The sequence below is a fragment of the Procambarus clarkii genome, chromosome 17 (assembly GCF_040958095.1).
Source record: "Procambarus clarkii isolate CNS0578487 chromosome 17, FALCON_Pclarkii_2.0, whole genome shotgun sequence".
Taxonomy (NCBI): Eukaryota; Metazoa; Arthropoda; class Malacostraca; order Decapoda; family Cambaridae; genus Procambarus; species Procambarus clarkii.
The window spans coordinates 5,791,613-5,863,701 of record NC_091166.1 but is presented as its reverse complement, the minus strand read 5'-3'; the positions used below and the strand labels follow the sequence as shown (position 1 = coordinate 5,863,701).

The window sequence follows — 72,089 nt, the reverse complement described above, 5'->3', positions numbered from 1 at the left end:
TTTTATGTTAATTTTGCTGTGAATAGTCTAAAATTTTCTGTTAGTTTAAGGATTTGCCCGAAACGCTATGCGTGCTAGTGGCTTTACAAGAATGTAAAATCAACTCAATTTCTATGTTCTCTGTTAATCCCCAATGTACCTTCTTGTATATAAATAAATAAATATATAAATATGCAGGCAATGTATATACTGTATAATAAATAAATAAATGATATAATCGATAATTTTATACATTTATGATAAACATTTTAACCCAGTTTTATCCAGTGCTCCCACATGTCCCTTAGGCTTGTATTTTAACTTATTTATGTTACTTGGTCTATAATTGTCACGCTATCACGGAATAAATCCACATATTGACTTAGATATCTCTGAAGTTACACAGTTTATGTAATTGACAAATTTCAACATTCTCTGTGATTCTTGTTTGACAGAAAACGAGATACATTTATGGGGTGACTCTTCTGGTTAGTGACCTTAACACCTGTTGTACGAGGAACGCTCAATGACTTTTTTTTTTGCTACGGATCATATTACACTAACAATTAACAATACCCAAATTGAAAGCAGAGTAGTTGGAAAATTATTTTTGGTGTTCACATTGACAAGGAACTGAATTTCACTTGTCATATACGAAATATAGTAAAATTAAATGTCTCAAACAGTAAGCATCGTAAATTTATAAATTTATTTTATATATACAAGAAGGTACATTGGGCCAACGACTCAAAAGTCCCAGGTGTAAACGAAATTACATCACAAGTTATAAAAGAACTGGCAGATGAACTGTGTCTCCCACTGAAATTAATGTAAAGAATTACTTGTTATTGCTATCTAAGATAATTAGACGAGCCAAAACTAAATACTACGAAGATAAATTTACACAAATAAAGAGCAACATTAAAAAACTTGGAGCACAATTTCACAAATATTGGGATCAAAGAAGATTTTAAATAACAAACCAACACTCCTGTCCAATAACGATGGTCAGCTTTCAGCCTCTGATTCTGCTATTGAGTTCAATAGGTTCTTCTCTTCCATTGGGTCATCCCTTGCAAAAGATATTCCATCTTCCAATACTGACGTTAAGGACTATCTTACAGGTAACTATCCACAGTCTCTGTACCTAAAGACTATTAATTCCACTGACGTCAATGAGATAATCCTTTCCCTTAAAACCAAGTCTAGTGCCCTTGAGGAGATACCAACATTAATTTACAAAAAAGCCTCCAGAACTTTAGCCCCTGCTATTGCATTGCTCTTCAACAAGTCACTTGAACTCCAAACGTTTCCAGATATCCTAAAAAAAAAGCGAGAGTAACGCCTGTCCAAAAATGTGGTGATCCCACTGATGTTAACAACTACAGACCTATATCAATCCTGCCTAACTTGTCAAAAAATTTTGAAAAACTAATCTACAAGCAGCTTTACTCTTATCTAGCCAAACACAATATACTTAGCTCTTGCCAATATGGCTTCAGACCAAAAAAAAGCACTAACAATGCACTTATTAGTATGATTAACTTGATTCATGCAGCTCTTGATAAAAATGAGTTCCCTGTTGGGTTATTTGTGGACCTGCGTAAGGCTTTTGACACTGCCAACCACCAAAACCTTCTTCTTAAATTACATCATTATGGAGTCAGAGGTCACTCCCTGCAATACCTCAAATCCTACCTTACTGACAGGCTCCAGTATGTTTCTGTGAATAATTCAATTTCTCCCATCCTACCCATCAACATTGGTGTTCCTCAGGGCAGCATACTTGGCCCTCTCCTCTTTCTCATCTACATTAATGACCTTCCAAGTGCCTCCCAACACCTCAAGCCAATTCTATTTGCTGACGACACGACCTTCATTTACTCCAGTCCTGATCCCCTTGCTCTAAATGCCACAGTAAATACTGAGCTAAATAAAGTCCATCTTTGGCTAACTGCCAACAAACTCACCCTTAACAGTGACAAAACGTTTTATATTCTGTTTGGCAATAAATCCTCTAATCAAATAAATCTCAAAATAAACTATACCCAAATTTGTAACAAATTAGATGGCAAATTCCTTGGCATTCTCATTGACCACAAGCTGAATTTCTAGGGACACATCCTAAATATATCAAAAAAAGTTTCAAAAACTGTTGGCATTCTTTCTATCAGATATTTTGTACCCCGCCCTGCCCTGGTGACTCTCTATTACTCCCTCATCTATCCATATCTCAACTATGGTATTTGTGCTTGGGGTTCTACTACCCAAAATCATTTACGTCCTCTAATTACTCAACACAAAGCTGCTATTAGGACAATATCCAACTCTGGCCCAAGACATCACTCGGTACCCCTACTCATATCTCTGAAACCTATTTTGTTTGCTGATGATACTACCCTCATCTACTCTAACCCCAACCCACATACACTAAATAAAGTTGTTAATAATGAACTAAAAAAAGTCCACTTATGGATGTCAACCAACAAACTAACACTTAACATAGAAAAGACCTACTACATCTTATTTGGAAGCAAATCTACAAATGCAATTCAGCTTCAGATAGACAATGTAAACATTAGCAATAAAAATGATGGAAAGTTTCTTGGCCTATTCCTAGACAAGAGACTCAACTTCAGTACCCACATAAAACACATAACTAAGAAAGTCTCTAAAACAGTTGGTATACTCTCCAAAATCAGATATTATGTACCTAACTCTGCTCTCGTCTCTCTATATTACGCACTAATCTATCCCTATCTCAACAATGGTATCTGTGCATGGGGTTCAACCACTGCAAACCACCTCAAGTCTATCATCACCCAGCAAAAATCTGGGTATCATTAATAATAAATAATATCAAATTCTGCTTTCAGACAACACTCAGCCCCCTTGTTTAACTCCCTAAACATGCTAAACATAATCTCACTCCATAAATTCTCTTGTGTCAACTACATTTACAAAACCCTGTTCTTAAATGCAAATCCTTGTCTGAAACTCTTCCTGGACAGATGTAATAAGACCCATTATCACCACACCAGAAATAAATATCTCTTTGATATCCCCAGAGTTAAACTTAATCTGTGTAAACACTCTATGCAAATAAAGGGACCCAGTTTATGGAACTCACTCCCTATTGAATTGAAAAGCTGTCCAACTTTTACATCATTCAAAATCAATACTAAAAAGTACCTAATTTCATCTTCTTAGTTTTTCACTTTTTGCCTTAAAATTGCACTGTATCTATTGCTACCCAATCTCCCAACCTTTATGTTCCCAATTTGAACATCTTTACCGTTGTGATCATTGCTGTCTTGTTATATGTGCTGCCAATCTGCTGTATGGTGTTTATTAATCTTGTTTATCTGTATCTATTGCTACCCAGTCTCCCAATCTTTATGTACCCAAACTGAACATCTTTACCATTGTGATCATTGCTGTCTTATATGTGCTGTTAATCTGCTGTATGGTGTCTATTAATCTTGTTTAAATTACCAATCAAGCTGTCAATGTAATCAATCAGAGATTTAATATAACAATGTGCTTTAATATACTTACTAAGCTCTCTCATCTAATTTTTCTCTTGCAATGTATCTTTATCATTTATAAATTCTGATAGAAATTACCTACTTAAAATTATCTGTTAGATTAAGGACCTGCCCGAAACGCTGCGCGTACTAGTGGCTTTACAAGAGTGTAAATACTGTACTATTCAATGTATTCTCACAAACCCAATGTACCTTCTTGTATATATATATAAATAAATAAATAAATAAAATAAATATGTTAGATATTAAGTCACTGCACATTCTCTCATGTGTATTATACATATATAAAAAGCTGAACTGTAATGCCAATCCTGACCTCAAAAGCTTCATGGAAGGTTGTAACAGAACCCATGAGCACCACACCAGAAATAAATACAGTTTTGATATTCCTAGAGTACGATTTAATCAAACTAGAAATGCTCTACAAATCAAGGGACCCAGAATGTGGAATGGCCTTCCCAACCATGTTAAAGACTGTACCTCTCTCAACCAGTTTAAGATAAAAACGAAGCTATACCTAATAATTTCCCTGTAACCTACCTTACCCCTCTGTTGTCAACCCATGTCTGGTTTTTTTTAAATGGCGCTATTTGTCGACAGAATTGTATTTGTGCTGCTTTTTCAGCCATGTTCCCCCCTTTTTTATCTCTTTTTTTTATTTGTTCTCAACTCATTTTATTCTTTATGCTCAATTAGTATTAAGCTTTAGTCATTTAAGTTTTTCATGCCCGAAACGCTTTGCGTAATAGTGGCTTTAGGCATTGTATGTACTAGCTCTATCTATTTTATTTATTTATTTATTTACATATATACAAGAAGGTACATTGGGTTTGTGAGAATACATTGGATAGTACAGTATTTACATTCTTGTAAAGCCACTAGTACGCGCAGCGTTTCGGGCAGGTCCTTAATCTAGCAGATAATTTTAAGTAGGTAATTTCTATCAGAATTGATAAATGATAAAGATACATTGCAAGAGAAAAATGAGATGAGAGAGCTTAGAAAGTATATTAACACCAAGTAAGGCTTCCAGCACTTCCACTAACACGATAACATCATTTATATTTGCCAACATCCAGGGTATAAAAACACGCAAAACCAACAAAGTTCAATTTATAGATGGTCTCCTTCATGAGGCAAATGCAGTGTTTGCAGCCCTAACAGAAACCCACACAAAGGACTACCATGATGGTGAAATATGGATCTCAGAGTACAATCTTTTCAGATGTGATAGGAAACACCGGCTTCAGGGTGGGGTCAGCCTCTACATCAAAGACACTCATCTGTACTGAGCTGCTAAACACCTCAAATGATATGGTGGAAGTGCTGATAATCAAAATAGAGATTTTAAATGTAGTTATTGTCCTTGTATATAAGTCACCGGAGGCAAACCGTAAGCAGTTTAAAGACCAACTAATGAAAATAGAACACTGCTTGGAAAACCTCACAAATCCAGCTCCGAACATCATCCGGCTTGGGGACTTCAACCTACGGCACCTGAAATGGAAGCACCTGGCTAATACAGTAATATCAGAAAGAATACCAGGCAGTAGCCTAAATGAACAGGCACATGCAAATGACCTGCTACGGATGTGCGACAGGTTTGCCTTAAACCAGCAAATAGTAGAACCATCTAGGAAGGAGAACACGCTGGACCTCATTTTCACTAATAATGATGAATTGATCAGGAACATAATGATTACAAATACCTGTTACTCAGATCACAACTTAATTGAAGTTATGACAACCATGGGGAGTAGACCTTCAAAACCAGTCCAGATTCCCGGTGGAGGAGATTTCAGCAAATTCAACTTCAATAATAAACAGATAAACTGGGAGCAAATAAACCAGGACTTCACAGAAATAAACTGGGAAGAACAGCTAGAAAATGCAAACCTGAACCAGTGCCTGGAAAAAATAAGCTCAGTAGCACTAGAAATATGTTCAAACCGCATACCTCTAAGAAAAAAGAGGAAGAGATGCAGATTGGAACGGGAACGTCGTTCCCTATATAGGCGAAGAAAACGAATCGCGGAACAACTTGAGAGTCGCACCCTATCTCAATAACAGCGAAGAAGATTAGGTAGAGAAATAGAAACAATTGAACGGAAGCCACAAGAATCATACAAAACCCAGGAGAGGCAAAGAGAGCAAAAGGCCATCAGTGAAATAGAAAGAAATCCGAAATATTTTTTCTCCTATGCAAAATCAAGATCAAAAACCACATCTAGTATCAGGCCCCTGCGAAAGGGAGATGGAACTTTCACCGATGACAACAAAGAAATGAGCGAGCTGCTGAGGACGCAGTACGACTCTGTTTTCAGCGAGCCATTAAACACACTAAAGATTGATAACCCAAATGAATTTTTCATGGATACGATACCAACATCAAATCATATATCAGACGTCACCCTATCCCCACTGGATTTTGAAGAAGTCATAAACAGTATGCCTATGCACTCTGCACCAGGCCCGGATTCTTGGAACTCCATATTCATAAAGAACTGTAAAAAACCACTATCGCAAACCCTCCACATTCTGTGGAGACAAAGCCTAGATACTGGCGTTATTCCTGATATACTAAAAACAGCAGAGATAGCACCGCCCCATAAAGGAGGAAATAAGGCAGAGGCAAAAAATTACAGACCGATAGCGCTAACATCGCACATCATAACAATTTTTGAGAGAGTGCTAAGAAGTAAAATCACAAAATACATGGAATCACAGCAACTCCATAACCGGGGACAACATGGTTTCAGAACAGGGCGCTCTTGCCTGTCGCAGTTGCTGGACCACTATGATATGGCATTAGATGCTATGGAAGACAAACATAACGCGGATGTAATTTACACAGATTTCGCAAAAGCTTTTGATAAATTTGACCATGGTGTTATTGCACATAAAATGCGTTCAAAAGGAATTACCGGAAAAATAGGCAGATGGATCTACAATTTCCTGACCAACAGAACCCAATGTGTAATAGTCAACAAAATAAAATCCAGCCCATCAACTGTGAAGAGCTCAGTCCCCCAGGGTACTGTGCTTGCTCCAGTACTTTTTCTCATCCTCATTTCGGACATAGACAAGAACACAACCTATAGCACTGTATCATCCTTTGCAAATGACACTAGGATCTTCATGAGAGTAGGCAACATAGAGGACACGGCAAACCTCCAGTCAGATGTAGATCAGGTCTTTCTATGGGCTACAGAAAATAATATGGTGTTTAACGAAGATAAGTTCCAGCTCATGCGCTATTGAAAAAATGAAAATATAAAAACGGAAACCACGTACAAAACTCAGGCAAATCATAACATAGAACGAAAAGGCAATGTAAAGGATCTGGGTGTACTCATGTCGGAAGACCTTACCTTTAAAGAACACAATAAAGTAGCCGTCACAACTGCAAGAAAAATGACAGGTTGGATAACAAGAACTTTTCACACTAGAGATGCTATACCGATGATGATACTTTTCAAAACGCTTGTGCTCTCTAGAGTAGAGTACTGCTGCACAATGACAGCACCTTTCAAAGCTGGAGAAATTGCTGACCTGGAGAGCGTGCAGAGAGCCTTTACTGCTAGAATCCACTCAGTAAAACATCTAAACTATTGGGACCGACTAATGAGCCTAAAACTGTACTCCCTTTAGCGCAGGCGGGAGAGATACATAATAATTTACACGTGGAAAATATTAGAGGGGCTGGTCCCAAACCTGTACACAGAAATAACATCACATGAGACCAGAAGACATGGCAGGATGTGCAGAATACCCCCGTTGAAAAACAGAGGTGCAACTGGTACTCTGAGAGAGAACTCTATCAACATCAGAGGTCCGAGACTGTTCAACACGCTTCCACGACACATAAGGGGCATAACTGGCCGACCCCTCACAGTCTTCAAGAGAGAACTGGATAAGCACCTCCAAAGGATACCTGATCAACCAGGCTGTGACTCATACGTCAGGCTGCGAGCAGCCGCGTCCAACAGCCTGGTTGATCAGTCCGGCAACCAGGAGGCCTGGTCGACGACCGGGCCGGGGGGACGCTAAGCCCCGGAAGCACCTCAAGGTAACCTCAAGGTATATTAAAGCACATTGTTATATTAAAGCTCTGATTGATTACATTGACAGCTTGATTAGTAATTTAAACAAGATTAATAAACACCATACAGCAGATTGACAGCACATATAAGACAGCAATGATCACAATGGTAAAAATGTTCAGATTGGGTACATAAGGATTGGGAGACTGGGTAGCAAAAGATACAGATAAACAAGATTTATAAACACCATACAGCAGATTGGCAGCACATATAAGAAGACAGCAATGATCACAATGGTAAAGATGTTCTAATTGGGAACATAAAGGTTGGGAGATTGGGTAGCAATAGATACAGTACAATTTTAAGGCAAAAAGTGAAAAACTATGAAGATGAAATTAGGTACTTTTTAGTATTGATTTTGAATGATGTAAAAGTTGGACAGCTTTTCAATTCAGTTGGGAGTGAGTTCCATGAACTGGGTCCCTTTATTTGCATAGAGTGTTTACACAGATTAAGTTTAACTCTGGGGATATCAAAGAGATATTTATTTCTGGTGTGGTGATAATGGGTCCTATTACATCTGTCCAGGAAGAGTTTCAGACAAGGATTTGCATTTAAGAACAGGGTTTTGTAAATGTAGTTGACACAAGAGAATTTATGGAGTGAGATTATGTTTAGCATGTTTTTAGGAGTTAAACAAGGGGGCTGTGTGTTGTCTGAAAGCAGAATTTGATATTATTCTGATAGCAGATTTTTGCTGGGTGATTATGGACTTGAGGTGGTTTGTAGTGGTTGAACCCCATGCACAGATACTATAGTTGAGATAGGGATAGATTAGTGCATAATATAGAGAGATGAGAGCAGAGTTAGGTACATAATATCTGATTTTGGAGAGTATACCAACTGTTTAGGGACTTTCTTAGTTATGTGTTGTATGTGGGTACTGAAGTTGAGTCTCTTGTCTAGGAATATGCCAAGAAACTTTCCATCATTTTTATTGCTAATGTTTACATTGTCTATCTGAAGCTGAATTGCATTTGTAGATTTGCTTCCAAATAGGATGTAGTAGGTCTTTTCTATGTTAAGTGTTAGTTTGTTGGTTGACATCCATAAGTGGACTTTTTTTAGTTCATTATTAACAACATCATTTAGTGTATGTGGGTTGGGGTTGGAGTAGATGAGGGTAGTATCATCAGCAAACAAAATAGGTTTCAGAATGTTAGAGACATTAGGCAGATCATTGATGTATATAAGAAATAGAAGAGGTCCCAAGATGCTGCCCTGTGGCACTCCAACGGTTATTGGTAGAATGGGAGAGATTATATTATTGATGGCTACACATTGGTGTCTATCACTAAGATAGGATTGGATATAGTCCAGTGCATGGCCTCGGATTCCATAATGATGGAGTTTACATAAGAGGTAATCGTGATTAACAGTATCAAAGGCCTTTCTCAGGTCAATGAAGAGTCCAATTGGAAACTCATTTTTGTCAAGGGCTGAGTAAATTATATCAAGGAGACTAATAATTGCATCGTTGGTACTCTTTTGAGAGCAGAAGCCAAACTGACAGGGGCTAAGAATGTCGAATTTTACGAGATAGGAGTAGAGCTGTTTGTAGATAATTTTTTCAAATATTTTTGATTGTATGGGTAGGTTCGATATTGGTCTATAGTTGTTTATGTCTGACGGATTACCTCCTTTATGAACTGGCGTTACTCTTGCTTTTTTAAGGATATCAGGGAAGGTATGACACTCAAGGGATTTGTTGAACAGCAGAGCTATAGGTGGCGCAAGAGCATGGGAGGCGCTTTTGTATACAATGGATGGGATTTCACTGATGTTCATCATACATCATCAAGTGACACATGACGCATGATGAGAGAAAATCAGTAGGGAGGGAAAATATATGTGAGGAAACGAGGTAAGGTAATGTAAGGTAATAATGAGGTGAAAGTACTGTTCTAGTATGATTATATAGCACTTGTTAAGGATATTAGGATGAGCTGGGATATATAAGGACGGACTGAAGGAGCAGTGCCCAACCACTTCCACCATCGGGGATCGAGCAAACATTTATTTTATATACAGCACATATCTAAATATACTTAAGCAAAATGAAGTATAAAGTTCTCGCCAATTATTTAATCTATCTCAACGTGGTTTTAAAATTAAAATTTATCCAATAAATAATTGTTTGCATTGGTTGTTTATAGGTAAGATGTTCACCATATGTGTTCACCCAGTGTATTTACCTAGACGTGTTCACCTAGATGTGTTTATTTATATGTGTTCACATAGTGTTCACCCTAATAATCAGTGTTTTTTCTCGCTAAACGCTAAAATATTACTATGATTTCAAGCTGATTTTGTACATTTGGAGAAGACATATTTACAATGATAACATGACAGAATTTCTGTGTATGATTTGTGTTTTTAAGAATGAACGAATGAGAGAGAAAATAGACAATATTAGTGTATTTGACGTATAGATCAGCTGTTGATTTTTCTTATAGTTGGCCTCAAGTGTTGAAAGCCAGAAACACCAGATGGACAGACAATTATTTTATAAAGCATTTCAGTTTATGTTTCAAATATTTTCCCTTCATCTACATTCAAAGAGAAACAAAAATACACAGGTAAAACACGAATGCATACATGTGTTGTGAGTGTTGCAACACACAGTAATAATGTCTTGTAAGTGTTGCAACACAAAGAGTGTGATGAGTGTTTCAATACAGAAATGAGGTGTTTTGAGTGTTGCAATACAGGATTGAGGAGAGTATTGCTGCGAAGGAATAATGTGTAGTAGTTGTTGGAACACAAGAATGTTTTGTATTTAAAAGCAGACAAAATTTGCTGTGCATTGCAACACACACAACCCATTATTCCTGCGTTTCAACACTCACACCACGTTATGTCTCGGTTGCATCACTCACAACGTGATATTTATGTGTTGCAACACTCACATGGTGTTCCTGTGTTGCAAAGTTACAACACTCAGAACTATTATTTTCATGAAGTGTTTAACGTTGAATCCTTTCACGATATAAATATTTCATTGCTAACATGTCAATTAAAATAATATTTAATCATACATCGATAAAAGATTATAAAAAAATATAAAGAAAAAGTTCTTAAATAGATGAACAAAAAGTGATTAAACAAATAAAACGTAATTTAATAAATAAATCAAAAGCGGTTGAATAATTAATGAAGGTGATTAAACAGATAAATATACGTGATTTAATATCTAGGAAAGGCTAATTGGATTAATAAATAATAACAACTGAACAAATAAATATAATGTGATAAAAAGTGAAAAGATAAAACTTGCTAGAATTTATAAATACAAAGTGACTGAATATTTAAAAATTGACTAAATAAAGGAAAATTATTGTTAGATTCAAACTAAAGTATTATCTGGGTAATATAAGGAAAAAAGGAAGCTGAAGTTGTTAAATAAGAATTCGAACTGGTGACAGCGTGAACACCGGGTCCAACTGGTAACCGCGTGAACACAGGGTCCAACTGGTAACCGCGTGAACACCGGGTCCAACTGGTAACCGCGTGAACACCGGGTCCAACTGGTGACCGCGTGAACACAGGGTCCAACTGGTAACCGCGTGAACACCGGGTCCAACTGGTGACCGCGTGAACACCGGGTCCAACTGGTAACCGCGTGAACACCGGGTCCAACTGGTGACCGCGTGAACACCGGGTCCAACTGGTGACCGCGTGAACACCGGGTCCAACTGGTGACCGCGTGAACACCGGGTCCAACTGGTGACCGCGTGAACACCGGGTCCAACTGGTGACCGCGTGAACACCGGGTCCAACTGGTGACCGCGTGAACACCGGGTCCAACTGGTGACCGCGTGAACACCGGGTCCGACCTCCCAGTCTGACCTCGACTCTTCCTGCTTAAGGGGGCTTATTACGGGTAAAGTAAAAGTTGTTCAATTTGTTTATAAATTTATTTATGAAATGGTTATAGAAAGAGCTGCAACTGGTCAAAGTTTCAGCATCACACCCTAAACAGAAAAGGAGAAAAAAATACACAACGTATTATGCAACGAATTTTCAACATTTTCAAATAATTTCAGGGAACACATGTGTCAACAAAAATATTTCTATAACAATCAGATATTAAATTTAGCAAATAATAAAGGATTCTATTGAGCAGTTTTATCAAAAAAAGTGATTAGTGCAATAATATAATTATTCAAAGTTACCCTTCCAAAAATATGCAATATTTGATGTTTATAAATTTTTATAAAATCAACAAATAGACTTTGGACTAAAATGTCTCAATAGGTTTGTAGAAGCACAAACTCTACATATAAGGTGTAATTTGCATGTAAATTGATTAATAAATGAAAGCTGAGAAACACCTTGAAGTTGTAAATTACTTACCTGAGTAAAATAAGATCAAAGTTCGGCCACCTGTAGTCGAGTGTGTCATCGACCGATTTCGTTCATAATTGGCACCCTTGCAGATAGACATCCATTGAGCAAGGTGTGCAAGTTCCATGCACATCCTCTGATAACAAACGAAAAAAAAAATTGAAAAAAAAAAATATATATATATACATATATATATCCTGCACATACATATTACCAGACTTCGACTTGTATGATTTACACCAGATGTAGACGGCACTGCCACACCAGCCACAGCAGTAGATGTAGATGGCACTGCCACACCAGATGTAGATGGCACTGTCGTGGCCGATCCATACACATCGAGGGGTTGAGGATGTGTGAGGAGGGTCGAAGCGGGACGTGTGGCTGCTGTGTCATGCCTCTCACAGCTGAGGCAGGGTGGGCTTCACTTGATAATAACCTCCCTTGTGCTACAGCGTCTCTCCTTTCCAGCCAACGACGGCGACCGCGTGTCAAATTGGCTACTCTTGCATTCAGACCCTTCCGTTTATAGGTCATTGTGCGCTAGACGCTACAAAAGCGAGATTCCAGGAGCAAAAATGGAACGCGCATCAACACCCTCCACTCTCAACAGGACACAACATGTGACTGGTAGCTGGTGACCCGCACTAGGAGACGGTTGCCATTGAGTGTATATTTGTTGTCATATATACAGAGTTATTTCCGACGTTATTACGAAAAAATTGACGTTTAGAACGTATGACGCAATACTCTTGGCGCGCCACAGCCGCGGGGCACCGGATTCTGCACAATTACGCATGGAAATGTACCATAAATACTTTAATTTATATCATAACATTCTCGGGTTTGCGCCAAAGTGTTGCCAGAACGTTGTAGTATTTTTATAAATTTTTCAAAAAGATTCGATTTTTCCGAATTTTTGCGATGATAAGCCCCCTTAATGAAGAACTCAACAGTCATACATTCATCCACTTCATCATACATCATCAACTGACTTTTAAGGCATGATGGGAAAAAACAGTAAAGAAAAGACTCTGTGAGGAAGCGAGGTAAGGTAAGGTAATTATGAGGAGAAAGTACTAGGACTGTATGATAATATAGCATTTGGAAGGGATATTAAGATCATCTGGGATATATAAGGATGAAGTGAAGGAATGTAAGCTGCCACTTGGACCATCGGGGATCGAACACAAAATATATTTTATAAGCAGCACAGATCTAATAAATTTAAGTAAACTGAAGTGTACACAGTTGAGATTGAAATTGAAATAAGTTTATTGAAGTAAAATATGCACAAAGGGATGAGGTAGCTCAAGCTATTCTCACCCCATTCAGTACAACGTGTTCATACATATATAGACACACATCACAAACAATGAATATATTGCCGAACATTCTGAGAGAAAAATATATACATTTTCTCCTTTACACAAGTAGTATGGTATCAGACGTACACACAAATACTTTTATGACTTAGGTATACTGTATAGACAATTTGCAAGAGACATGCAGATAATTCAACAAAAAATTACAGTTGTGGTGCAAAATTCTTATATCTCTCCAGAATATCATCAACCTTCCCGTTGTGATACATCCAGGCTATTTGTTCAGGAACAATCTTTATCTCTGTGTTTCTATATACATTAATCAACAATCAAGAACATAATGGGCAAGGGTGTGAGACCTTAACATACCACATAAATAAATAAATAAATAAATAAATAAATAAATAAATAAATAAATAAATGTTTATTTAGGTAAGGTACATACATACAAGAGATTTTACAAAGATTGATGGATTTATAGATAGAGCTAGTACATACAATGCCTAAAGCCACTATTACGCAAAACGTTTCGGGCAGGAAAAAACATTAATGACTAAAGCTTAATACTAATTGAGTATAAAGAATAAAATGTGTTGAGAACAAATATAAATAGAGATAGAAGAGGGGGGGAACATGGCTGAAAAAGCAGCACAAATACAATTAGGTCGACAAACAGCGTTGTTTAAAAAAAAAAAAAAACAGACATGGGTAGACAATAGAGGGGTAAGGTAGGTTACAAGGAATTTATTAGGTAGTGCTTCGTTTATATCTTAAACTGGTTGAGAGAGGTACAGTCTTTAACATGGTTGGGAAGGTCATTCCACATTCTGGGTCCCTTGATTTGTAGAGCATTTCTAGTTTGATTAAGTCGTACTCTTGGAATATCAAAACTGTATTTATTTCTGGTGTGGTGCTCATGGGTTCTGTTACAACCTTCAATGAAGCTTTTGAGGTCAGGATTGGCATTACAGTTAAGCGTTTTATATATGTATAATACACATGAGAGAATGTGCAGTGACTTAATATCTAACATTCAGAGATTTGAGTAGGGGTACCGAGTGATGTCTGGGGCCAGAGTTGGATATTGTCCTAATAGCAGCTTTGTGTTGAATAATTAGAGGACGTAATTGATTTTGTGTAGTAGAACCCCAAGCACAAATACCATAGTTGAGATATGGATAGATGAGGGAGTAATTAGAGAACGTAAATGATTTTGGGTAGTAGAACCCCAAGCACAAATACCATAGTTGAGATTTGGATAGATGAGGGAGTAATAGAGAGTCACCAGGGCAGGGGGGGGTACATAATATCTGATCTTAGAAAGAATGCCAACAGTTTTTGTAACTTTTTTGATATATTTAAAACGTGTCCCTGGAAATTCAGCTTGTGGTCAATGAGAACGCCAAGGAACTTGCCATCTAATTTGTTACAAATTTGGGTATTGTTTATTTTGAGATTTATTTGATTAGAGGATTTATTGCCAAACAGAATATAGACAGTTTTGTCAATGTTAAGGGTGAGTTTGTTGGCAGTTAGCCAAAGATGGACTTTATTTAGCTCAGTATTTACTGTGGCATTTAGAGCAAGGGGGTCAGGACTGGAGTAAATGAAGGTTGTGTCGTCAGCAAATAGAATTGGTTTGAGGTGTTAGGAAGCATTTGGAAGGTCATTAATGTAGATGAAAAAGAGGAGAGGGCCAAGTATGCTGCCCTGTGGAACATCAATGTTGATGGGTAGGGTGGGAGAAATTGAATTATTCACAGAAACATACTGGAGCCTGTCAATAAGTTAAGATTTGAGGTATTGCAGGGAATGTCCTCTGACTCCATAATGATGTAATTTAAGAAGAAGGTTTTGGTGGTTGACAGTGTCAGAAGCCTTACGCAGGTCCACAAATAACCCAACAGGGAACTCATTTTTATCAAGAGCTGCATGAATCAAGTTAATCATACTAATAAGTGCATCTAGTTTAGACTTCGTGTCATTATCATGAACACCTATCCCATATTCCCAGTAATATTTGGACACAAGCCTGAGTCGCATGTGCACGGAGTCACTCAAAGCATTTCTCCTTTTACCATAAGTGAAATGGGTGTTTTGACTCGCATACATGTAGTGTTGCATGGTTGGACTTCCCTCATACATTATACCTCTCCTCTCCTCTCTACTTCTGCCTGTGCCTAAATATTTCTGATTTTGCTTCTTATTTGTCTCATTGTGAATTTACATTCGATGTCAACTTGTGGTTTTGATGTGGCACGTTTGGCCAAGTCATCTGCCACCTCGTTGAGCACTATTGCAACATGAGATGGAATCCACATGAGTTTCACATTGTGACCTTTCAGCTGTATCTCAGTTATCCTTTTCTTAAAATCTTTAACTATGGACATGAAGACTTAATTCGATTCTTTCTCTTTTCTTTCTTCAAAGGATTTTGACTGTTTAAGGAATCAAGTGCTCCTCGGCTATCGACAAATACAAAAACATCTTTGTCGTCTTGACAATGCCAACCTACTCATGAAAAACTCTCCAGACACAAAGCAGAATGCCTTGAAGGACACCAACGTCGCCTATGTCTTCAAATGCCCACTTGGGGACTGTAAGCTCCAAAGAACTCAGTATATAGGGAAGACAACAACGTCTCTTTCCAGGCAATTAACAATGCATAAACAACAGGGCTGCACAAAGAAACATATAATCTCTTTTCACAACTAGACTATCACCAGAGAAATTTGAACAAACAACACAGAAATCATCGATAGATACAGCGATAACAGGAGGCTCGACATCTGTGAGGCACTACACATCAAAAAGTCAACACCAGCAATCAACAGCCAATTAATGCACAACTATATTCTACCCACTTCAAGACTCCGAACCAATATAGAAGCATCAAGAGGAAGTGTGGGCCAATAGGCCCTCTGCAGTTACTTCAATTCTTATGTTCTCATATCCACTTAATACCCATAGTTTCGTGTTTTGTCTTGTGTTTGTCACAAGTTTGTTCACCTCACCCAGAACTGTTGTATCATATCACCTCACCCAAATGCGAGTATAAGTATGGACGGATTTGCGTGTTTACAGGGTACAGTTGTGTGTGTAAACTAAAGTCTTTGAAAATGTAATAAGTTATTATGAAACGTGTTCAGGCGTCACATCAGACTAGAAATAAAAATGAATTTTAGAGAATTGATTTTTCAATTACCATCGACAGCGAAAAGAAACGTAAGAAATATTGAGAAAATTCGTGTCAGAATGATTAATCTTACCTTTTTGGTTATATTTAACAACATATGTTTACAAGAAAGACTGCTTCCAAAATATACTAATACATAGATTATATATATATATAGACTGTAGAGATTATTATAGCACCTCTGTATAGACGATCATTGCACCTCAGTATATATTATAATAGCACTTCAGTAAAGATTATCATAGCACCTCTGTATTGATTAATATAGTACCTCACTATAGATTATTATTAAGTGTAGTGGTGTAGTGGCAAGACACTCGCCTGGCGTTCCGCGAGCGCTATGTCATGGGTTCGTATCCTGGCCGGGGAGGATTTACTGGGCGCAAATCTTTAACTGTAGCCTCTGTTTAACTCAACAGTAAAATGTGTACTTGGATGAAAAAACGATTCATCGCGGCGGGGATCGTATTCAATGGAACCTGCCCGAAATGCTACGCGTACTAGTGGCTGTACAAGAATGTAACAACTCTTGTATATATCTAAAAAAAAAAAAAAAAAGTGCTAATTTTAGAATTAAAATTAGAATTTTAATATATAGTGAATTACTTTGCCTAAATTCATTTATTAGATATTAATAACACATTTTACTATTTAAAAATCCCTTAAGCAGGATCTAAATAATTTGATTTGTATTTTTGGGCTAAATTGAATGCGAATGTCATAATTCTATTCAAAATGACTGCTTACTTGCTGTTACCTCTGTTATATATGACAATAGCATAGATGTCACTAAATGAAAAAAAAAAATAAAGACGTAAACTTTTTTGTGCTCATTCCAAGAGTTAATATTTCATTTAACATTATTATTAAACATTTTGTTTTGAAAAATTACTTGTTACCTACCTTGAGGTTACCTTGAGGTGCTTCCGGGGCTTAGCGTCCCCGCGGCCCAGTCGTCGACCAGGCCTCCTGACCGAGTTTGTTACTTGGACTTATTTACGAGATGTTTGGTAGGCTCCAGTGACTGTTTTAGTTGCCAACTTGTTGCAATAACTATTCTATAATTTGACATATTTTAGACAAAACGAACATTGACATTTCTTGATGTGTGTAAAGAGAACATGTGTCTGGTAAAGAAGTTTAGTGTGGGACAAGTGGTTTGTGGAACAAAGAGCTAAAGAATTGTATTTTTGACGACCCCTTTATCATAAACTGTAGAGGTTCCCAACCTGGGGTTCACAAGCTTGGTTCCCACCCTGGAGTCCACTAGCTTGGTTCCCACCCTGGGGTCCGCAATCTAGGTTCCCAACCTGGGGTCCATGAAGGTAGTACTGGGGGTCCACAACTTGGGGTCTGTGAAGGTAGTACTGGGGATCCATAATATAGGTTTCCAAATGTAGGGAAACTCACATATCATGGGTTTGCTATTTATTTAATTATTAAAAAATTATATTTATTTTATTATTAATTTATTATATATAGAGTGGACTATATGATCCATATTTATCCCGCTAGTAGTTTCCATTCACAGGCCTGGGGGGCTATTTATATGGTTTGCCAAATCAAAATTAATCAGTTGGTATAGCTTACTGTTAGTCTGTACTTCCATGAACAGTTAAATAACGAGTTCAGGAAGGACTAGCTAGTGTTGTAGTATGTAGTCTGGTTCAAAATAATGGATCCATCAAGATCACATGAGCTCTGGCTACTTGCAGATCAGAAGCTAGATTCATGAAGTTGTTACGCAAGCACTTATGAACCTGTACATCTTTCCTTAATACACACCAAAGTCACAATAGCGTGATGCATTATATGAACAAATCCACAAGGGCCGTGACTAGGATTCGAACCTGCATCCGAGAGCATACTAGATGCTGCCTTAATCGACTGAGCTACGACATGGTAAAGTGCTACCATGTCGTAGCTCAGTCGATTAAGGCAGCATCTAGTATGCTCTCGGATGCAGGTTCGAATCCTAGTCACGGCCCTCATGGATTTGTTCATCTTTCCTCAATCTTTGATGGCTTTAGTTACATTTATTAAACAGTTTACAAGCATGAAAACTTCCCAATCAACTGTTGTTATTGTTATAAACAGCCTCCTTGAGATTCAGAGCACATTAACCATTTAATAATTGTAAACAAAGCCGCCAAAGATTAAGAAAAGATGGACAGGTTCGTAATTGCTTGTATAACTGCTTTACACTGTACACCATAGATTACAATGACAATGAATTCACACAAAATACACCATGGAATACAATGACTCTTCTCACACAATACACTATGAAATACAATGATCCTTTTCACATAATACACCATGGAATACAATGACCGAAAACATAGTTGCCAAAACTGTGCTGAATTTCAAAATATACCTGGAAAAGATCATCAAGGCAAATGGAGGGGACAGGGGGAAGAGGGGGGAACTTCAACAAGCCGCTGACTTCCTGTTCTCATCAAAGCCACTAGGGTTAGTGGCCCTCGGGTAAATCAGGTAAATTATAATTCCCAGACAATTACAGCACAACTGATAAAGTTAGGCTAGAGTAATATAAATTTCTGGTAAATTTAGAGTGATATAAATTTCTGGAGTAATATAAATTTAAATTTCATAGTCACTTTACTGACAGTTATAAATACCAGTCTGCCGTCAATAAACCCTCTGGTGAAAGTTTTTATAATCAGGAGTAGAATTCATAAATAGGCCTAAACAAAAAATAGTTTTGTTTATGAATCTGATGAGAAAATTCCTTGATTAACATACATTTCCCTACCAATCAAATGATCTAATCTTAAGTACGTCTCAGACTGTCTTCTTCACCAACTCCAATGCTAAATAATATTAAAACAAAAATCTCCATAATTTAGCTACAGAGTATATTAAATTTTATATAAATTTCCACACAGAGCAAAAACAAAGCACATTATTATTAACATATATATGAAGAAAAACATTTAAAGCTTTGTTTAATCTTTGCTAAACTAAATAGATATTTCTATACTTATAAACAATTTCGAGTTTTCCTACAGTGACAGCTTCTGTAGTTCTTGCTTGGTCATCTAACTTTCATAAAAGAGCAATATAATAAAATATCTTCAGATTTTTACCTTTCATGGTGAAGTGTTTTCACAAACAAAACATAATTACCTCTGAAGAACATCCAACTGACATTGTGATTAAAGGTAAGTTAATATACCATTATGTGCCTTATTATCCTTCAATATTTTCTTAATTATCTTCCACACTCAAAGTGTTTAGCCTATTATCTGCATGTATCATCGTGTGCCTCTTCATATGTCCAAGCTGACGGAATCTCTTCCCACACTCTGGACACTCATGAGGTTTATCACCTGAATGCACTAACATATGAATCTTCAAATCTCCAAGACGACTGAATTTCTTCCCACACTCTGGACATTCATGAGGTTTGTCACCTGAATGCACTAACATATGAGTCTTCATACTTCCACCTTGACTGAATCTCTTCCCACACTCTGGACATTCATGAGGTTTGTCACCTGAATGCACTAACATGTGCCTTATTATAGTTCCACGTTCTCTAAATTTTTTGCCACACTCGGCACATTGAAAAGGTCTCTCATCCGCATGCACCATCCTGTGAGTCTTCATATGTCCACGCTCACTGAATCTCTTCCCACACTCTGGACACTCGTGAGGCTTGTCACCTGAATGCACTAACATGTGAGTCTTTATATGTCCATGCTGACTGAATTTCTTCCCACACTCTGGACATTCATGAGGTTTCTCACCTGAATGCACTAACATGTGAGTCTTCATACTTCCACCTTGACTGAATCTCTTCCCACACTCTGGACATTCATGAGGTTTGTCACCTGAATGCACTAACATGTGCTTTATTATAGTTCCACGATCTCTAAATTTTTTGCCACACTCGGCACATTGTAAAGGTTTCTCATCCGCATGCACCATCCTGTGCTTCTTCATATTTCCAAGACGACTGAATCTCTTACCACACTCTGGACACTCGTGAGGCTTGTCACCTGAATGCACTAACATATGAGTCTTCACATCTCCAGAACGGGTGAATACCTTCGGACACTGTGGACACTGGTGAGTCTTCATCTTCTTTATGACAGGTGCAGTTTGTGTGAAGGTTTTCTCCCCCGGATGTTGGGAGAAGCGTCAAGGCTTGAGTGTTGTTTCTTAGAGTTAGACTTGATGTGAGCACTTGGCGGTCAATGGTGGTGCTTTTTCTTTATGATAGGTGCAGTTTGTGTCAAGGTTTTCCCTTAATGCTCGTGCTGAACATCACCGGCGGGTGCTGCTAAAATGGTGGCGGTTGTTTACCCTCTCATCACTTGAGCGTTCCAATGTTTTTGTCTGGTTCCACATATCATTTTTCCTACTTCTTATTTTTGTTTATAAGTGATCATTTACAATTAACACTTGTATTTTTATTTAAGTTTTTCAATCAAAGAATGTACTTGAAATTGTATCTTTAAACAAAAAGCCACACGATTATACTTTTTGAAGGAAATAGCTCTCCCACAGTTGATGCACTACATGCGCAGAGTTGACCAACAAGTTTTTCATATTCACTTTTATTTATTTATTTATTTATTTATTTATTTATTTATTTATTTATTTATTTATATATATACAAGAAGGTACATTGGGTTTGTGAGAATACATTGGATAGTACAGTATTTACATTCTTGTAAAGCCACTAGTACGCGCAGCGTTTCGGGCAGGTCCTTTATTTATTTTTTTTTTTTTTTTTTGAGATATATACAAGAGTTGTTACATTCTTGTACAGCCACTAGTACGCGTAGCGTTTCGGGCAAGTCCTTAATCCTATCGTCCCTGGAATACGATCCCCTGCCGCGAAGAATCGTTTTTTCATCCAAGTACACATTTTACTGTTGCGTTAAACAGAGGCTACAGTTAAGGAATTGCGCCCAGTAAATCCTCCCCGGCCAGGATACGAACCCATGACATAGCGCTCGCGGAACGCCAGGCGAGTGTCTTACCACTACACCACGGAGACTGCTGGAATTATCTAGCAGATAATTTTAAGTAGGTAATTTCTATCAGAATTGATAAATGATAAAGATACATTGCAAGAGAAAAATGAGATGAGAGAGCTTAGTAAGTATATTAAAGCACATTGTTATATTAAAGCTCTGATTGATTACATTGACAGCTTGATTAGTAATTTAAACAAGATTAATAGACACCATACAGCAGATTGACAGCACATATAAGACAGCAATGATCACAATGGTGACCCAGCAAACACAGAACGTTTGTGGACGTTTTTAAATGGTTCCACAAAGGTAATACTGTAACTTTTGACATAAATACGTATATCTGATGTTCTTAAAACCAAAGGATATAACTAAAAACATATATTCTTGAGACACAGTTTTTTAAGATTTATGTAAAAATTTAAAAATAATAGTGAATGCTATGGTATTATAATGTTTTCATGCTTTATATTTAAGAATAAATAATTTTCAGTCAACATTTAGTTTTTTTTGTTTACTTTCTGTAAAGCTATCCAATTTACGTTCTTATAACATAAATATAACATTTATATGACGTCAGTATAACGTTATTTACACGACATCATTACGTTATTATGATGTTATATTAACGTATAATTCCTGTGTGAAAACCAGAATATATATTGAACTTTATGTTTTAAACCTTGTAAAGTTATCATAAAACTTGGAATAAGACGGTAAGCATGCTTTACTTATGAAAATATACAAACAAATCAACAAAAACATTTTAACATAAAAAACATAAACATAACATAAATTAATTGCATGCATGGGAGTTAACTGGAACTCTGTAATATTGCATACATGAACCTTAAGGTACAAACCCAGTGTATTTACCCATGCAGTTCTTTCCTAAATCTAAATTTTTCCAATTTTTACACTTTGTTTCGAGTTCTGTCTTGTGTTGCTACTTTTAATACCCCATTAATGTCCCCTTTGTTATGTCCATTCATCCCATTGTGCACCTCTACCATATGTCACTCCTAATTCTTTGCTTTTCTAGAGAATGTAATATAAGCTTTGACAATCTTTCTTCATATGACAGGTTAACAGGTAGAACAAAGATTACCATTTATATATGGATAACTATTATAAGTCGGTTTGAATGAGTGAATTGCTGCTTGAAGATAGGTATATACACCTGTGGTACTATCAGATTGCATCGTGGTGAGCCTAAAACCCTTCAGATCCAAGCAAAGGGTAAAATGCCAGCAGATACAATTGCGAACACATTGATACCAAAATGAAAGACATATGACGAGAATTGAGGTAACCAAAGTGAAAAGAGTGTTCACATTACATTGCACTAGAGTGCTCCCGGGTTACTTTCTCTCACTTTCTCTGTTTTGTGCGGATGGTACACCTTGCTTTTGGAGTTTATATGCATTTAAACCTGTAGATAATTCTATTGCTAACACATTGATACCAAAATGAAAGACCTAGGATGACAATTGGGGTGACCAAAATGAAAAGAGTGTATACATTTTATCGCTCTTGTGCGCTCCCTGGTAACACACTCTCGCTTACTCTGTTTGTTGCGGATGGTAAGCCGGGCTTTTGGAGTTTATATGCCTTTAGTCCTGTAGAGAATTCTATTGCGAACACATTGATGCCAAATTGAAAAAACTAGGATGAGAATTGAGGTAACAAAGTTGAAAAGGGTATACACTTTTCAGTATTATCACGCTCTCTAATGTAATGAGAGTTGCCTGAGGGTGGCTCAGCTTTCTTTTTCTGGTACCCTTGGCCTACATTCATCTTGTCGGCGGGTGGAGCGCGCTGCTGTCTTTGACATTATATGCACATAGTTCTGTTGGGAATTCTATTGCGAACGCATTGATACCAAAATGAAAGACATAGGACGAGAATTAAGGTGACAAAGTTGAAAAGAGTATACACTTTTCAGTATTTCCGCGCACTACCTGGGAATGTCCAAACAAAAATGGAGAGAGTGGAGGGGTAACTTGCCCAAAACGCGAAAGTGTTTGGGGAGATTAACTTTCGTTCAATACTATTATGCAAAAGGAGCCACACATCTATGGTTCATCCAATAAAATCAGCAGACTTCTAGATGTTACTACTGCTCGGCTTAGACTCGGTTACAAGTATTTCTGGGAATTCTCATTATCTGCCGATGTAGACCTGACCAAATGTTAACTGTCAACAAAATTATTTGCACACCCTCCGTCACTATGTGATAGTGAATTCAGAGACAATTCTATAACCAATGTACCAACGATGTGTCAATATTTCATTCAAAATGATCTGGTACCAGAAATTTTAGCCAAATATCCCCAGTTTGCTAACTGTAAGTAGTAACTAAGTGATTGTAACCTATCCACCGCTGCCCACTGGATGGGGAGCGGTGTGCAGGACAAACATATCAATTGTGACACTAGCTCTCCACATATGTCAGTTGCTTAATTTAGAAACTGTACTTGTGATCGATCTCGAACCTATTGTTGATGTGACGACTTATACTGAATTTTGTAACTAGCTCATCAAGATTGTAACTTGCTTAGCTAAATGAATTGTTGGGTTCAGTCCCTGAGCCCATTATGTGCCTCTGCAACCCTTTCCACTACCGCCCACAAGATGGGTATGGGGTGCATAATAAATGAACTAAACTAACTTTAAGGCATCCTGAAAGAAAGCTTGGAGGGCTTGAAAAATTGCAGAACGAAGCCTTGAGGATAATCCTTGGGTGCCTTCGTACCACAAAGATACTTAATATGAGAAAGGAACTTAATATTCCGAGCGTTGTTTATCGTGTTACTGAAAATAACTGTCAAATTGGTATAAAAATGCTTAGGCTAGCTCATCCTAACCCTTGCACAGAAGCCCTCCAGAATTTCTTTATTGAATGTAAACATTGTTTCAAATAGATAAATAAAATTGGAACTGAACTCAGAAAGTATCAGATTTATAATTTGTACCAAGAGAGACAACAATAGCACTTTCCTGCACTGTAGGAAATTACACCCTTTTCAATTTTAATCCCTCCCTTTCCATCAAAGGAGCAAATTAGAGATCAGTCCCAGCTTTGTCTTGAGGCAAAGCTCAACGTCTTAAGCCATATTGATGCTCTGTCCACAGAGCATTCTCTCTCTCAAATCATATACACTGAAGGTTTCCTACAGCGCCCAACGGGTGCAGCTGGAAGTGCAGTTGTCCTGGCAATAGGATATGACTTATATTTTGAGTGGGGAGTCCGTATAAACAACTGGGCCTCTACCCTTCAGACTGAACTATTTGCCTTGCTCCTTGCACTGAAATGTGTACAAGTATCCAAACTTGATACATTAGTTGTAAGTGACTCTTTATCATCCTTAATTGCTCTCAACTCTTTAAGACATAACTGTAACATGCTTGTGTCTGAAGCTAGACACAAATACAATAACAACTTGAGGAACCTTATCATAAACAATAATCTCAACAAAAATCACATAGTTCTCAGAGGTGATTTCAATATTGACCTAGGGCTACAAAATAACCCTCAAGTAGACTGTTTCCTCAACAGCATGAATTCCTGTATGCTCATCCCCGCAATCACCAGGCCCACCCGAGTCACTCAAACATCTGCGACTACCCTGGATCACTGATGGACCAACATAACAGCTCCTCTTACATCAAGTATAATCACTGACAGAACAACTGACCACTATCCTACCTTCCTTGTAGCGAACATGGCCATAACACCACCAGGTAACAAGAAAATTACCTTTAGGTTACAATGTGAAGCGGCAATAGGCAATCTCACAAATGCCCTCCACAATGTAAACTGGGAATCTAAATTTATCAATACACAGGATAATAATTCGTTAACTAGCCTCTTTCCAAAATTTAAAGCCTTTACAATACTTATTGTCCTCTCCTCACCAAGCAAGTAACTGGCAAAAAGGTTAAATAATCCCTGGCTCACTAATGGCATACTTAAAGCAATCGACAAGAAACATGAATATGAAAAAAAAACTTAGGATTGGCCTAGTTGGAAAAGAAGTAGTTAAGAGGTATTCATCAGTGCTTACCAGTATAATAAGAGCAAAGCGTTCCTATTACGAGAATAGATTCAAAGAAGCAAAAGGCAACATAAAAAGCACATGGAGAGCCATCTCTACCATCCTAGGAGCTAAACAACATTCACATAATAAGATAAAAATCTCCAAGGATGGTTATACACCTGCAACAGATCTTGAAACAGCAACTGAATTTAATAGCTTCTTTTCATCGTTTGGTGCTCACCTTGCCCGAAAAATCCCAGAGACTCAGACATATGTTACCACATATCTTTCACGCAGCTATCCAAACTCTCTTCTCCTCTCTCCGGTCAGCCCTACAGATGTTGTGTCCATCATTCACTCGCTAAAAACCAAAGCTGGGAACATTAGTGAAATACCATCGATGGTACACAGGCGTGCCTCCCATGCCCTTGCACCATCCATAGCACTGCTGTTCAACAAATCCCTAGAGTGTCATACCTTCCCTGATATCCTTAAAAAAGCAAGAGTAACGCCAGTTCATAAAGGAGGTAACACGGCAGACATAAATAATTACAGACCCATATCGAATCTACCTATATTATCAAAATTATTTTTTTTTTTTTACAAACAGCTCTACTCCAATCTTGTAAAATTCAATATACTAAGTCCCTGTCAGTTTGGCTTCCGCTCCCAAAAGAGTACCAATGATGCTATTGTTAGTCTGCTTGACTTAATCTTCTCAGCCCTTGACAAAAGTGAGTTTCCAATTGAACTCTTCATCGGCCTGAGAAAGGCCTTTGATACTGTTAACCATAACTACCTCTTACTTAAATTCCACCATTATGGAATCCGTGGCCTTGCCCTAAACTATATCCGATCCTATCTTAGTAACAGACACCAATATGAAGCCATCAATGATATAACCTCTCCCACTCTACCACTTAATTACCGTAAAGGTGCCACAGAGCAGCATCCTAGGACCCTCCTGTTTCTTATATACATCAATGATCTCCCTAATGTCTCTAACATACTTAAACCTATATTGTTGGCTGATGATACTACTCATCTACTCTGACCCCATCCCACTCCTGTTAAATAATGTTGTAAACAATTAATTAAAAAAAGTCTACTTGTGGATGTCAACCAACAAACCTCACACAAAACATAGAAAAGACCTACTATATCTTATTTGGAAACAAATCAACAAATGCAATTCAGCTTCAGATAGATAATGTAAACATTAGCAATAAAAATGATGGAAAGTTTCTTAGCCTATACTTAGACAAGAGACTCAACTTCCGCACCCATATACAACACATAACTAAAAAGGTTTCTAAAACAATTGGTATACTCTCTAAGATACTCTCTAAGATCAGATATTATGTACCCTACTCTGCTCTCCTCTCACTCTATTATGCACTTATCTATCTCTATCTTACTTATGGTAGCTGTGCTTGGGGTTCAACCTCTGCAAACTACCTCAAGCCCATCATCATCCAGTAAAAATCTGCTATCAGGACAATAAATAACTCTACCTTCAGACAACACACAGCTCCCTTGTTCAAATCCTTAAACATGCTAAACAAATTCACTCCATACATTCTCCTGTGTAAATTACGTTTATAAAGCCCTTTTTCTAACTGCAAACCCTGTTCTGAAACTCTTCCTGGACAGATGTAATAGAACACATGGCCACGTCCCCACCAGACATAAATATCTCTTTGATATCCCCAGAGTCAAACTTAATCTATGTAAACACTCTATGTAAATAAAGGGACCTAGTCTATGGAACTCACTCCCTTATAATGATTTGAAAAGCTGTCCAACTTCTGCCATATTCAAAAATAAAACCAAAAAGTACCTGTAGTACTTTTTAAGTACGAGGGAGTAATGCGCAAAGCGTCCCTCACCTGTGACGTCACAGCGTCACCTGACGCCATATCAACACATCGGCCATTTTGTCGTCAGTTCAGTCATGGCGAGGACTAACCCTTCATGCAAACTGCACCTACTATCAAGAAGAAGAAGATTTTGTGTTCCACCGATAGTATTATCGTAAGTAAGCACTTATATTTTATATTTTATTAAATTAATTGATTCTATTTTTCTGTAATAAAGGTCCAAAGGGTTGTTAAGGAACAAGGGTGTAGCGATACCGACGCTCAGTGCGCTCAACTCACACCAAAGTATCACCTGTGTAGCTTCTGTAATTAGTGTTAATTAGTTTGCTATAAGATAATGAAGCGAGTATAAGATTAACTCGCTACAAGGGTACTGTGTTGGGAGGTGAGGGCTGTTACTGGTGTCTGTGGGGATGTGAGGACTTGTACCAACCACTATCACCACCAGTACCTTGTCTTGCATCCTGCTTAGTATTCCTATCGAGATATGAAGTATTATTGCATTCATATAATTATTCATTCATTGTCATTACTATTTTTATGGGCTATGTTCTGTTACCCTAATGCTTTTTACCCCTGGGCATGTCCATTTACTCTCCAGCCCTTCACAAGCCACTGCTGCACCCCCTCCATGCCCATACTTATTGTGCTTATTCTTACAGGACTGCACTGCATTATGTGGTGCTCACTGCCTGGACACCTTGATACATGCATTATAGGGTTCTGGTAGTTGTTCTACTCACCAAGCCCTTCCAAGGCCAGGCTTGACATGTGAGAGCTTGGTCCAACAGGCTGTTGCTTGGACAGGCCCCTCAGGCCCACATATCCACCACAGCCTTGTTTGTCCGGCACTTCAAAATCAAATGTTTATTTACGTAAGGTACATACATATTTTTAGGTAAGGTACTCTTTATTTGGGTAAATTTATCTTCGTAGTATTTAGCTTTGGCTCGTCTAATTATCTTGGATAGCAATAACGAGTAATTCTTTGAGAATTCTTTGGAGACAATTCCTAACCTATACTTCTCCCAACCTATACTTCTTCTCAAGGTCATCTTCACTTCTTGAAGATGTTCAGGTTTTCTCTTGAAGATGTCGACGGTTGTTCCAGCAATACTGTATTTCTTTTATTGCTGAAAACCTGTTTTCAGCCATAAAAAAATAATCCTGAATCCAGAAAAAAATCCCTTTTGTATCGTCTGGAAATTTTCAAATATTGCTGATCAAACCTGAGTCTAAATTATTTGTATATATTATGAATTACAGAGGTCCCAGGACAGGGTTTTTAGGCACTCCACTTACATTTTCCCACTCTGACTTAACCCCCATTTATACAAACTCAGTCTTATCTTTTAGCTAATAATTTATTGTACACACCATACTCAGCCTGTGTAGGGTAGTTTATTGTGCATGTGTAGTATATATATTTGTGTAGTATATTTGGTATATTTAATGCCTCTAACCTCTCCTCATAGTTCTTGTCCTTCAGTTCTGGGAGCCACTTAGTAGCATGTCTTTGCACCTTTTCCAGTTTGTTTATGTGCTTCTTAAGATATGGGCACCATACAACCGCTGCATATTCCAACTTTGGTCTAACAAAAGTCGTGAACAATTTCTTGAGTATTTCGCCATCCATGCATTTAAAAGCTCTGAATATTATCCTTTACCTGCAATTGGTTGTTGCTGTATTTATAGAATATGATTTGTTCTACTTTACATTTGTTTGTTCCTTTTTTTCAAAATTTCTTTCTGCCTCTCTCCTCACTGCCGTGTAGTTGTTTCTCTTTGTATTACTGGTATGTTTGGGGGTTTGGCCTCTTCGTATATTGATTCCATTTTTGTGTCTTTTGGTCTCTGTCCGTCTTGAAATTTCAGTTGAACAAATCCTGTTTCCTAGTTCTGCATCTTTGTTTTGGTATAAATGTTTTTGTTCCTTTATCATATATTTCACAAAATTGACATACTGTGCATTAATTCATCTCAATTACTTCCTTTCCTAACAGCAAGCCTTTCCAGTAAAATTCTTTGAATTCTTTTCTGACTTCTGGCCTAATGTTTGTTTTATCCTAGTGTGTATGATGCCTAGCGTGTGTCTGGTGCCTGTTGTGTTAAACCGAAGATAAATGCATAAGTATAGGTCAGTAATTTCTCCAGCTTTGAAAGGGGCTTTCATTATGCAGCAGTATTCCACTCTAGAGAGCACTAGCGTCTTGAAAACTATCATCATCGGTATAGCATCTCTAGTGTGAAAAGTTCTTGTTATCTATCCTGTCATTTTTCTTGCAGTTGTGACGGCTACTTTATTGTGTTCTTTAAATGTAAGGCCTTCTGACATCAGTACACCCAAATCCTTTACGTTGCTTTTCCGTTCAATGTTATGATTTGACTGAGTTTTGTAAGTGGTTTCCGTTTTTATATTTTTTATTTTTTCCGTAGCGCATGAGCTGAAACTTATGTTCGTTAATCACCATGTTATTTTCTGTAGCCCATAGAAAGACCTGATTTACATCTGATTGGAGGTTTGCCGTGTCCTCTATGTTGCCTACTCTCGTGAAGATTCTAGTGTCATCTGCAAAGGATGATCAAGTACTATAGGTTGTGTCCTTGTCTATGTCCGATATGAGGATGAGAAAAAGTATTGGAGCAAGCACAGTACGCTTGGGGACTGAGCTCTTTACGGTTGATGGTCCAGATTTTATTTTGTTGACTACTACACATTGGGTTCTATTAGTCAGGAAGTTGTATATCCATCTGCCTATTTTTCCGGTAATTCCTTTTGAACGCATTTTATGTGCAATAACACAATGGTCACATTTGTCAAAGGCTTTTTTTTGTCAAAGCGTTTTGTTTGTCTTCCATGGCATCTAGTGCCATGTCAGAGTGGTCCAGCAACTGTGATAGGCAAGAGCGCCCTGTTCTGAAACCATGTTGTCTGGGGTTATGGAGATGCTGTGATTCCATGTATTTTGTGATCTTACTTCTTAGCATTCTCTCAAAGATTTTTATGATGTGCGATGTTAGTGCTATCGGTCTGTAGTTTTTTGCCTCTGCCTTATTTCCTCCTTTATGGGGCGGTGCTATCTCTGCGGTTTTTAGTATGTCAGGGACAATGCCAGTATCTTGGCTTTGTCTCCAAAGAATGTGAAGGGCCTGCGATAACGTTTTTTACAGTTCTTGATGAATATAGAGTTCCAAGAGTCAGGGCCTGGTGCAGAGTGCATAGGCATACTGTCTATGGCTTCTTCAAAATCCAGTGGGGATAGGATCACATCTGATTTATGATTTGATGTTGGTATCATATCCATGAAAAATTCATTTGGGTTATCAATCAGATGGATGGAGAGCTACACTCGTGGTGTCCCATTTTCCCAGCACTCTTTGTCATATAATGCTTTGAAACTTTTGACGGATTTGGCCTCCACCACCTTCTCACCTAACATGTTCCAACCGTTTACCATTCTGTTTGCAAAAGTGAATTGTCTTACATTTCTTCGGCATCTTTGTTTAGTTCGTTTAAATCTATAACCTCTTGTTCTTGAAATTCCAGGTCTCGGGAAATCTTCCCTGTCAAGTTTATCAATTCCTGTTACTGTTTTGTACGTAGTGATCATATCTCCTCTTTTCCTTCTGTCTTCAAGTTTGGAATATTTAATGCCTCTAATGTCTCCTCATAAATCCTGCCCTTCAGTTTTGGTATGAATGTTTGTGTGCCTTCATCGTATATTTTGCAAAATATGGAATACATCTCATTTACTTTACTTTAAGAATATGGTTCGATCAATTAAAAACCCTCTTGTTCAAATTGCAAAGAGACTGAAAGAGATGCAGCATGCTCAATGGATTATATATTAGTGATTATTATTAGGATTATATATTAGTGAATCATATTAGTGATTCAATTATTATGGTCATAAAACAATAAACAAATAGTTTTGGTGTTATTACACTCTATTCACAGGTTATATATAAGTATCTGCATGTTTTGTTCACCATTACAAACCACTAAGTTGGTTTGATTTTTGTTGAGATTGTTATTTATGATAAGATTCCTTACGTTATCTGAGAATGAAGCTATGTCGGTATTGGGAAATCTATAGATGGCACTTATAGTCAAGGAGGATTTAAGGGATTTACTGGAGAACTTGGCAAAGGTATATTCACAATAGTCGTCTCTATTACTAATGAGACTATTGCAGATGAAGGTATCTTTGTAAGATATTGCTATGCCACCTCCTTTTTTTATTAGGCCTGCAGTTGTGAATGGCTTTATTATCACCTTCATTGTATTATCACCTGACCTAATGCGGGTATAAAATCAACTAATATATATATATATATATATATATATATATATATATATATATATATATATATATATATATATATATATATATATTCAAAATTCGTCAGTGTACTACATTTTTGTTGTTGCTTTTAGGTGATGCTTTTAACCAGTGTACGTGGGTCTGATTGTGAAACCACAGTTCGAAGAATAATGAAGATATGAACAAACGGCCTGTGGTCACTATACAGTCTGGAAGGGCAAAAGAAGAAATTGGCATTTCTACAAAAACAAGAACTATATAATGTTATTTTAAGTAAGTAACCAAAAAATTAAATAATTTTTTTAAAGTTTAAAATTCACTTAAAAATGTAAATTTTAAGTTAAAAAATTTTAACCAAAAAACTTGATATTTTTCATATTTGGAACCATTCCATAATCCCAAGCATAAATGATTATATTTCTATCACTTGCTCTTAAGATTGTTTCATTTAATAGAGGTTGGGCATAATTGTTCTCTGCTGCTAATAGAACTGACTGACTTAGCTATAGGAAAATGTAAAATTAATTGGTTTATCCATTACAGTATTTTGCAGTTTATTTCATGATCCTGTGCTTAATACTTGCATAAATAGTAGATTACAAAATGCATTTTTATATCATTAGTATTGAATAATAATAATGCAAATAATTGACTTATAAATGATGTACAATTAATTGGTAGGTGATATTATATTATTAATATTTTTTCATTCTTGCAAAGCCTTAACAAAGTCATTAACATGTTAATATAAACTTGATCACCTTCCACTTATTTTCTCATGTGCTACCTACATGTACAAAACCTTATTCCTAAATGCATATTTTGTTCTGAAACTTGTCCTTTATATGTTGTGTATCACCATCTCTGGAGAGTTTTATCTGATTGATGTATAAATTACTTTTAATTTTACAGAATATTATTGTTATACTGAATTTATTATTATATAAATAACTTAATTTTACAGAATCATCTATCAACGCACATCCACAAGTTGAGGAGGAGGATGTGACCTTCCAGATTTCTGAAGTACTGAAACAGGCACCAAACAGGCCTGGTGGATCTAGGTACAAGGTAAAATAATTTAATTTTTTTTTTTTTTTTTTTTTACTAATTGTCCGATATATATATATATATATATATATATATATATATATATATATAAATATATATATAATGTGTCGTACCTAGTAGCCAGAACGCACATCTCAGCCTACTATGCAAGGCCCGATTTGCCTAATAAGCCAAGTTTTCTTGAATTAATGTTTTTTCGACTACCTAACCTAACATTTTCAGCTACCTAACCTAACCTATAAAGATAGGTTAGGTTCGGTCATATATATCTATTAATTTTAACTCCAATAAAAAAAGAATTGACCTCATACATAATGAAATGGATAGCTTTATCATTTCATAAGAAAAAAAATAGAGAAAATATATTAATTCATGAAAACTTGGCTTATTAGGCAAATCGGGCCTTGCATAGTAGGCTGAAAAGTGCGTTCTGGCGACTAGGTACGACATATATATATATATATATATATATATATATATATATATATATATAAATATATATATATATATATATATATATAAATATAAATATAATGTAATATAATATAATATAATATAATATAATATAATATAATATAATATAATATAATATAATATAATATAATATAATATAATATGTATGTGTGTGTGTGTGTGTAATTACCTAAGTGTAGTTAAAGGATGAGACCGTCTTCCCAGCACTCTTTGTCATATAACGCTTTGAAACTACTGACAGTCTTGGCCTCCACCACCTTCTCACCTAACTTGTTCCAACCGTCTACCACTCTATTTGCGAAAGTGAATTTTCTTATATTTCTTTAGCATCTGTGTTAAGCTAGTTTCAATCTATGACCTCCTGTTCTTGAAGTTCCAGGTCTCAGGAAATCTTCCCTGTCGATTTTATCAATTCCTGTTACTATTTTGTATGTAGTGATCATATCACCTCTTCTGTCTTTTAGTTTTGGCATATTTAATGCCTCTAACGTCTCCTCGTAGCTCTTGCCCTTCAGTTCTGGGAGCCACTTAGTAGCATGTCTTTGCACCTTTTCCAGTTTGTTGATGTGCTTCTTAAGATATGGGCCAACTTCTGTTGTTGGGCACCACACAACAGCTGCATATTCTAGCTTTGGCGTAACAAAAGTCATGAACAATTTCTTTAGTATATCACCATCCATGTATTTAAACGCAATTCTAAAGTTAGAAAGCGTAGCATAGGCTCCTCGCACAATATTCTTTATGTGGTCCTCAGGTGATAGTTTTCTATCTAGAACCACCCCTAGATCTCTTTCTTTATCAGAATTCTTTAAAGATTTCTCACATAATGTATAGGTTGTGTGGGGTCTATGTTCTCCTGTTCCACATTCCATAACATGGCATTTATTAACATTAAATTCCATTTGCCAAGTGGTGCTCCATATACTTATTTTATCCAGGTTTTCTTGAAGGGCATGACAATCATCTAAATTTCTTATCCTTCCTATTATCTTAGCATCATCAGCAAACATGTTCATGTAATTCTGTATACCAACTGGTAGATCATTTATGTAGACAATAAACATCACTGGTGCAAGAACTGAACCCTGTGGTACTCCACTTGTGACATTTCTCCAGTCCGATACATTGCCTCTGATTACTGCCCTCATTTTTCTATGTCAGAAAATTTTTCATCCATATTAGAAGCTTACCTGTCACCCCTCCAATATTTTCCAGTTTCCAGAACAACCTCTCTATGTGGAACTGTCGAATGCCTTTTTTAGGTCCAGATAGATGCAGTCAACCCAACCATCTCTTTCCTGTAATATATCTGTTGCTCGATCATAGAAACTGAGTAAATTCGATACACAGGATCTTCCAAATCGAAAACCATACTGTCTGTCTGAAATTATATCATTTCTCTCCAGGTGTTCTACCCATTTAGTTTTAATTATTTTTTCCAATATTCCAATTCCAATTTTTTCCAATAATGTGTGTGTGTGTATGTATATTTGTGTTGTTGAATATGACCGAAAGTCATAGTCTTTCTGCCCCTCTCCTTACTGCTATTGTTGTTTCTCGCATCTGTGTATTGCTTGTATGTTTGGGCAATTTTTCCCCTTTTCCTAGTTCTGCATCTCTGCTTTAGTATAAATTTTGTTGTGCCATTATCATATATTTCACAAAACTTGACATACATCTCATTTACTTCATGTCCTAACAGAAAGTGTTTGTCAAATTCCTTAAGGAAATATCTGAGTTCCCCATAATGACCTCTCCACAAGTCAGGTTTTTCAACTGCTTCAAGCTCATTTTCTTCCAGATTATAATGCATTGCATACTTTATTCCCAAAAAGACATGGTCACTTTTATATAAATTACACACACAAACTTTTTATATATATATATATATATATATATATATATATATATATATATATATATATATATATATATATATATATATATATATATATATAAGTTTGTGTGTGTGTAATTTATATAAATAAATAATTAAATATTAATTTTGTTAATATCTTTTCAGGGAAAACTTGCAAGTACAATTCGTATACAAGAGAGGCAACAAGAGCCAGAGGATGTCTACTAAGAAAATATATAAGTCTTTATCCTCACACTCTTGATATATGGTCTTCTCTGGTCTCTTTATTTTCTCTCCTCACAAATGTCCCCTTTTTTTATTTCTTTTACGTTTCTCTCCTGTTTTTCTTAACTTTTAATCTCTCCTTTCCTCCTCTCTTCTAACACCTCTCGTTTCCTGTCTCTTCTAGCTTCTCTCTTCCTTTACTTTTTATATTTGTGGTATTCATTTATGTCATTTTTATCTTGTATATTTTTCTTGCATCTTTTTCTTATCTTGTGTTTCTCTTCCCCTTCTCTTCAATGATTTCTCATTTCTCTCCTCTCTCTGTTGTTTCTGTTCTGTCTTCTCTCTCCTTGCCTTAATTTTGTTCTGTCTCCTCTTTTGTTGTGTGTGTGTCTTTCTGTCTCTGTCTGTCTCTCTCTTTCTCTCTCTTTCTCTCTCTCTCTCTCTCTCTCTCTCTCTCTCTCTCTCTCTCTCTCTCTCTCTCTCTCTCTCTCTCTCTCTCTCTCTCTCTTTCTTTCTCTTTCTTTCTCTTTCTTTCTCTTTCTCTCGCTCTCTCTGGCTCTCTTGCTCTTTCTCTCTCTCTCTCTCTGGCTCTCTCTCTCGCTCTCTCTCTCTCTCTCTCTCTCTCTCTCTCTCTCTCTCTCTCTCTCGCTCTCTCTCTCTCTCTGGCTCTCTTGCTCTCTTGCTCTCTCTCTCTCTGGCTCTCTCTCTCTCTCTGGCTATCTTGCTCTCTCTCTGGCTCTCTCTCTCACTCTCTCTGGCTCTCTTGCTCTCTCTCTCTCTCTGGCTCTCTCTCTCTCTCTCTGGCTCTGGCTCTCTCTCTGGCTCTGGCTCTCTCTGGCTCTGGCTCTCTCTCTCTCTCTGGCTCTGGCTCTCTCTCTCTCTCTGGCTCTCGCTCTCTCTCTCTGGCTCTGGCTCTCTCTCTCTCTCTGGCTCTCTCTCTCTCTGGCTCTGGCTCTCTCTCTCTCTCTGGCTCTCTCTTTCTCTCTGGCTCTCTCTCTCTCTATGGCTCTCTCTCTCTCTGGCTCTCTCTCTGGCTCTCTCTCTCTCTTTCTCTAGCTCTCTCGCTCTCTCTGGCTCTCGCTCTCTCTGGCTCTCGCTCTCTCTGGCTCTCGCTCTCTCTCTCTCTCTCTCTCTCTCTCTCTGGCTCTCTCTCTCTCTGGCTCTCTCTCTCTCTCTGGCTCTGGCTCTCTCTCTGGCTCTGACTCTCTCTCTCTCTGGCTCTGGCTCACGCTCTCTCTCTCTGGCTCTCTCTCTCTCTGGCTCTCTCTCTCTCTGGCTCTCTCTCTCTCTCTGGCTCTGGCTCACGCTCTCTCTCTCTGGCTCTCTCTCTCTCTGGCTCTCTCTCTCTCTGGCTCTCTCTTTCTCTCTGGCTCTCTCTCTCTCTCTCTCTCTGGCTCTGGCTCTCTCTCTCTCTCTGGCTCTCTCTCTCTCTGGCTCTGACTCTCTCTCGCTCTCTGGCTCTGACACTCTCTCGCTCTCTGGCTCTCTCTTTCTCTGGCTCTGTGGCGCTCTCTCTCTGGCTCTCATATTTCATTTGATTTAAAAATGTCTGAGATTTTTACTTAATCTAAGTTATATTGCATGGTGCTAATATGAATATTATACATGACTTTTTTCTTTTCTTTCTCTCTCTCTCTTTCTCCCTTTCTTTCTTTCTCTTTCTTTCCTTCTCTCTCTCTTTTTCTTTCTCTTTCTACATGAATATTATACTTGACTGTGTTTACATTCACTTGTAGATTTTTATTTTTAGTTAATTAGTCCTAAACTTTTGATTAATAGATTTTTATTATTAGTCATAGAAAAACTATAGTGTTATATGTATACTCGGAAAATTTTACTTGTTTTAGTTTTAAGTAACAATAACTGCTTGTAACGTCAGACTGATCTCAGCATGACATGAATCACAGGCTGCTTGATCACAAAATCTATTGTGTTCACATATTGCATATATAGATTTTTATAGATTTTTAAATTTTTACTTTTATATTCTGTAATAGATATAGTCTATATATTTCGAGCTATTACATATATTTTGTTGTATTACTCATTCTTAATTAAATAAATATAATATTTTAATTCTCTTTTTGTACCCTATTTATTTGTAATTTGCACATACATATATAGGATGTCCATTTCTTTCTCAGATATGTCTTCTTTCTTTCTCTCCCTTTCTATTTCAGATATGAATTAAAAAATTATTATACCCTAATTTACCCTAAACGTTTTAATGTAGGTAATTAAAAGATTATAAAAAAGTTTTTAGAAATGTTAATTATTTACGTTCTAAGGTTGTATATAAAAGTTCTCAAAAAACCTTTTCTAAACGTAATTATAAACGTGCTGAAAACAATGAAATGTCGTTTTTAGGATGTTTTAAAAACATGAAAATGTTTGCTGGGGAAGATGTTCAGATTGGGTACATAAAGATTGGGAGACTGGGTAGCAAAAGATACAGATAAACAAGATTTATAAACACCATACAGCAGATTTGGCAGCACATATAAGAAGACAGTGTAACGGTTCTATTGTTACGTAATGGTATGGTGACAATAAACACAGACACTAAGATACTATATATATATTTGGTCTAATATACAGAAGTACACAGGTGATACTTTGGTGTGAGTTGAGCGCACTGAGCGTCGGTACAGTATCTCGCAAGTGTCTGCTCTAGACCACACTTGAAAGTAGACTCTGGTGAATGTTTGCTATTCTGCTGCTTATATGCTCGGGCAACTCCTCACCGTGTTGCCCAGGCAACGCCTCACCTTATTCATCTCCAAAGGTTGACAGGAATATTAACAATGCATTTGGAGCGAGTATATTATTGGGATAATCTACTCGGTACAGAACTCCCCCTCCCAGGGGATGAAAGGAAAAATACTTGATCAAGGAACTTACCCAGCAAACACAGAACGTTTGTGGACGTTTTTAAATGGTTCCACAAAGGTAATACTGTAACTTTTGACATAAATACGTATATCTGATGTTCTTAAAACCAAAGGATATAACTAAAAACATATATTCTTGAGACACAGTTTTTTAAGATTTATGTAAAAATTTAAAAATAATAGTGAATGCTATGGTATTATAATGTTTTCATGCTTTATATTTAAGAATAAATAATTTTCAGTCAACATTTAGTTTTTTTTGTTTACTTTCTGTAAAGCTATCCAATTTACGTTCTTATAACATAAATATAACATTTATATGACGTCAGTATAACGTTATTTACACGACATCATTACGTTATTATGATGTTATATTAACGTATAATTCCTGTGTGAAAACCAGAATATATATTGAACTTTATGTTTTAGACCTTGTAAAGTTATCATAAAACTTGGAATAAGACGGTAAGCATGCTTTACTTATGAAAATATACAAACAAATCAACAAAAACATTTTAACATAAAAAACATAAACATAACATAAAGTAATTGCATGCATGGGAGTTAACTGGAACTCTGTAATATTGCATACATGAACCTTAAGGTACAAACCCAGTGTATTTACTCATGCAGTTCTTTCCTAAATCTAAATTTTTCCAATTTTTACACTTTGTTTCGAGTTCTGTCTTGTGTTGCTACTTTTAATGCCCCATTAATGTCCCCTTTGTTATGTCCATTCATCCCATTGTGCACCTCTACCATATGTCACTCCTAATTCTTTGCTTTTCTAGAGAATGTAATATAAGCTTTGACAATCTTTCTTCATATGACAGGTTAACAGGTAGAACAAAGATTACCATTTATATATGGATAACTATTATAAGTCGGTTTGAATGAGTGAATTGCTGCTTGAAGATAGGTATATACACCTGTGGTACTATCAGATTGCATCGTGGTGAGCCTAAAAGCCTTCAGATCCAAGCAAAGGGTAAAATGCCAGCAGATACAATTGCGAACACATTGATACCAAAATGAAAGACATATGACGAGAATTGAGGTAACCAAAGTGAAAAGAGTGTTCACATTACATTGCACTAGAGTGCTCCCGGGTTACTTTCTCTCACTTTCTCTGTTTTGTGCGGATGGTACACCTTGCTTTTGGAGTTTATATGCATTTAAACCTGTAGATAATTCTATTGCTAACACATTGATACCAAAATGAAAGACCTAGGATGAAAATTGGGGTGACCAAAATGAAAAGAGTGTATACATTTTATCGCTCTTGTGCGCTCCCTGGTAACACACTCTCGCTTACTCTGTTTGTTGCGGATGGTAAGCCGGGCTTTTGGAGTTTATATGCCTTTAGTCCTGTAGAGAATTCTATTGCGAACACATTGATGCCAAATTGAAAAAACTAGGATGAGAATTGAGGTAACAAAGTTGAAAAGGGTATACACTTTTCAGTATTATCACACTCTCTAATGTAATGAGAGTTGCCTGAGGGTGGCTCAGCTTTCTTTTTCTGGTACCCTTGGCCTACATTCATCTTGTCGGCGGGTGGAGCGCGCTGCTGTCTTTGACATTATATGCACATAGTTCTGTTGGGAATTCTATTGCGAACGCATTGATACCAAAATGAAAGACATAGGACGAGAATTAAGGTGACAAAGTTGAAAAGAGTATACACTTTTCAGTATTTCCGCACACTACCAGGGAATGTCCAAACAAAAATGGAGAGAGTGGAGGGGTAACTTGCCCAAAACGCGAAAGTGTTTGGGGAGATTAACTTTCGTTCAATACTATTATGCAAAAGGAGCCACACATCTATAGTTCATCCAATAAAATCAGCAGACTTCTAGATGTTACTACTGCTCGGCTTAGACTCGGTTACAAGTATTTCTGGGAATTCTCATTATCTGCCGATGTAGACCTGACCAAATGTTAACTGTCAACAAAATTATTTGCACACCCCTTCGTCACTATGTGATAGTGAATTCAGAGACAATTCTATAACCAATGTACCAACGATGTGTCAATATTTCATTCAAAATGATCTGGTACCAGAAATTTTAGCCAAATATCCCCAGTTTGCTAACTGTAAGTAGTAACTAAGTGATTGTAACCTATCCACCGCTGCCCACTGGATGGGGAGCGGTGTGCAGGACAAACATATCAATTGTGACACTAGCTCTCCACATATGTCAGTTGCTTAATTTAGAAACTGTACTTGTGATCGATCTCGAACCTATTGTTGATGTGACGACTTATACTGAATTTTGTAACTAGCTCATCAAGATTGTAACTTGCTTAGCTAAATGAATTGTTGGGTTCAGTCCCTGAGCCCATTATGTGCCTCTGCAACCCTTTCCACTACCGCCCACAAGATGGGTATGGGGTGCATAATAAATGAACTAAACTAACTTTAAGGCATCCTGAAAGAAAGCTTGGAGGGCTTGAAAAATTGCAGAACGAAGCCTTGAGGATAATCCTTGGGTGCCTTCGTACCACAAAGATACTTAATATGAGAAAGGAACTTAATATTCCGAGCGTTGTTTATCGTGTTACTGAAAATAACTGTCAAATTGGTATAAAAATGCTTAGGCTAGCTCATCCTAACCGTTGCACAGAAGCCCTCCAGAATTTCTTTATTGAATGTAAACATTGTTTCAAATAGATAAATAAAATTGGAACTGAACTCAGAAAGTATCAGATTTATAATTTGTACCAAGAGAGACAACAATAGCACTTTCCTGCACTGTAGGAAATTACACCCTTTTCAATTTTAATCCCTCCCTTTCCATCAAAGGAGCAAATTAGAGATCAGTCCCAGCTTTGTCTTGAGGCAAAGCTCAACGTCTTAAGCCATATTGATGCTCTGTCCACAGAGCATTCTCTCTCTCAAATCATATACACTGAAGGTTTCCTACAGCGCCCAACGGGTGCAGCTGGAAGTGCAGTTGTCCTGGCAATAGGATATGACTTATATTTTGAGTGGGGAGTCCGTATAAACAACTGGGCCTCTACCCTTCAGACTGAACTATTTGCCTTGCTCCTTGCACTGAAATGTGTACAAGTATCCAAACTTGATACATTAGTTGTAAGTGACTCTTTATCATCCTTAATTGCTCTCAACTCTTTAAGACATAACTGTAACATGCTTGTGTCTGAAGCTAGACACAAATACAATAACAACTTGAGGAACCTTATCATAAACAATAATCTCAACAAAAATCACATAGTTCTCAGAGGTGATTTCAATATTGACCTAGGGCTACAAAATAACCCTCAAGTAGACTGTTTCCTCAACAGCATGAATTCCTGTATGCTCATCCCCGCAATCACCAGGCCCACCCGAGTCACTCAAACATCTGCGACTACCCTGGATCACTGATGGACCAACATAACAGCTCCTCTTACATCAAGTATAATCACTGACAGAACAACTGACCACTATCCTACCTTCCTTGTAGCGAACATGGCCATAACACCACCAGGTAACAAGAAAATTACCTTTAGGTTACAATGTGAAGCGGCAATAGGCAATCTCACAAATGCCCTCCACAATGTAAACTGGAAATCTAAATTTATCAATACACAGGATAATAATTCGTTAACTAGCCTCTTTCCAAAATTTAAAGCCTTTACAATACTTATTGTCCTCTCCTCACCAAGCAAGTAACTGGCAAAAAGGTTAAATAATCCCTGGCTCACTAATGGCATACTTAAAGCAATCGACAAGAAACATGAATATGAAAAAAAACTTAGGATTGGCCTAGTTGGAAAAGAAGTAGTTAAGAGGTATGCATCAGTGCTTACCAGTATAATAAGAGCAAAGCGTTCCTATTACGAGAATAGATTCAAAGAAGCAAAAGGCAACATAAAAAGCACATGGAGAGCCATCTCTACCATCCTAGGAGCTAAACAACATTTACATAATAAGATAAAAATCTCCAAGGATGGTTATACACCTGCAACAGATCTTGAAACAGCAACTGAATTTAATAGCTTCTTTTCATCGTTTGGTGCTCACCTTGCCCGAAAAATCCCAGAGACTCAGACATATGTTACCACATATCTTTCACGCAGCTATCCAAACTCTCTTCTCCTCTCTCCGGTCAGCCCTACAGATGTTGTGTCCATCATTCACTCGCTAAAAACCAAAGCTGGGAACATTAGTGAAATACCATCGATGGTACACAGGCGTGCCTCCCATGCCCTTGCACCATCCATAGCACTGCTGTTCAACAAATCCCTAGAGTGTCATACCTTCCCTGATATCCTTAAAAAAGCAAGAGTAACGCCAGTTCATAAAGGAGGTAACACGGCAGACATAAATAATTACAGACCCATATCGAATCTACCTATATTATCAAAATTATTTTTTTTTTTTTACAAACAGCTCTACTCCAATCTTGTAAAATTCAATATACTAAGTCCCTGTCAGTTTGGCTTCCGCTCCCAAAAGAGTACCAATGATGCTATTGTTAGTCTGCTTGACTTAATCTTCTCAGCCCTTGACAAAAGTGAGTTTCCAATTGAACTCTTCATCGGCCTGAGAAAGGCCTTTGATACTGTTAACCATAACTACCTCTTACTTAAATTCCACCATTATGGAATCCGTGGCCTTGCCCTAAACTATATCCGATCCTATCTTAGTAACAGACACCAATATGAAGCCATCAATGATATAACCTCTCCCACTCTACCACTTAATTACCGTAAAGGTGCCACAGAGCAGCATCCTAGGACCCTCCTGTTTCTTATATACATCAATGATCTCCCTAATGTCTCTAACATACTTAAACCTATATTGTTGGCTGATGATACTACTCATCTACTCTGACCCCAACCCACTCCTGTTAAATAATGTTGTAAACAATTAATTAAAAAAAGTCTACTTGTGGATGTCAACCAACAAACCTCACACAAAACATAGAAAAGACCTACTATATCTTATTTGGAAACAAATCAACAAATGCAATTCAGCTTCAGATAGATAATGTAAACATTAGCAATAAAAATGATGGAAAGTTTCTTAGCCTATACTTAGACAAGAGACTCAACTTCCGCACCCATATACAACACATAACTAAAAAGGTTTCTAAAACAGTTGGTATACTGTTTAAGATCAGATATTATGTACCCTACTCTGCTCTCCTCTCACTCTATTATGCACTTATCTATCCCTATCATTCTTATGGCGTTTGTGCTTGGGGTTCAACCTCTGCAAACTACCTCAAGCCCATCATCATCCAGTAAAAATCTGCTATCAGGACAATAACTAACTCTACCTTCAGACAACACACAGCTCCCTTGTTCAAATCCTTAAACATGCTAAACAAATTCACTCCATACATTCTCCTGTGTAAATTACGTTTATAAAGCCCTTTTTCTAACTGCAAACCCTGTTCTGAAACTCTTCCTGGACAGATGTAATAGAACACATGGCCACGTCCCCACCAGACATAAATATCTCTTTGATATCCCCAGAGTCAAACTTAATCTATGTAAACACTCTATGTAAATAAAGGGACCTAGTTTATGGAACTCACTCCCTTATAATGATTTGAAAAGCTGTCCAACTTCTGCCATATTCAAAAATAAAACCAAAAAGTACCTGTAGTACTTTTTAAGTACGAGGGAGTAATGCGCAAAGCGTCCCTCACCTGTGACGTCACAGCGTCAACTGACGCCATATCAACACATCGGCCATTTTGTCGTCAGTTCAGTCATGGCGAGGACTAACCCTTCATGCAAACTGCACCTACTATCAAGAAGAAGAAGATTTTGTGTTCCACCGATAGTATTATCGTAAGTAAGCACTTATATTTTATATTTTATTAAATTAATTGATTCTATTTTTCTGTAATAAAGGTCCAAAGGGTTGTTAAGGAACAAGGGTGTACCGATACCGACGCTCAGTGCGCTCAACTCACACCAAAGTATCACCTGTGTAGCTTCTGTAATTAGTGTTAATTAGTTATGCTATAAGATAATGAAGCGAGTATAAGATTAACTCGCTACAAGGGTACTGTGTTGGGAGGTGAGGGCTGTTACTGGTGTCTGTGGGGATGTGAGGACTTGTACCAACCACTATCACCACCAGTACCTTGTCTTGCACCCTGCTTAGTTTTCCTATTGAGATATGAAGTATTATTGCATTCATATAATTATTCATTCATTGTCATTACTATTTTTATGGGCTATGTTCTGTTACCCTAATGCTTTTTACCCCTGGGCATGTCCATTTACTCTCCAGCCCTTCACAAGCCACTGCTGCACCCCCTCCATGCCCATACTTACTGTGCTTATTCTTACAGGACTGCACTGCATTATGTGGTGCTCACTGCCTGGACACCTTGATACATGCATTATAGGGTTCTGGTAGTTGTTCTACTCACCAAGCCCTTCCAAGGCCAGGCTTGACATGTGAGAGCTTGATCCAACAGGCTGTTGCTTGGACAGGCCCCTCAGGCCCACATATCCACCACAGCCTTGTTTGTCCGGCACTTCAAAATCAAATGTTTATTTACGTAAGGTACATACATATTTTTAGGTAAGGTACTCTTTATTTGGGTAAATTTATCTTCGTAGTATTTAGCTTTGGCTCGTCTAATTATCTTGGATAGCAATAACGAGTAATTCTTTGAGAATTCTTTGGAGACAATTCCTAACCTATACTTCTCCCAACCTATACTTCTTCTCAAGGTCATCTTCACTTCTTGAAGATGTTCAGGTTTTCTCTTGAAGATGTCGACGGTTGTTCCAGCAATACTGTATTTCATTTATTGCTGAAAACCTGTTTTCAGCCATAAAAAAATAATCCTGAATCCAGAAAAAAATCCCTTTTGTATCGTCTGGAAATTTTCAAATATTGCTGATCAAACCTGAGTCTAAATTATTTGTATATATTATGAATTACAGAGGTCCCAGGACAGGGTTTTTAGGCACTCCACTTACATTTTCCCACTCTGACTTAACCCCCATTTATACAAACTCAGTCTTATCTTTTAGCTAATAATTTATTGTACACACCATACTCAGCCTGTGTAGGGTAGTTTATTGTGCATGTGTAGTATATATATTTGTGTAGTATATTTGGTATATTTAATGCCTCTAACCTCTCCTCATAGTTCTTGTCCTTCAGTTCTGGGAGCCACTTAGTAGCATGTCTTTGCACCTTTTCCAGTTTGTTTATGTGCTTCTTAAGATATGGGCACCATACAACCGCTGCATATTCCAACTTTGGTCTAACAAAAGTCGTGAACAATTTCTTGAGTATTTCGCCATCCATGCATTTAAAAGCTCTGAATATTATCCTTTACCTGCAATTGGTTGTTGCTGTATTTATAGAATATGATTTGTTCTACTTTACATTTGTTTGTTCCTTTTTTTCAAAATTTCTTTCTGCCTCTCTCCTCACTGCCGTGTAGTTGTTTCTCTTTGTATTACTGGTATGTTTGGGGGTTTGGCCTCTTCGTATATTGATTCCATTTTTGTGTCTTTTGGTCTCTGTCCGTCTTGAAATTTCAGTTGAACAAATCCTGTTTCCTAGTTCTGCATCTTTGTTTTGGTATAAATGTTTTTGTTCCTTTATCATATATTTCACAAAATTGACATACTGTGCATTAATTCATCTCAATTACTTCCTTTCCTAACAGCAAGCCTTTCCAGTAAAATTCTTTGAATTCTTTTCTGACTTCCAGCCTAATGTTTGTTTTATCCTAGTGTGTATGATGCCTAGCGTGTGTCTGGTGCCTGTTGTGTTAAACCGAAGATAAATGCATAAGTATAGGTCAGTAATTTCTCCAGCTTTGAAAGGGGCTTTCATTATGCAGCAGTATTCCACTCTAGAGAGCACTAGCGTCTTGAAAACTATCATCATCGGTATAGCATCTCTAGTGTGAAAAGTTCTTGTTATCTATCCTGTCATTTTTCTTGCAGTTGTGACGGCTACTTTATTGTGTTCTTTAAATGTAAGGCCTTCTGACATCAGTACACCCAAATCCTTTACGTTGCTTTTCCGTTCAATGTTATGATTTGACTGAGTTTTGTAAGTGGTTTCCGTTTTTATATTTTTTATTTTTTCCGTAGCGCATGAGCTGAAACTTATGTTCGTTAATCACCATGTTATTTTCTGTAGCCCATAGAAAGACCTGATTTACATCTGATTGGAGGTTTGCCGTGTCCTCTATGTTGCCTACTCTCGTGAAGATTCTAGTGTCATCTGCAAAGGATGATCAAGTACTATAGGTTGTGTCCTTGTCTATGTCCGATATGAGGATGAGAAAAAGTATTGGAGCAAGCACAGTACGCTTGGGGACTGAGCTCTTTACGGTTGATGGTCCAGATTTTATTTTGTTGACTACTACACATTGGGTTCTATTAGTCAGGAAGTTGTATATCCATCTGCCTATTTTTCCGGTAATTCCTTTTGAACGCATTTTATGTGCAATAACACAATGGTCACATATGTCAAAGGCTTTTTTTTGTCAAAGCGTTTTGTTTGTCTTCCATGGCATCTAGTGCCATGTCAGAGTGGTCCAGCAACTGTGATAGGCAAGAGCGCCCTGTTCTGAAACCATGTTGTCTGGGGTTATGGAGATGCTGTGATTCCATGTATTTTGTGATCTTACTTCTTAGCATTCTCTCAAAGATTTTTATGATGTGCGATGTTAGTGCTATCGGTCTGTAGTTTTTTGCCTCTGCCTTATTTCCTCCTTTATGGGGCGGTGCTATCTCTGCTGTTTTTAGTATGTCAGGGACAATGCCAGTATCTTGGCTTTGTCTCCAAAGAATGTGAAGGGCCTGCGATAACGTTTTTTACAGTTCTTGATGAATATAGAGTTCCAAGAGTCAGGGCCTGGTGCAGAGTGCATAGGCATACTGTCTATGGCTTCTTCAAAATCCAGTGGGGATAGGATCACATCTGATTTATGATTTGATGTTGGTATCATATCCATGAAAAATTCATTTGGGTTATCAATCAGATGGATGGAGAGCTACACTCGTGGTGTCCCATTTTCCCAGCACTCTTTGTCATATAATGCTTTGAAACTTTTGACGGATTTGGCCTCCACCACCTTCTCACCTAACATGTTCCAACCGTTTACCATTCTGTTTGCAAAAGTGAATTGTCTTACATTTCTTCGGCATCTTTGTTTAGTTCGTTTAAATCTATAACCTCTTGTTCTTGAAATTCCAGGTCTCGGGAAATCTTCCCTATCAAGTTTATCAATTCCTGTTACTGTTTTGTACGTAGTGATCATATCTCCTCTTTTCCTTCTGTCTTCTAGTTTGGAATATTTAATGCCTCTAATGTCTCCTCATAAATCCTGCCCTTCAGTTTTGGTATGAATGTTTGTGTGCCTTCATCGTATATTTTGCAAAATATGGAATACATCTCATTTACTTTACTTTAAGAATATGGTTCGATCAATTAAAAACCCTCTTGTTCAAATTGCAAAGAGACTGAAAGAGATGCAGCATGCTCAATGGATTATATATTAGTGATTATTATTAGGATTATATATTAGTGAATCATATTAGTGATTCAATTATTATGGTCATAAAACAATAAACAAATAGTTTTGGTGTTATTACACTCTATTCACAGGTTATATATAAGTATCTGCATGTTTTGTTCACCATTACAAACCACTAAGTTGGTTTGATTTTTGTTGAGATTGTTATTTATGATAAGATTCCTTACGTTATCTGAGAATGAAGCTATGTCGGTATTGGGAAATCTATAGATGGCACTTATAGTCAAGGAGGATTTAAGGGATTTACTGGAGAACTTGGCAAAGGTATATTCACAATAGTCGTCTCTATTACTAATGAGACTATTGCAGATGAAGGTATCTTTGTAAGATATTGCTATGCCACCTCCTTTTTTTATTAGGCCTGCAGTTGTGAATGGCTTTATTATCAGCCAAGTTGTAGCATACAACATAGCATATATATGTATATGGCATACATATATATATATATATATATACACATATATATATATATATATATATATATATATATATATATATATATATATATATATATATATATATATATATATATATATATATATATATGTTATGTTACAACATAACAGGCCAATTACACTGGATTAATCTTTGTGTTTAGATAGGAGATGCCTCGTATGGGCCAATAAGCCTTCTGCAGCCCCTATGTTTATCCCTTATGTATCCCCCCATGTTTTCACCTTCATTGTATTATCACCTGACCTAATGCGGGTATAAAATCAACTAATATATATATATATATATATATATATATATATATATATATATATATATATATATATATATATATATATATATATATATATATATATATATATATATATATTCAAAATTCGTCAGTGTACTACATTTTTGTTGTTGCTTTTAGGTGATGCTTTTAACCAGTGTACGTGGGTCTGATTGTGCAACCACAGTTCGAAGAATAATGAAGATATGAACAAACGGCCTGTGGTCACTATACAGTCTGGAAGGGCAAAAGAAGAAATTGGCATTTCTACAAAAACAAGAACTATATAATGTTATTTTAAGTAAGTAACCAAAAAATTAAATAATTTTTTTAAAGTTTAAAATTCACTTAAAAATGTAAATTTTAAGTTAAAAAATTTTAACCAAAAAACTTAATATTTTTCATATTTGGAACCATTCCATAATCCCAAGCATAAATGATTATATTTCTATCACTTGCTCTTAAGATTGTTTCATTTAATAGAGGTTGGGCATAATTGTTCTCTGCTGCTAATAGAACTGACTGACTTAGCTATAGGAAAATGTAAACTTAATTGGTTTATCCATTACAGTATTTTGCAGTTTATTTCATGATCCTGTGCTTAATACTTGCATAAATAGTAGATTACAAAATGCATTTTTATATCATTAGTATTGAATAATAATAATGCAAATAATTGACTTATAAATGATGTACAATTAATTGGTAGGTGATATTATATTATTAATATTTTTTCATTCTTGCAAAGCCTTAACAAAGTCATTAACATGTTAATATAAACTTGATCACCTTCCACTTATTTTCTCATGTGCTACCTACATGTACAAAACCTTATTCCTAAATGCATATTTTGTTCTGAAACTTGTCCTTTATATGTTGTGTATCACCATCTCTGGAGAGTTTTATCTGATTGATGTATAAATTACTTTTAATTTTACAGAATATTATTGTTATACTGAATTTATTATTATATAAATAACTTAATTTTACAGAATCATCTATCAACACACATCCACAAGTTGAGGAGGAGGATGTGACCTTCCAGATGTCTGAAGTACTGAAACAGGCACCAAACAGGCCTGGTGGATCTAGGTACAAGGTAAAATAATTTAAATTTTTTTTTTTTTTTACTAATTGTCCGATATATATATATATATATATATATATATATATATATATATATATATATATATATATATATATATATATATATATATATATATATATATATATATATATATATATATATATATATATATATATATATATATATATATATATATATATATATATATAATATGTATGTGTGTGTGTGTGTGTGTAATTACCTAAGTGTAGTTAAAGGATGAGACCGTCTTCCCAGCACTCTTTGTCATATAACGCTTTGAAACTACTGACAGTCTTGGCCTCCACCACCTTCTCACCTAACTTGTTCCAACCGTCTACCACTCTATTTGCGAAAGTGAATTTTCTTATATTTCTTTAGCATCTGTGTTAAGCTAGTTTCAATCTATGACCTCCTGTTCTTGAAGTTCCAGGTCTCAGGAAATCTTCCCTGTCGGTTTTATCAATTCCTGTTACTATTTTGTATGTAGTGATCATATCACCTCTTCTGTCTTTTAGTTTTGGCATATTTAATGCCTCTAACGTCTCCTCGTAGCTCTTGCCCTTCAGTTCTGGGAGCCACTTAGTAGCATGTCTTTGCACCTTTTCCAGTTTGTTGATGTGCTTCTTAAGATATGGGCCAACTTCTGTTGTTGGGCACCACACAACAGCTGCATATTCTAGCTTTGGCGTAACAAAAGTCATGAACAATTTCTTTAGTATATCACCATCCATGTATTTAAACGCAATTCTAAAGTTAGAAAGCGTAGCATAGGCTCCTCGCACAATATTCTTTATGTGGTCCTCAGGTGATAGTTTTCTATCTAGAACCACCCCTAGATCTCTTTCTTTATCAGAATTCTTTAAAGATTTCTCACATAATGTATAGGTTGTGTGGGGTCTATGTTCTCCTGTTCCACATTCCATAACATGGCATTTATTAACATTAAATTCCATTTGCCAAGTGGTGCTCCATATACTTATTTTATCCAGGTTTTCTTGAAGGGCATGACAATCATCTAAATTTCTTATCCTTCCTATTATCTTAGCATCATCAGCAAACATGTTCATGTAATTCTGTATACCAACTGGTAGATCATTTATGTAGACAATAAACATCACTGGTGCAAGAACTGAACCCTGTGGTACTCCACTTGTGACATTTCTCCAGTCCGATACATTGCCTCTGATTACTGCCCTCATTTTTCTATGTCAGAAAATTTTTCATCCATATTAGAAGCTTACCTGTCACCCCTCCAATATTTTCCAGTTTCCAGAACAACCTCTCTATGTGGAACTGTCGAATGCCTTTTTTAGGTCCAAATAGATGCAGTCAACCCAACCATCTCTTTCCTGTAATATCTGTTGCTCGATCATAGAAACTGAGTAAATTCGATACACAGGATCTTCCAAATCGAAAACCATACTGTCTGTCTGAAATTATATCATTTCTCTCCAGGTGTTCTACCCATTTAGTTTTAATTATTTTTTCCAATATTCCAATTCCAATTTTTTCCAATAATGTGTGTGTGTGTGTATGTATATTTGTGTTGTTGAATATGACCGAAAGTCAGTCTTTCTGCCCCTCTCCTTACTGCTATTGTTGTTTCTCGCATCTTTGTATTGCTTGTATGTTTGGGCAATTTTTCCCCTTTTCCTAGTTCTGCATCTCTGCTTTAGTATAAATTTTGTTGTGCCATTATCATATATTTCACAAAACTTGACATACATCTCATTTACTTCATGTCCTAACAGCAAGTGTTTGTCAAATTCCTTAAGGAAATATCTGAGTTCCCCATAATGACCTCTCCACAAGTCAGGTTTTTCAACTGCTTCAAGCTCATTTTCTTCCAGATTATAATGCATTGCATACTTTATTCCCAAAAAGACATGGTCACTTTTACCCAAGTGACCATGTCACTTGGGTAAAAGGAGGGAGGTACTGAAAGGAGGAAAAGGGAGGTACCAAAGGAGGGAGGTACTGAATGATAAATATATCTTTCTCTTTCCTGGTAAATATAATATCCAGCATGGAGGGAACATCCCCTTCCCTCATCCTCGTAGCTTGTTTAACATGTAGAAACATGAATGTTTACAGGGTGAGGTTTACGAAATTATATATATATATATATATATATATATATATAATTGGTCTCTGGTCTCTCTCTCTCTATATATATATACATATATATATATATATATATATATATATATATATATATATATATATATATATATATATATATAAAGTTTGTGTGTGTAATTTATATAAATAAATAATTAAATATTAATTTTGTTAATATCTTTTCAGGGAAAACTTGCAAGTACAATTCGTATACAAGAGGGGCAACAAGAGCCAGAGGATGTCTACTAAGAAAATATATAAGTCTTTATCCTCACACTCTTGATATATGGTCTTCTCTGGTCTCTCTATTTTCTCTCCTCACAAATGACCCTTTTTTTTTATTTCTTTTACGTTTCTCTCCTGTTTTTCTTGTCTTTTAATCTCTCCTTTCCTCCTCTCTTCTAACACCTCTCGTTTCCTGTCTCTTCTAGCTTCTCTCTTCCTTTACTTTTTATATTTGTGGTATTCATTTATGTCATTTTTATCTTGTATATTTTTCTTGTATCTTTTTCTTATCTTGTGTTTCTCTTCCCCTTCTCTTCAATGATTTCTCATTTCACTCCTCTCTCTGTTGTTTCTGTTCTGTCTTCTCTATCCTTGCCTTAATTTTGTTCTGTCTCCTCTTTTGTTGTGTGTGTGTCTTTCTGTCTCTGTCTGTCTCTCTCTCTCTCTCTCTCTCTCTCGCTCTCTCTCGCTCTCTCTCTCTGGCTCTCTTGCTCTCTCTCTCTCTCTCTGGCTCTCTCTCTCTGGCTCTCTCTCTCTCGCTCTCTCTCTCTCGCTCTCTCTGGCTCTCTTGCTCTCTCGCTCTCTCTCTCTGGCTCTCTTGCTCTCTCTCGCTCTCTCTGGCTCTCTCTCTCTCTCTGGCTCTCTCTCTCTGGCTCGCTCTCTCTGGCTCTCTCTCTCTCTCTGGCTCTGGCTCTTTCTTTCTGGCTCTCTCTCTCTCTTTCTGGCTCTCTCTCTCTCTCTCTGGCTCTCTCGCTCTGGCTCTCTCTCTCTGGCTCTGTCTCTCTCTCTCTCTCTCTCTCTCTCTCTCTCTCTCTGGCTCTCTCGCTCTCTCTGGCTCTTTCGCTCTCTGGCTCTCTCTCTCTCTCTCTCTCTCTCTCTCTGGCTCTCTCTCTGGCTCTCTCTCTCTCTCTCTCTCTGGCTCTCTCTCTCTCTGGCTCTCTCACTCTGGCTCTCTCTCTCTCTCACTCTGGCTCTCTCTCTCTCACTCTCTGGCTCTCTCTCTCTGACTCTCTCTCTGGCTCATGCTCTCTCTCTCTCTGGCTCTCGCTCTCTCTCTCTGGCTCTGGGTCTCTCTCTCTGGCTCTCATATTTCATTTGATTTAAAAATGTCTGAGATTTTTTACTTAATCTAAGTTATATTGCATGGTGCTAATATGAATATTATACATGACTGTTTTTTCTTTTCTTTCTCTTTCTCCCTTTCTTTCTTTCTCTTTCTTTCCTTCTCTCTCTTTTTCTTTCTCTTTCTACATGAATATTATACTTGACTGTGTTTACATTCACTTGTAGATTTTTATTTTTAGTTAATTAGTCCTAAACTTTTGATTAATAGATTTTTATTATTAGTCATAGAAAAACTATAGTGTTATATGTATACTCGGAAAATTTTACTTGTTTTAGTTTTAAGTAACAATAACTGCTTATTACGTCAGACTGATCTCAGCATGACATGAATCACAGGCTGCTTGATCACAAAATCTATTGTGTTCACATATTGCATATATAGATTTTTAAATTTTTACTTTTATATTGTTATAGATATAGTCTATATATTTCGAGCTATTACATATATTTTGTTGTATTACTCATTCTTAATTAAATAAATATAATATTTTAATTATCTTTTTGTACCCTATTTATTTGTAATTTACACATACATATATAGGATGTCCATTTCTTTCTCAGATATGTCTTCTTTCTTTCTCTCCCTTTCTATTTCAGATATGAATTAAAAAATTATTATACCCTAATTTACCCTAAACGTTTTAATGTAGATAATTAAAAGATTATAAAAAAGTTTTTAGAAATGTTAATTATTTACGTTCTAAGGTTGTATATAAAAGTTCTCAAAAAACCTTTTCTAAACGTAATTATAAACGTGCTGAAAACAATGAAATGTCGTTTTTAGGATGTTTTAAAAACATGAAAATGTTTGCTGGGTAGCTGGTCGGTGAATTGTACGCCCTGCTCGCGTTACATAACCATCAAAGTTAACTTCCTCCTCTTCGCTGATGTCATCTAACTGGGGTCGTAGGGTGGGAGGTCGCACAGGATCGTCCGTCGTCGTAGGATCAGGTTGTGGTGCGGCTGGTAACTGGGGTCGTAGGGTGGGAGGTCGCACAGGATCGTCCGTCGTCGTAGGATCAAGTTGTGGTGCGGCTGGTAACTGGGGTTGTAGGGTGGGAGGTCGTACAGGATCGTCTGTTGTCGTAGGTGGCGATGCTGCTGGTAACTGTGGTCGAAAAAGTGAACTGCGTAGTCGGCGGATGTGTCTCTGGATTTAGCAGTGTCGCAGACGTTGAGACGAAGCCTGGAGCAGAGCAGAGAGCTGAGTGAGGCCGGAGTCGTGGAGCTCTATGTGGGAGAGCGTGGCGGCTCGATTGAGAATTGTGAGTGTCTGAACTCGGGGAGCGTGGCGGCTCGATGCGGTCGTAGTCTGCTGTCTGCTCTGTGTCGAAGCTGTAGCGTCTTGGGTTGATTAGGACTGTACACGCCGAGTACTACATTGTTGACTGTGGAAATTGTAGTCTGGTACCAATAAAAGATGTAGGCAGCGTGTGGACAAGCTCGGTGTAGCAGGAGAGAAGAATATGCATAATTGTTGCGTCCTTGGGTCGCTGGTGGAGCATTTAGATCCGGGGCGGATGGGCTCGGGCACCAGGACATTAGGAGGTAATGTAGGCACGTAGTTAGGACAACGAGGTAATCACATCTAGAGCTGAATTGTCCTGAAGGCGACGAAGTGTCGGAAACGCAAGCTGTAAGCCCTGTACTGCGCAAAGGGCTTGAGTCGGCCGAGTATCAAAATGCAGTGAACGTGTAGATGAATCTGATGACAGAGCAGCTGTCGTGGGCGTAGGACAAGCAGGGCCCTGGCAGCGACGGAGAGTCGGCAGGACAAGCTGTAGATCCATCATGATGTAATCATTGATGAGGCTGTCAAATGAGTGAGTAACGATCGTGAAGCAGCAAGCCGTAGTAGATGAAAATGCAGAGATGGACGCGATGAAAATCATAGCTGTGGCGAGGGTGTTGGCAGTGTTCCATCACAGCAAACAGTAGCAGTAGAGGTCCAGTGAGAGTCCATGTTGTAGTCCATCGTGGCTGGGTATCGTCGAAACTCTCCGAGTTCACCAATGTAACGGTTCTATTGTTACGTAATGGTTTGGTGACAATAAACACAGACACTAAGATACTATATATATATTTGGTCTAATATACAGAAGTACACAGGTGATACTTTGGTGTGAGTTGAGCGCACTGAGCGTCGGTACAGTATCTCGCAAGTGTCTGCTCTAGACCACACTTGAAAGTAGACTCTGGTGAATGTTTGATTGATGATGATTGATGAAGATTAAGCCACCCAAAAGGTGGCACGGGCATGAATAGCCCGTAAGTGGTGGCCATTTTAAGCCATTACCAGTATCAGGAGTTGATACTGGAGATCTGTTAAGGTGCGAATGCACCCTGCATGACGGGAGATGTCTCCCTTGTGAATGTGTTAAGATGAAGATGAAGCCACCCAAAAGGTGGCACAGGCATGAATAGCCCATAAGTGGTGGCCCTTTTGAGCCATTTCCAGTATCAATAGATGATACTGGAGATCTGTGGAGGTGCGACTGCACCCTGCGTGACGGGAGATGTCTCCCGTGCTGTCAGCGTGTGAGCCCTCTGGTGAATGTTTGCTATTCTGCTGCTTATATGCTCGGGCAACTCCTCACCGTGTTGCCCGGGCAACGCCTCACCTCATTCATCTCCAAAGGTTGACAGGAATATTAACAATGCATTTGGAGCGAGTATATTATTGGGATAATCTACTCGCTACAACAGAAATGATCACAATGGTAAAGATGTTCAAATTGGGAACATAAAGGTTGGGAGATTGGATAGCAATAGATACAGTGCAATTTTAGGCAAAAAGTGAAAAACTATGAGGATGAAATTAGGTACTTTTTAGTATTGATTTTGAATGATGTAAAAGTTGGACAGCTTTTCAATTCAGTAGGGAGTGAGTTCCATAAACTGGGTCCCTTTATTTGCATAGAGTGTTTACACAGATTAAGTTTAACTCTGGGGATATCAAAGAGATATTTATTTCTGGTGTGGTGATAATGGGTCCTAATACATCTGTCCAGGAAGAGTTTCAGACAAGGATTTGCATTTAAGAACAGGGTTTTGTAAATGTAGTTGACACAAGAGAATTTATGGAGTGAGATTATGTTTAGCATGTTTAGGGAGTTAAACAAGGGGGCTGTGTGTTGTCTGAAAGCAGAATTTGATATTATTCTGATAGCAGATTTTTGCTGGGTGATGATGGACTTGAGGTGGTTTGCAGTGGTTGAACCCCATGCACAGATACCATAGTTGAGATAGGGATAGATTAGTGCATAATATAGAGAGATGAGAGCAGAGTTAGGTACATAATATCTGATTTTGGAGAGTATACCAACTGTTTTAGAGACTTTCTTAGTTATGTGTTGTATGTGGGTACTGAAGTTGAGTCTCTTGTCTAGGAATAGGCCAAAAAACTTTCCATCATTTTTATTGCTAATGTTTACATTATCTATCTGAAGCTGAATTGATTTTGTAGATTTGCTTCCAAATAAGATGTATAGTAGGTCTTTTCTATGTTAAGCGTTAGTTTGTTGGTTGACATCCATAAGTGGACTTTTTTTAGTTCATTATTAACATCATTTAGTGTATGTGGGTTGGGGTTAGAGTAGATGAGGGTAGTATCATCAGCAAACAAAATAGGTTTCAGAATGTTATAGACATTAGGCAGATCATTGATGTATATAAGAAATAGGGGAGGTCCCAAGATGCTGCCCTGTGGCACTCCAACGGTTATTGATAGAGTGGGAGAGGATATATATTATTGATGGTTACACATTGGTGTCTATCACTATGATAGGATTAATGGATATAGTCCAGTGCATGGCCTCGGATTCCATAATGATGAAGTTTAAGTAAGGGGTAGTTGTGATTAACAGTATCAAAGGCCTTTCTCAGGTCAATGAAGAGTCCAATCGGAAAGTCATTTTTGTCAAGGGCTGAGTAAATTATATCAAGGTATCAAGGAGACTAATAACTGCATCGTTGGTACTCTTTTGGGAGCGGAAGCCAAACTGACAGGGGCTAAGAATGTTTAATTTTACGAGGTAGGAGTAGAGCTGTTTGTAGATAATTTTTTCAAATATTTTTGATAGTATGGGTAGGTTCGATATTGGTCTATAGTTGTTTATGTCTGACGGATTACCTCCTTTATGAACTGGCGTTACTCTTGCTTTTTTAAGGATATCAGGAAAGGTATGACACTCAAAGGATTTGTTGAACAGCAGAGCTATAGGTTGCGCAAGGGCATGGGAGGCGCTCTTGTATACAATGGATGGGATTTCACTGATGTTCCCAGCTTTGGTTTTTAGTGAGTGTATGATGGACACAACATCTGTCGGACTGACTGGTGAAAGGAGAAGAGAGTTTGGATAGCGGCCTGAGTGATATATGTGTTGATATATGTCTGAGTCTGTGGGATTTTACTGGCAAGGTTAGCACCAACCGATGAAAAGAAGCTATTAAATTCATTCGCCATTTCTAAGCCAGTTGACGGTGTAAAGCCATCCTTAGAGAGTGGTACAGTATCTGGTTGTAGGAGTGTTGTTTAGTTCCTAGGATAATAGATATGTCATGGTATTCCATTTGCTTTTCATGTTGCCTTTTGCTTCTAACTCTATTGTCATTACCTAGCCTCTAAACCTTACATTTGTCAGAATTAAACGGCTCTGCCAATCTTTTGACCATATTTCAGTACCCAATTTAGATCGTTCGATAGATCAATTTAGACCCCCTTGTATCATGAATCATCATACATGATGATATAATGATACACACTACTGGGTATATGCTGATGATATAATGATACACACTACTTGTTATGCTAACATGCAGAACACTCTTAACTCTGTATTAGTCTTATGTCAGGACTTAGGTTTAGTCATATCTCAGCAGAGGAAACAAAGATACTAAACGGGTGTTCACCCAGGCAGGGAGGAGCTGTTCGCAAGATGCAACTGTATGATGGCTCCCAGCTTGACTATGTTAACAGATTCAAATACCTTGGCCTTGTTTTGTCCTGTTGTATTCAAACTCTGTCGTCAGTATAAAGAGAGGCTCCATAAGCCCTCTTGGAGATGTTGCAAGTTATCACTCAGGCTATGGTGCCAATGTCACAATTGTCAAAATGATGTACCTTGCATACATCAGACCTTTAGTGGATTATGCTGCACCTCTGCTTGCCTTGATGACTGAAAGAAAGCTTAAAGGGCTTGAAAACTTGCAGAACGAAGCCTTGAAGATAATCCTTGGATGCCCCAAGTACCACAAAGATACTTAACATGAGGAAGGAACTTAATATTAACTTAATAATAGAATATGAGTGCATATTCTACTGCATTACTATTTGTAATGATCCTCATATTGTGCTTCAGTAATCCAATGTATAACCCTGAGATGTTTTCCTAATTAATGGACTCTTCATTGACCTAAGAAAAGCCTTTGATACTGTTAATCACAACTACCTCTTATTTAAACTCCAGCATTATGGAATCCGAGGCCTTGCCCTTGACTACATCCGATCCTATCTTAGTGACAGACACCAATATGTAACCATCAATGATACAACTTCTTCCACTCTACCAATTACCGTTGGAGTGCCACAGGGCAGCATCTTAGGACCTCTTCTATTTCTTATATATATAAACGATCTGCCTAATGTCTCTAATATTCTCAAACCTATATTGTTTGCTGACGATACTACCCTTATCTACTCAAACCTCGACCCACATACACTAAATAATGTTGTGAATAATGAATTAAAAAAAGTCCACTTATGGATGTCAACGAACAAACTAACATTAAACATCGAAAAGACTTACTACATCTTATTTGGAAGCAAATCATCAAATGCAATTCAGCTACAGATAGACAACATTAACATCAGTAATAAAAATGATGGCAAGTTTCTTGGCCTATTCCTAGACAAGAGACTCAACTTCAGCACCCACATTCAACACATAACTAAGAAAGTCTCTAAGACAGTTGGTATACTCTCCAAAATCAGATATTATGTTCCTAACTCTGCTCTCCTCTCACTATATTATGCACTAATCTACCCCTATCTTAATTATGGTATCTGTGCATGGGGGTCTACCACTGCAAACCACCTTAAGCCCATCATCACACAGCAAAAATCTGCTATCAGAATAATAACTAACTCTGCTTTCAGACAACACTCAGCTCCCTTGTTTAAATCTCTAAACTTGCTAAATATTAACTCCCTCCACACATTCTCTTGTGTCAACTACATTTACAAAACCCTGTTCTTAAATGCAAACCATGCTCTGAAACTCTCCCTGGACAGATGTAATAGGACCCATTATCACCACACCAGAAATAAATATCTCTTTGATATCCCCAGGGTCAAACTTAATCTGTGTAAACACTCTATGCAAATTAAGGGACCTAGTCTATGGAACTCACTCCCTAGTGAATTGAAAAACTGTAAAACTTTTGCCTTATTTAAAAGCAAAACCAAAAAGTACCTAACTTCATCTATTTAGTTTCCTACACTGAGCTTTAAATTTGCTCTGTACCTAGTGGTACCCAATCTCCTAATTTTTATGTAATATCAAACAACCTTATCATTGTGTTCATTGCTGTCTTCTTTTATGTGCTAGCCATATGCTGTATTGTGACTACCAATTTTTGTCAACTACCATTCAAGCTGTCATTGCAATCAATCTTATATTGTTTCTGCTGTATTGTGCCTACCAATTTGTTGTCAACTACCATTTTAAGCTGTCATTGCAATCAATCATAGCTACCTATGTGCTTTAATATACTGTACCTATAATTTTCTCTCATCTTTTTTTTTTCATTCCATGTAATCTGTTATAATTTTTTTGTCTATAAATTTTGCAAGTATTTACCTCCTTAAATTTTCTTAGATTAAGGACCTGCCCGAAACGCTGCGCGTGCTAGTGGCTTTACAAGACTGTAATTACCATAATTGTATCCTCACATTCCTTATGTACATTCTTGTATATGCATAAATAAATAAATAAATAAATAATTGTACTTAGGATTCCTTGTTCATTATTGTGTATTGTTCTGATCTGCTTTTGTGTCGAAAATTCTTGCATCGTACCTGTAAACAATTTTTTGACAATTTTACTGTAATTATCCTACTTAAAATCATCTGTACTTGTAAAGTAAAGCTGTAATGTACCTGTTAAACACTTTTTATCAATTTTACACCTAATTATTTCTCTAAAACTTTGTTTGTTTAAGAATTTGCTCAAAGATTAGTTTAAGGACTTGCCCGAAACGCTATATGCAAGCTAGTGGTTTTACAAGATTGTAATTCCAACTTAAGCTCTATGTTGTCTCTTAACCCTCAATGTACGTTCTTGTATATATATAAATAAATAAATAACGAGGGATCGAGGCATTAATGCGCAGTACGTGCTTCCCTCATCTGTGACGTCACAGCGCCATCTGACGACAGCATAAACACAGGCGGCCATTTTATGTTCCACCAAGATTAAAAAATTTTTTTTTAATTTTGCCCCGAGGGGCGAGTTTATTGGGCAGCGCCCAATGTGTTCGCAATAGAATTTTCTACAAGAACATATGTATAAAATAAGTGACACAGAGATTATTGATGTGTGTATTTGTGTGAGTGATTATAAATATGTATGTGTATGCATATACGTATATATGTATACGTATATATATATATATATATATATATATATATATATTGTAATTCATATATATATATATATGTATATTGTAATATATATTGTATATATTATATATATATATATATATATATATATATATATATACATGTATGTATAAGAGTTTGTACATGTATATATAACATTAATAATTTTGTAACTAGCGTCAAAAATTTTTATTTGCTTAGCTAAACAAACTAGAGAGTTCAGTTCCTGAACCCATTATGTGCCTCTGTAATCCTTTACACCACCGCCCACGGGATGGGTATGGGGTGCATAATAAAGAAAGAAATTGAAATAATAAGGGTATGAAATGTATCAACATAAAACATTAATGTTAGTGGCCATCAAGTAAAATCAGGTTATTATTTGTAAAGAATTTAAATGAGTTAAACTAAATACGAACTTAATAAATTTTGCTAACGCAAAAATATATTCCCGAGGTATTGTAATTGCAAATAAATATTTAATACAATTATTTGTAACATTTTTTTTATTTTAGATTTTCGTATTGCTTGATAATATATAATAGTGCTTAGATAATGCTAGAGCTGGACATTCTTTAGGCTCGTTGCATGTTGTGGTAGTCGCCGCCATTTTAAAACCGTATCCTGTTCAGCTCGGTCCGTCTAATTACCACAAGCTATACAAGCATCAGAAAGCTTCCTGGCAATACGTTAGTAATGAATAAATATGATATATTTACTCATTATAATGTTGGTGCTGAACGTACAACACGAAAAAACTTAATTTTAATCTGAAAAAGTATCTTTTTATAAAGAAATTAGACGAAAATAAAAAGCTGGTGACGCCAAATCAAGTCGACGATCCAAGCGTCAATGTTGTGGAGCGACTTATCCAAGACAGATTGTTGCCTGGAGAGTGTTTGCTGGCATATCAGCCTCTTGTACACACGTCGCACTTCTCTGCTCAAATTGTCACAAATTGAAATAATGGTATAAACTCTAATAATGCATAGTTACAATAATATTTAGCATAAATAGCCAGAAAATATTGAAATTGTATTGAAAAATAGGTATCTGGAAGTGAAATTAACTCCTTGGGACAATAGTTTTGTTATATAGATGCTGATGATTATTCGCTGGTATGCGTTCGCTACTTGAACTACTATGCACTTACGTATCCAGAGATTAGTTCAGAGTAAAACCGTGTTTTTCCAAATTCTACATTACATACCATCATTATAATAGATAAATATGACGTATTTCTTCATTACTTATATAATGCAAGGAAATTTTGGGGTATGATTAGGTAGCTATGGGTGGCTTTTGGGTAAATACATGGACTCGCTCTGGGTGTGTGTGTAGAACCGTACACATTAGCCAATAAATTGTGTAATTAACATGCATTCATATTAATAATACATTCAATAACATCATTATAGGGGGTAAATATGTCATATATCTTCATTACTTGTGTAATGCTAGAAGGCCGGAGTAGCACTAGGTAACTATGGATATAGCTTTGGGAAAATACATGGACCCGCTCTGGGTGTGTGGAGAGCTACACACGAGCAAATCAATTGTCTAATTAACATGCATATATATGCTAATTAACCTTCAAGATTTATATGTCAGAAGAAAGGCAGAGATGTAAACATTACTGTAGCTACATTTCAAGTAATATATATAATTTACGTGAGAGGCATTATATTTTTAAATAAATAATTCTACATTATCGCCGGTATCCGGACACATAAACACTACATTCAATGCCATCATTATAGTTGGTAAATATGTCATATTTCATCAATACTTGTGTAATGCAAGGAGGTTTTATCTTTTTTAAAGATAAATATTTCAACTTTAAATATCTTTTCAAATATTTGTCATTAAAGTATATGTTCTGAAAATAATCATGTATTTTATTTACCCCAAAGTAGAGCACGAATATCATAGTGTCATAATCTGTGATTAGTAATTTATTTTACACCCCATACTCATTCCTTGAAGATTATTTACATTCACTCCTCGCTTGATAAATTCAAGATCTTTTGAGTGCATGCAAATATGTTTTAGAATTATAGTATTCAAATGGAATCAGTAGCGTATAGCTAGCTCTAAGCAGAACTACTACTGTACCAGTAACCATATTAATTAACATTTCAGATCAGGTAAGAATTGAGACCACAAAAATTCAGTAGCATTTCTATCACATTCGTCTATAGTTGAACCATTAAGAATGTCACTTAAATGTTACCCAAGCACACATGTTTGTGGAGACTAAAGTTATTATCAATAGAAAGCAACAAGGCCAGATGGGTTTATTGCACCATATATGACAGAGGACTTTCTAAGTGAGCAGAAAGATATCAGATTAGTGATGTGAAAGGAATCAGATTCTCTGAATCTTTATCCTGGGAATGTGTGTGTGTAATACTAGACAAGAGAGAAAATTAGGTCGGGAGTCAGCATATTAGACAGCAGATGGTTAGAAAGGCGGAATCCAAGAGCTAATAGCTTTAGCCTATGGGTACAAATAGCAAATACACAAACAATTCATTTCATGAGGATCCCGGGGATCCTGTAAATTACTATCCTTCCTTCTCATCCAATATTGTTCTTCCAAAGAAATTACTATCTATCCCTTCTCATCCAAAGTTCATTGAATTTATCAGTTCAATATTTATTTATTTACATATTTGTTTGTGTTATATACAAGAAGGTACATTGGATTTGTCAGAGTACATAACAGTGGTGTTCTTACAATTATTGCAAAGCCACATAGTTTTGGGCAAGTTCTTAATCTAACAAGGGGGGGGGGCGTCTGGCACCCCCCCTTCCCGGCAATTAAATGTTAACCGCATAGAATGTTACAGTATTACATTGTCATTTTACCCAAGGTAGCACTTTTACTAATGTAAAATGTAATAGATACATTATAATTTACACATGGAAAATAGTAGAGGGGCTGGTTCCAAACCTGCACACAGAAATAACATCACATGAGACCAGAAGGCATGGCAGGATGTAAAGAATTCCCCCAATGAAAAGCAGAGGTGCAACAAATCAAATATAATCAAATTTTTATTCAGGTAAAAGTACATACATAGAAGATTAGTTACAAACATAATGTTGGATTTATAGATAGAGCTAGTACATACAATACCTAAAGCCACTAGTATGCAGAGAGGTTCGGGCAAGGTGAGGTTGGGAAAAAACACTTAGACTAAAACTTAATAGTAATTGAGCTTAAAGTAAAAATTGTGTTGAAAGAAAAAATAAAAGATAAAAAAAGGGGGAACATGGTAGAAAATAGCCAATATATAAGTTGGTCAACAAACAGCATTGTTTAAAAAAATAAGACATGGGTTGACATTTAGGGGTAGGGAAGGTTACATGGAGTTAATAAGGTACCAGGTATTAGGTAACAGGTACTCTATCAACATCAGAGGCCCGAGACTGTTCAACACGCTTCCACTACACATGAGGGGCATAACTGGCCGGCCCCTCACAGTGCTCAAGAGATTACTGGATAAGCACCTCCAAAGAATACCTGATCAACCAGGCTGTGACTCATACTTCAGTCTGCGAGCAGCCGCATCCAACAGCCTGGTTGACCAGTCCAGCAACGAGGAGGCCTGGTCGACGACCGGACCGTGGGGTCGCTAAGTCCCGAAAACACCTCAAGGTAACCTCAAAGTAAGGTAGCATCTGCCAACCAAGGCCCATCACAATGGCAATGGGCTGGAAAGGGAGGGGGAGATGAGAAAGACGAGAGGGCGAAGAATACTGCCCGGTGGAACTCCGGTGTTAATGGCTAGAGTGGGAGAATTGCAATCATTCAAAGAGACATTGCGGAGCCTGTCAATGAGACAAGATTGTAGGTATTGGAGTGAGTGACCTCTTACTCCATAATGTTGTAATTTAAGAAGGTTAATGTGTTAACAGTGTCAAAAAGTCTTATGTAGTTCAACAAATAAATGAACAGGGTACCCATTTTTGCCCAGAGCTGCATATGTCAAGTTAATCATACTAATCGGTGCATGATTGGTCTTTTTTGGGGCCTGTAGCAATTATGGCAAGAAATAAGTATATTTTGTTTTGCTAAATAGGAGTAAGGCTGTTTGTAGATTAAGTCTTTAAAATATTTTAGACATCACTGGCAGAATTGATATACGTCTAAACTTGTTGACTTCAGTGTGATTGCCACTTTTATGGACTAAGTTTAGTATGTCTGTTTTTTTAGAATATCAGGAAAGATTTGGAGTTCAAGTGATTTGTTTTGGGGCAATGCAATGGCTGGAGCTAAAGTTCTACATGCTTTTTTTGTAAATTAGGGTTGGTATCTCAACATATAACTCATGCCTCTTAGTTCTGGGACTAGTCTAGTGGCATACCTCTGAACTTTTTCAAGCTTCGCCTTGTGCTTGACAAGGTCAAATACATTGTGGTGATATACCATGGAAGAGTGTGCCTGTAAGACACATGGTGGTGATGTACCATGGAAGAGTGTGCCTGTAAGACACATGGTGGTGATGTACCATGGGAGAGTGTGCCTGTAAGACACATGGTGGTGATGTACCATGGAAGAGTGTGCCTGTAAGACACATGGTGGTGATGTACCATAGAAGAGTGTGCCTGTAAGACACATGGTGGTGATGTACCATGGGAGAGTGTGCCTGTAAGACACATGGTGGTGATGTACCATGGGAGAGTGTGCCTGTAAGACACATGGTGGTGATGTACCATGGGAGAGTGTGCCTGTAAGACACATGGTGGTGATGTACCATGGGAGAGTGTGCCTGTAAGACACATGGTGGTGATGTACCATGGGAGAGTGTGCCTGTAAGACACATGGTGGTGATGTACCATGGGAGAGTGTGCCTGTAAGACACATGGTGGTGATGTACCATGGGGGAGTGTGCCTGTAAGACACATGGTGGTGATGTACCATGGGAGAGTGTGCCTGTAAGACACATGGTGGTGATGTACCATGGGAGAGTGTGCCTGTAAGACACATGGTGGTGATGTACCATGGGAGAGTGTGCCTGTAAGACACATGGTGGTGATGTACCATGGGAGAGTGTGCCTGTAAGACACATGGTGGTGATGTACCATGGGAGAGTGTGCCTGTAAGACACATGGTGGTGATGTACCATGGGAGAGTGTGCCTGTAAGACACATGGTGGTGATGTACCATGGGAGAGTGTGCCTGTAAGACACATTGTGGTGATGTACCATGGGAGAGTGTGCCAGTAAGACACATTGTGGTGATGTACCATGGGAGAGTGTGCCTGTAAGACACATGGTGGTGATGTACCATGGGAGAGTGTGCCTGTAAGACACATGGTGGTGATGTACCATGGGAGAGTGTGCCTGTAAGACACATTGTGGTGATGTACCATGGGAGAGTGTGCCAGTAAGACACATTGTGGTGATGTACCATGGGAGAGTGTGCCTGTAAGACACATGGTGGTGATGTACCATGGGAGAGTGTGCCTGTAAGACACATGGTGGTGATGTACCATGGGAGAGTGTGCCTGTAAGACACTTGGTGGTGATGTACCATGGGAGAGTGTGCCTGTAAGACACATGATGGTGATGTATCATGGGAGAGTGTGCGTGTAAGACACATGGTGGTGATGTACCATGGGAGAGAGAGACTGTAAGACACATGGTGGTGATGTACCATGGGAGAGAGAGACTGTAAGACACATAGACATTCACCCAAAACGCTATGCGTGCTATTGGCTGTACAAGAATGTAAGAATCCTTGTATACAAAAATAATACAGGAATAAAAGGGAATACTTAAATCTATTAATAAAAAACATGACCTTGAGAAGAAGTATAGGTTAGGAATTGTCTCCAAAGAATTCTCAAAGAATTACTCATTATTGCTATCTAAGATAATTAGACGAGCCAAAACTAAATACTACGAAGATAAATTTACCCAAATAAAGAGCAACATTAAACAAACTTGGAGAACAATTTCACAAATATTGGGATCAAAGAAGTCTTTAAATAACAAACCGACTCTCCTGTCTAATAACGATGGTCAGCTTGCAGCCTCTGATTCTGCTATTGAGTTCAATAGGTTCTTCTCTTCCATTGGTTCATCCCTTGCAAATGATATTCCATCTTCCAGTACTGACATTAAGGACTATCTTACAGGTAACTATCCACAGTCTCTGTACCTAAAGCCTATTAATTCCACTGACGTCAATGAGATAATCCTTTTCCTTAAAACCAAGTCTGGTGCCCTCGAGGAGATACCAACTTTAATTTACAAAAAAGCCTCCAGATCTTTAGCCCCTGCTATTGCTTTGCTCTTCAACAAGTCACTTGAACTCCAAACCTTCCCAGATATTCTAAAAAAAGCGAGAGTAACGCCTGTCCACAAATGTGGTGATCTCACAGATGTTAACAACTACAGACCTATATCTATCCTGCCAAACTTGTCAAAAATATTTGAAAAACTAATCTACAAGCAGCTTTACTCTTTTCTAGCCAAACACAATATAATTAGCTCTTGTCAATATGGCTTCAGACCCAAAAAAAGCACTAACGATGCACTTATTAGTATGATTAACTCGATTCACGCAGCTCTTGATAAAAAGGAGTTCCCTGTTAGGTTATTTGTGGACCTGCGTAAGGCTTTTGACACTGTCGACCACCAAAACCTTCTTCTTAAATTACATCATTATGGAGTCAGAGGACACTCCCTGCAATACCTCAAATCTTATCTTACTGACAGGCTCCAGTATGTTTCTGTGAATAATACAATTTCTCCCACCCTACCCATCAACATTGGTGTTCCTCAGGGCAGCATACTTGGCCCTCTCCTCTTTCTCATCTACATTAATGACCTTCCAAATGCCTCCCAACACTTCAAACCAATTCTATTTGCTGACGACACAACCTTCATTTACTCCAGTCCTGACCCCCTTGCTCTAAATGCCACAGTAAATACTGAGCTAGAGAAAGTCCATCTTTGGCTAACTGCCAACAAACTCACCCTTAACATTGGCAAAACGTTTTATATTCTGTTTGGCAATAAATCCTCTAATCAAATAAATCTCAAAATAAACAATACCCAAATTTGTAACAAGTTAGATGGCAAATTCCTTGGCGTTCTCATCGACCACAAGCTGAATTTCCAGGGACACATCCTAAATATATCAAAAAAAGTTTCAAAAACTGTTGGCATTCTTTCTAAGATCAGATATTATGTACCCCGCCCTGCCCTGGTGACTCTCTATTACTCCCTCATCTATCCATATCTCAACTATGGTATTTGTGCTTGGGGTTCTACTACCCAAAATCATTTACATCCTCTAATTACTCAATACAAAGCTGCTATTAGGACAATATCCAACTCTAGCCCCAGACATCACTCGGTACCTCTACTCAAATCTCTGAATATGTTAGATATTAAGTCATTGCACATTCTCTCATGTGTATTATACATATATAAAACGCTGAACTGTAATGCCAATCCTGACCTCAAAAGATTCATTGAAGGTTGTAACAGAACCCATGAGCACCACACCAGAAATAAATACAGTTTTGATATTCCTAGAGTACGACTTAATCAAACTAGAAATGCTCTTCAAATCAAGGGACCCAGAATGTGGAATGATCTTCCCAACCATGTTAAAGACAGTACCTCTCTCAACCTGTTTCAACCTCAACCTAATCCAACAAATTTTGTAAAATCTCCCTCCGTGTCAAGTACGGTTTGTGGGAAAGCCTGTCGCCAATGGTCTCACGTCAGAACGAGCGAAACCAGCCATCAGACCACCTACGAGTTCTTGCATAAATGTGCCCGAGTGAGTGAATAAGAGAGGTAGCCTACCTGTAAGTACAAGATCTTGTTATTGTATTAGTGTGTCTGTCTGTGTTGATCTGAGGGATCAACCACAGTTCTCACCTTATTATATCTGACACAGGTATAGGTGGAGACCTAGACATCCGACGGTGTATGCGTGTTTATCTGTGTGGTATCACAACATTACACTCGTCTGTGAATGTGAGCTTCACATACACCACACATTTCGTTATTGTGTGATTTTACTATTGTGCCTGCCCCATTGACAGTGCTAGTGTGATTTATTGCGCATCATCATTACCCAAGTATCCGGTTGGAACGTTGATTGTGTTGGTGCAACTGGTACTCTGAGAGGGAACTCTATCAACATCAGAGGTCCGAGACTGTTCAACACGCTTCCACTACACATAAGGGGCATAACTGGCCGACCCCTCACAGTGTTCAAGAGAGAACTGGATAAGCACCTCCAAAGGATACCTGATCAACCAGGCTGTGACTCATACGTCAGGCTGCGAGCAGCCGCGTCCAACAGCCTGGTTGATCAGTCCAGCAACCAGGAGGCCTGGTCGACGACCGGGCCGCGGGGACGCTAAGCCCCGGAAGCACCTCAAGGTAACCTCAAGGCAAGGTAAGGTAGCAGTCAACGACCGTCAAGTGGAAGGCAGTACAGGGGCTATGCTGACCCAAACCAACACTGCTGCAACCCTACCAACAGCCATGTTAACTCTGCCTCAGGGGAAAAGGTAACTACTAGTCAGGGGCTGTTTTATGAGGGTTCCAAGAAAACCTTTGTCACACAGAGGGCGGCAGAACAAATGGAATTCAAACCAGTGATGCAGGTCACCCTGAATATACTTGGGGTTTTATCCAACAGTGGACCTAAACCCTATAACGTAGTCAAACCCTACATTCCCTTGGGTGGTTACCTCAGACCTGTATTCTCTATAGTCGTGGACACAATCCCATCTGACCTACATATACCAGGTCTAGGGATCACAATTAAACATTTAAAACAGCAGCGAGTCAAATTAGCTGACCCATAAAACAAATCTGACCGTATCAAAGATATAGGAGTGTTAATTGGGTCAGATTATTATAAATTCCTCTCTGGCAAACACCAATTGCACGGGATGACCGTACTGAACTCTGCAGGTGAAATGTCCCATTGTGTGAAGAGAACTAGAATGGTGGAGATGTGATTATAAACTAGTGAAGATATTGACTCTTATACGTTTTACCTTTTTTAAGCCGGGTCTTTCCCTCTAACCCCGTCCACTCCCACAGCAGTACACAGGTGCACATAGTTACACAGCAGTACACAGGTGCACATAGTTACACAGCAGTACACAGGTGCACATAGTTACACAGCAGTACACAGGTGCACATAGTTACACAGCAGTACACAGGTGCACATAGTTACACAGCAGTACACAGGTGCACATAGTTACACAGCAGTACACAGGTGCACATAGTTACAAAAGCAGTGTGTAAACAAGAGGCTTGGTTGATATATTTGGAGGAGAGTGTGAAGCCCAGACTGTTACTGGGTCTCAGCCAGCAAGGGAGGCGCCACGCTGCCAGATGCATCAGTGTAAACATTGTCCCAACATCCCAGTGGAGTGTTTAAGGCACTCAACAACGGGTCGTTAGCAGTGTCTCCTATGACCAACTGCTCATACCTTTCCATGCATGTAATACTCTTTTGTCTTGGTGTCAAGAATGGCTGATCTTAATTACCTCAGGAAATGTTATTGATGAACAATCGTCAAGGGACTTACCAATATTAGACATATATGTGCAAGTTAGTGTACCCATTTATTGTTGTCCATTATGTGGAGTGTTTCACCATATGTTGATTTATTGGTAACTATTTTTGGCCAAGAAGTCAAGGTTATGTGGTGAAGATATTGAGCCTATGGGGACATTAGTTGTATGTACAGTTTTGGCCAGGAAGTGAATGTCATATGGTGAAGATATTGAACCCATGAGCACATTAGATATATGTACAGTTTTGACCAAAGGTTCACCTCAGTTACAGAGGAGACAGTCACGTGTGATACAAGATAATTAACAACATGTTTGTGACATGGTGTAACGGGAGTGTTGAGGAGAGTTCAAGAAGAGTACACTGAGGGGTTGTGGGTCCAGCCTCAGTTAATATCAATATTTGCCATCGTCATTTATTTGTATTAAATGTTTTAATTTTTGACTTAGGAGTTTATTTCCTACCTCTGCAGGTGTGGAAGTGACCCAATTAAAGCCTATCACTATTTCTCGAATGCATATAGATACTAATCAGGATAGGAATAATCAAATTAGTGAAAAAATCCTTAGGAGCCGTGATGAGGATTCGAACCTATGTGGTGGGTATTCCCATGCACACACCCCAGACAATCAGGCCACGACATGGTAAAAGGACTGCAATTTGGAGTTTTCACACAATCCCCCCCCCTCCACCATTCACTCTGACAAAGTGCATGGGGGGTAATCACATGTTAGTGTCATTACTCTGTGTATTAAAATAATAATAATAATAATAATAATAATAATAATTTTTATTTAGGCAAAGGTACATACATAAAGAGATTTTACAAAGTTTGTTGGCTTTATAGATAAGAGCTAGTACATACAATGCCTAAAGCCACTATTACGCAAAGCGTTTCGGGCAGGAAAAAACACTACTGACTAAAGCTTAAAACTAATGGGTAAAAAGAAAAAAATGCGTTGAGTACAAATAAAAATAGAGGTAAAAGAGGGGGGAACATTGTTGAAAAAACAGCACAAATACAATTACAAATTATTACAGAAAATTACATTAAAACAGCGTTGATTTGAAAAACAAAAAAACAAAACAAAAAACATACATGGGTTGACAATAGAGGGGTAAGGTAGGTTACAGGGAATTTATTAGGTATAGCTTCGTTTTTAACTTAAACTGGTTGAGAGAGGTACAGTCTTTAACATGGTTGGGAAGGTCATTCCACATTCTGGGCCCCTTGATTTGTAGAGCATTTCTGGTTTGATTAAGTCGTACTCTAGGAATATCAAAACTGTATTTATTTCTGGTGTGGTGCTCATGGGTTCTGTTACAACCTTCTATGAAGCTTTTGCGATCAGGATTGGCATTACAATTTAGCGTTTTGTATATGTATAGTACACATGAGAGAATGTGCAGTGACTTAATGTCTAACATATTCAGGGATTTGAATAGGGGTACCGAGTGATGTCTGGGGCCAGAATTGGATATTGTCCTAATAGCAGCTTTGTGTTGAGTAATTAGAGGACGTAAGTGATTTTGGGTAGTAGAGCCCCAAGCACAAATACCATAGTTGAGATATGGATAGATAAGGGAGTAATAGAGAGTCACCAGGGCAGGGCGTGGTACATAATATCTGATCTTAGAAAGAATGCCCACAGTTTTTGAAACTTTTTTTGATATGTTTAGAATGTGTCCCTGGAAATTCAGCTTGTGGTCAATGAGAATGCCAAGGAATTTGC

At 37.5% G+C, this 72,089-nt stretch overlaps 1 long non-coding RNA gene across 1 annotated transcript; it reads left to right on the top strand.

The window, feature by feature from the left end:
• Positions 1–43,549: 43,549 nt before the first annotated feature.
• On the top strand, positions 43,550–52,717 carry LOC138365492 (uncharacterized). Its single transcript, XR_011228845.1, has 4 exons — positions 43,550–44,088; positions 48,688–48,847; positions 49,539–49,645; positions 51,962–52,717. It is a non-coding gene; the product is annotated as an uncharacterized lncRNA (long non-coding RNA).
• The last annotated feature ends 19,372 nt before the right edge of the window (positions 52,718–72,089 follow it).